This window comes from Melospiza georgiana, chromosome Z (genome assembly GCF_028018845.1).
Source record: "Melospiza georgiana isolate bMelGeo1 chromosome Z, bMelGeo1.pri, whole genome shotgun sequence".
NCBI classification, from domain to species: Eukaryota; Metazoa; Chordata; class Aves; order Passeriformes; family Passerellidae; genus Melospiza; species Melospiza georgiana.
Genome location: NC_080465.1, coordinates 83,035,404 through 83,098,859, shown reverse-complemented (window position 1 = coordinate 83,098,859; position 63,456 = coordinate 83,035,404). Strand labels below are relative to the sequence as shown.

At 44.4% G+C, this 63,456-nt stretch overlaps 2 long non-coding RNA genes across 5 annotated transcripts; both read right to left on the bottom strand.

The window, feature by feature from the left end:
* Window positions 1-5,215: 5,215 nt before the first annotated feature.
* LOC131096059 (uncharacterized) lies at window positions 5,216-8,348 on the bottom strand. Its single transcript, XR_009115949.1, has 5 exons — window positions 8,303-8,348; window positions 7,536-7,611; window positions 7,103-7,412; window positions 6,646-6,763; window positions 5,216-5,492 (listed from the first exon to the last, which is right to left on the bottom strand). It is a non-coding gene; the product is annotated as an uncharacterized LOC131096059 (long non-coding RNA).
* Window positions 8,349-20,054: 11,706 nt separating this feature from the next.
* Window positions 20,055-25,816, bottom strand: LOC131096060 (uncharacterized). 4 transcript variants are annotated; one of them, XR_009115954.1, is made up of 5 exons: window positions 25,702-25,816; window positions 22,047-22,111; window positions 21,365-21,428; window positions 20,620-20,674; window positions 20,055-20,478 (listed from the first exon to the last, which is right to left on the bottom strand). It is a non-coding gene; the product is annotated as an uncharacterized LOC131096060 (long non-coding RNA). The 4 variants fall into 4 exon arrangements; XR_009115952.1 differs by lacking the exon at window positions 25,702-25,816 and adding an exon at window positions 22,642-22,930; XR_009115953.1 differs by lacking the exon at window positions 25,702-25,816 and having other exon boundaries at window positions 20,599-20,674; window positions 22,047-22,633.
* Between the last annotated feature and the right edge of the window lie 37,640 nt (window positions 25,817-63,456).

Here is a 63,456-nt window from a genome sequence, read left to right as displayed (position 1 = left end):
TGTTACTTACATAGATTTCTATTCATAGTTTGGCATTATATCTTTGTATCTCTATATATTTATTATATATTTCTGTATGTCGATTTACATTTCTATAGTACTTATATTATTTAGAATTAAAACCCCTGCCTCTAACGAAATAAAAAGCAAAGACACCCCTTTATTTAAAACACATTTAAAATTTTAAAAATAATTTTGTTTGTCATAATTCTATTCACATCTATATTTGTAATTTTCATTTGTTATATTTATAGATATTATGTATATTGGAGAGAATACCTTTTTATATAATAATAGGTATATTCTTTTGACACAATAGATTTATTTTACTGATATTTATATATATTAAATATTTATTGATATCGACATATAGATGATATATTTGGATTTCTAGTTTTATATTTTTTATGAAATCTCCAGCCTATACCCCAATAAAAGCCAAACAATCCCCAATTTATTTAAACTATATTTAAACATAAATCCTGTCACGGCTGCATTGCACAGCAGTGCCCCAAACTAATCTGACACTTGTTCATCTCCTGGACCTGAATCTGACCCCGCTCACCTTGATCGCACCTGGCAGAACCATTTTCGTACCTTTTTCTGGCATGTCTTGGGTTTTTTCTTGAATTTTTTGTGGCCTTTATTGCCTCTCTTTCTTGCCTTGTTTCTTGATTTTTTTTTTTTCTGGCACTTCTTGGGTTTTTTTCTTCGTTTCTTCTTGCCCATCTTGGTGTTTTTTCTGGTTTTTCCTTGCCCCCCTTGTTTTTTTTTTCAGGTTTGTTTTTTTTTTTTTTTTTTCCCTGTTTTTTTTTTTTTTTTTTTTTTTTTTTTTTTTTTTGTGGTATTTCTGGGATGTTTCTTGCCCAGCTTGGATTTTTCAGGGAGGGGGGGTGTTTCTCGCCCATCCCGAGTTTTTTTTCTGTGGCTTTGTTTTTTGTTGGTTTCTTTTTTCTTTTCTTTTTATTTTTTTTCCCCAGGTTTCTCCTTGCCCTCCTGGTTTTTGGGGTTTTTTTGTCTGTCTTCCTTCTTTCCTCCCTTCCTTCCTGTCCTTCCTTCTTTCTTCCTTTCATTTCCTTTCCTTATTTCCTTTTTTTCTTTTTCTTACTTTCTTTCTTTCTTTCTTTCCCTGCATTTCTAATCTTGGTTTTCCTTTCTAGCTTTAGAATAAAAAAGCAGCAGTAGTAACTTTCAGGCTACCTGGGAGTAAAAAAAACTCCGAAACGAAAATGATTTAAAGAAAACGATTTATTCCCTGGGAGCCTGAAATTTTCTACAGCTGCACTTGACAGAGAGCTTTTATCCCTTCTTATCGATAGTTGATATTTTATACTTTATACAGCGCCCCCTGCCGTGTGCACCGGCGCACTGCAGGCACAGCGATCCCTGCCGTCTGCACCGGCGCACTGCAGGCACAGCGCCCCCTGCCGTCTGCACAGGCGCACTGCATGCAGAGCGCTGCGGCGTCGTTCGGTTCTGTTGAATGAAACTCGGCTGAATTGGGCTTGCTTCGGCTCTTGGTCTAAACTCGTTTCAGTTCGGCTAAACTCGGTCGTATTCGGCACACTGTCTAAATGCGGCTCAAGTCGGCTACAGTCGGCTATCGGTTGCAGTCGGCTATGATCGGCTCTTGGTGTAAACTGGGCTGTTTCCGGCCGCACTGGGCTCTTGGGTTGCAGTCGGCTGTTTGCGGCCACACTGGGCTCTTCGGGGAAACTCGGCTCTTTTCGGCCACACTCGGTCTTCGGGGAAACTCGGCTGTTTCCGGCCACACTCGGCTCTTCGGCTCTTCGGAACTATTCGGCCCGGCTCGGCTCCCTCAGGGCGGGAAAGCCGACGTGAGAGGACCCCGGCACAGCGAGGCGTTTACCCAGATGCCTCTCACAAACCCGCCAAAATACGCCCGCCCGCGGCGCCGCTGAGCTCACAGCATGTCTCGGGTACACATGAAACGCCACCGAAAAATCCCTCGGGGCCGCCATGACGTCGGTATTCCGTGCAGGCAGTGCAGTTAAACACCCACCCGGTCCTCCACTTTCCCGCCCTTTTCGCCGCCATCTTGAGAAGGTCAACCAAAACTCCGCGACATCGCCCACGCGCCACTCCCAAGCTGGCCGCCTCTCGCTGCACGCCTGCAGTACCGCGTCTGCCCACAAGGCGGCAGCACTGCCGCCCGCCCCAGCCGGGGGCGCAGCGCGCCTCGGGGCTGCGGCAGCGAAGGCGGCAAAAAAGAACAGGGGCGACCCCCGCCGAAAACTGCTCTGAAATAAATGCCCCAAAACAACCGGGAAGAGGGAAAAAAAACTTCTGCCTCTAATCTAATAGGATAAAAGACAAAACAAAACCAAACAAAATACAAAAAAAAAAAAAATTAAAAAAATAATTAAATATTTTTTTAAATATTTTTTCATATTAATATTCACATTTCTATTTACAATGTATATTGATGTACACTGTCCATTTATACATTTCTTTTTATAAATACATTTCTATTCCATATTGCATATATCCCTAAAACTTTATTTGTATATTTTTATAAATATTTTTACATAGTAAGTATGTATTTCTGTTACTATTTTTACTTCTCTAACACTTGGGTTATTTAAAATAAAACCTTTGCCTCCATCCACATTAAAGCCAAAAAGAACCCCTTTCTTCAAAACTCTACTTAAATATTTTTTTAAATTCTATTTTTCAGGTTCATATTCACATTTACATTTAAAATGTATACTTATGTATACTGTTATTTGTATTCTTCATTACATCTCTTCCTATTATTTGTATTTATTTATATTTTGCGGTTATATATTTATATCTTGATTGTATATCTCAATATTTAGAAATATATAACAATAATATCTACATTCATATTATTTAAAATAAAAACCCTGCCTCTAACACAAGAATAAAAAAGCCCAACCTTTGTTTTAAACAATATTTAAATAGATTTTATCCTCATGTTCAATTTTTACATTCATATTTATAATGTATATTAATTTATATAATATATATATATATAATATATATAATGTATATATAATGTAATATAATAAATTATTGTATATTTATATATATATTATATATATATAATATATATAATATATAATTAATGTATTTTAATGTCTATTGCTTACTTATGCATTTATCTTTACCAATGTCAATTTATAAATAAATTTATATTCTATATTACATCCAATGCGAGTAGGTATTTATATTTTTCATATATTTTTATTCATGTTTTTTATATTGATTAAATATTTCTGCGTCAAGATTTTTACTTCTGGAACCCTTATAATATTCAAAATAAAAACCCTGCCTCTACTTAAATAAAAGCCAAAACATTCCCTTTCTCTTAAACTATATTTACATATTTTTATATTTAGATTCCCATTTATAATTTATATTGCCATATAATGTTATTTATATTCTATACTACAACTCTTCATATTACTTACATATCTTTATATTTAAATTTATAGGCATAGTTTAGCAATTTCTCTTTATATATTCATTATATATTTCTATCTTAAGATCCACATTTCTATATTACTTATATTATTTAAAATAAAACTCCTGCCTCTAACCAAAGAAAAACCAAGGACACCCCTTTATTTGAACCAGATTTAAAATTTAGGAAGTAAATTTATTTTTCAAAATTATAATGATATTTATATGGATATTTTTATTTATTCTATTCATAGATATTATATATATTAGAGAGAATACCTTCTAATATAATCATAGATATATATTTTCTGTATTATATATTTATTTTTTACTTATATTTGTTTAAATTAAATATGTATAGATATTTGTATTTCTATATACATTTGTATATCTGAATTTATATTTTATTTCTATCTTTTAAAAACCCCAGCCTATACCCTAATAAAACCCCCCAATTTACTTTAACTCTATTTAAATATTTTTATATTTACAATCTATATTTATATATCTTGGTGTATATATATCTATATATAATAGACTATCATTTATCTATATGATAACATGTTACAATTATATACCATGTATTATAGTTTTATGTATGTATCTGTTATCTATATTTATGTTTACCACTCTAATTTTATATTTACTTTTCAATTTATATTTATTTCTATTTTCATCTCTATATTAACCCATGTCAGTTCATTAACCCGACACACCAGAGCCACAACAATACTGTACCTTTGTCAGCACCGGCACGCAGCACACGCCCATCCCATCGCAGCACAGCAAAACAAAACCTATTTCTGTTACTAATGGAACAAACATCCCACAACGTCATTGAACCCTAATAAAAACTCAAATAAACCTAACTGTAAATAAATTTCAAATCCCACTATAAAGTAGCCCAAAACCTCCGCACATGCTCATCATAAACTTCCTCCTAAACCAGTATCTCAAAAACCCCAAAAAACTCAAACACACCTTGAAAATGACACAACTGCTAATAAAAACAAACACCCAATAAAAATTAAATCAAACCAACGCACTAGACTCAAAACTGCACAACTGACCCTAAACATTACAAAAAAAAGTCCCCAAAGCTCTACCTTTATGTTAATGCACAAATAATAACATGTCATCTATAAAAGTTATTTGAAAAAATTAAAAAAAATAATTAAAACCATGAAAATAAAAAACCTAAACTATTAAAATATTAAAAAATATCACTACCTAAATTAAAAAACATATTGCCTATAAAAACCCACCATATAAATGCCCCTGTCCCAAAAAATAAAAATAAAAAAAAATATTGAACCACAAAGAAATCAGAACTTAGGAACACCAAAACCATAATGTTCAAAAAGTCACACCACATCCCTTATCATACACCAACTACAAACAACAGAAAACAATACAATGAATTCTTAAAAACCACCTTAAAACCACTACACTGAAAAACATTTCAAAAATTAAAAACTGCATCTAACAAAAGCCATCTAATAAATTCACACCCAAAACTCCAGACGCCCAGCTGGCCCTACCAAAGCTCTATGTTTATACATACAGCAAACAAAACCAAAATCCCAGTAATACCCATCAGAAATCTATGAAAGAATCCTATTGAAATTAATCCTGCCTCAAATACAAACCAACCCATCCAGAAAGTCAGCTTCACTCAAAAAACAATTTACACAGACTTAATACTACCAAGAAATGAAACAACACACCATATACCACCAATGAATATCATAGTGAAGGAAAAAAAAAAACACTACATTTTTTCCTTTTTGTTTTTTAAACTAACTTCTTTTATTAGCTAGAACAAAAGATTTTGCCAGGACTGTAACAACAACAACAACTTCTTTTGCTTCTTCTCCTTCTGAAATGTCCCTTCTCACTCCCAAATTCCTTTCAACGCCTGAGTTTACATCCAAGCAAAAAAGCAAAATTCCTGCACTCGTGCGTCCGATGCTCCTGTCAGATTCTCTCTTTCCCTCCACATCTTCTTACACTTTCAGTCTTCACGCTGTCCCGCCGTGATGAGTCTGACAGAAGAATTGGCACATGTTAACAGAGCATTTCCTTCCCTCCCTCCCTCCCTGTGCTTTCCTCAGCGCATTTCAATCCATCCCAGGCCTGCAGTGATGCACGCTCACCCCAAAGCTCACAGCAAGCATGCAGCAGCTCAGGCTCACTCGGCTCCAGGGCCCAGAGCCTGCAGGCCCTGCAGCTGCCACACGGATGGACCTGGTTCCCTCCCCGGGTGCCGAGAGGGAAACCTGAGGGCAGGCGTCCACCCCGAGGGGGCACCCGCAGCCCCGGGCAGGCATGGAGTCGCCGGCTGCTCTCTGGGGACGACACCCTCCCTGCAGGCCACACTGCCTCGTCCTCTCCCTCCCTGGGGGACAGGCACCTCCAGGGTCTGTGACCAGCCCCCTTCCGTCAGCATCCAGGGGCTCTGTCAGAGCCAGAGGGCTCAATTCGTGGTGAGTATCGATGGCACCCAAATGGCAGCCCGAGGAAATCGTGTTCTGGCCTCTAAGTGCTTGGGACAGGGTCTGATTTTTTGTTTTGTACTTGTACGAAGATTAGTACAACAGGGCTCTGATGGATGACATGGCAACACAGAACTAAAAACTCCTCGACAGGATTACATCGACTTCTAGGAAAAGACAAAAGCCTAGGACCCTTCTGAAATCTACTTTTAATCCAAAGCACGGAGATTGTCAGCATGCTGCACCTTCCAGCTTTTCAAAGCAGCTTACCTCTCAAGACCAGGAAACATTGATTTCTACAGAAACAATGGGCAACCCCCAGGCTAATCTCAGCACTACTGTTTAATAGGGGACCTGCCAGCGTGCCAGTCCAGCTTCAAGTGTGCTTTACTTCAGTCTAACATCCCCACACAATTCTTCTCACATCTTCCAACCCTGAAATCTTATTTTCCCCTAAAGCTTCTCTTCATTAGCAATTTCCAAGTAACATGGTATTTTTACAACATTCAGAAATGTCATGCTGGACTGTGCTAGAGAGTAATCTGCAAATATCAGCTGAGCAAAGTTTGAATTGCCTTGTCCAGAGAAAAAACCTACAAGTGAACACCTACACCTGCCTACAAAGAGCTAACAAGCCCCTGGCAGCTGCCAGCATCAAAGCACAGCGGATGTCTCTAATACAGGGTAAGGATAACAACATCACCTTCTGTTCTCTCCAGCTTCTTTTCCCTGCAGTCATATTTTGCTTCTTATGATTTTTTTAGTCTCTGTATCTTCTTGGACAGCACTGAGCCCGACGACAAGAATACGAGAGTCTTTCCCTGCCGTAGGGAGAGAACCAGGAAAACAGTTAAAATAAGAACAGGGCAGTTTGAAATTCATACTTGCAACGAGAAGCAGCGCCTAACCAACAGAACAAAAGTAAACAAAGCATGACACCTCCCTGGGGACAGAAGACTTATAAACTCGCCAGGATTTACAATTCTAGCCACCAACCCCTTCAGGACAGCAGCCAAGTGTCCCACGGGGTGGTGCTGCACCAAAGAACCATCTGAGAGGTTCCAAAGAGTGAAATGCACAATATTTTGCAAAGACAAAAAATCTTGAAAATAACAAAAATACAATAGATGTAAACTACAGGGCAAGAGTACAAGTGTTACCTTTGGCAGCTGGAACCATCCAGGTGAGCACCTGATAACTGGATCCTCACCAGAGTTTGAACCCTTCAGGACACAGAAGGGTTTTCCCCAGGAATTTCACAGACTGAGTTTTGACAGAAGCACGCTCGCCGGATCCTCAGAAACGTCGCCCATTCTCCAGGCGTCTGGAGAGAACTGCAAATGGCTCTCACGTAGCTGGAGCTGGTTCTGTAAGGTCTCAGGGTGAATTTCACCAGATGCAACCAAATTGGGCAACTCCCAGTGGGACAGAAGGAACCCAAAGCTTGGGTAAGCAGAGCTGCAGCAAATACTGAGGAAACAAACATAACAGCGTAAAAAATAATAAACTATCCTTTTTTTTCTCTTGCTTTTGTTTTTTTTTTTTTTCTTATTCAGATCAGCATAGCAATTAAAGAGAAGGTGAAAAACTCACCATTACTGAACATTTCATCACCTGTAAGCTGAGCATCCTTAGCATAGGGGACTCCAAAGTTAAAATTCACCGATCCCTGGGAAATGAAACCAAATATCGTATGGTAAACAATCAAACAGCAGACATAAAAATTTGTTTCCTCTAAGGACTTTCAGGTACGTAAGTATCTTTGCATTACACATTAGAACATACACTTTATACCATCACCTAACACATAATAATTTACCTTTAAATTTTGATAGTATAGCATGAATTTTTAACTTAAACTGGTGATCTATTATTATTCAGTTGGTGCCTAAAGTTATTTCTGCTGTCACGTTCAAAAAAACATGAATTTTTTTTTACTGGAATGAGCAATTGATTTCAAAGTCATCACAAGCCCACCAAAACACAAAGCTGGGTTCACTGGACGGCTCTGTGAGCTAGAAGTAGTTAGGCTTGTACTTCCCCCTTGTTCTTCCAGAACCAATAAATCCTGTCAACAAAACCAGGATCTTTAGCCCGCTGCTGTGAAAGATTCTACAAGGATGATGGTTTGATTTGTGTTTAGAAGTTTTGATTTGAAATGGCCAGTTCAATGGATAAAGACAGTTTACGTAGTATTACATTACTATTATTATTATTTCTATTATTATTTTTACTAGTACTACTGCTATTGTTATCACCTGCTACTGGAAGAAACAAACCAGTAGTACCTATACTTAATTACTTTTATTTCCAGAAAATAACAAAGAAAAAGAACCAAACCTAAAAAAGTCACTTCCTACCTTTTATATCAAGGGATGAAAAATTTCTCTTGGGCTCTTCTCCAATCTATCAAGACTCATAGCACTGAAAGGCAAACAAAACAGTGCTTTATAGAAGGCCAAGTGCACGTTTCAAGGCTGAACCACCAACTGATTGCAGTGACAGCACTTACAACATGAAGCGTTCCCAGAGCCTCTGTGAAATGGAATGTTCTGTGGAACTGCCGTTTCTTTCCCAAAACACTAACTTCCAACACTTCCTAATCGTATTTTGTATTTTAAAACAAAAGAAGTTAGTGAGACTCTGTGAGGAGGTCAGGTTTCAATTTATTTCCTTCCAAAGCACAGAGCTCTCTTCCATCACCCTTCCCTTTGGCTCTACACTGAATCATGGTGAGCATTTGAGGAGTGCTCAATAATCAATTCTATTTCTCTCTTTTTCTAGTTCTCTCTATTCCTAAATCATTCAAGACAAGTCAAATGAAAAATGACAAGTTCAGCATCAAAGTCACACTTTTTCTCTTTGTCTGGTCAAGAACAGGCTCTAAATCCACTTATTGCTGCCTTCAACGATTAAGACTTGCAAAACCATTTTTACATGTTTTACAGGTTTATCATAAAACCCACAGAACGCAAGCTCTGAATTACAGGAAAAGGTACACAGGCAAATATCTAAAGGGATCACTTATTTGTAAATACATACCTTGATAGAGAGCGCACTGAGAACCTTTCCGTGGGACTCTAAGGGAGACGTATTTTCTCAGTACCCTGTAAACAAGAAAAGCGACGATATATTACAGGACATCCCCACTTTTTCCACATATTCAAATAGGATTTTTAATAAAAACAGTTCAGTTACAGAAGAAGGAAGAAAACCAAGCTAATTTTACTCAGCTGTATTTAGCGCCGATTTAGAGAAAAATGCCGGGCCGCGTCGCCCGTTGCGTCACACGCCGCGCCAGCAGCAGGGCCTGCCGGGAGTTGGAGTCTCGGGCTGGCAGCCACCGCTCCGTCCCCCGGGAGCCACCGGCAGCTGCAGTCCCTCCAGGGCATGAAACGGGTCCTTCGCCCCCGGGCGGGGAAGGACCTGAGGCAGCACCGCTCCTCCCCAATGCCCTCTCTTTTTCCCTCCAACTCTTTTTACTTTTTTCACTCTGTTTTTCACCACTTCCCTTCCCTTTTCCTTTTCCCTTTCCCTTTCCTTTCCTTTCCCTTCCCCTTTGTTATATTTCTAATCTTGGTTTACCTTTCCACCTTTAAAAAAGGATATTTTTTTAAATAAAAAAGCAGCAGTAGAAACTTTCAGGCTACCCGAGAGTAAAAAAAAAAAAAAACTCCAAAACGAAAATGATTTAAAGAAAACTATTTATTCCCTGGGAGCCTGAAATTTTCTACTGCTGCACGTGACATAGAGCTTTTATTCCTTCTTATAGATAGTTGATATTTTATATATATTTATCGTTTATATTGATGTATTATATTAACAACTATATATAATATGCACCTTATTCAAAAAATATACGGGAAATATTTTTTAAATTATTTACCATATCTACTGCTACAACTTATTTTTCCTTATATTTCTAATTTTTATATAAATCTTTAACGTGTTTATGATATATTTCTATACTCATATTTCTACCTTTATATTATTTGTATTTGTAATTTTTACACGAAAACCACTGCTTTGGCAAAGAAAAAAACAAAACCATCCATTATTTTAAACTACCTAAATGTTTTTTTATAGTTGTATTTATCATAATATACAACAAATGATAGATATAGATAGATAGATATATCACATCGGTATTTATATCTATTTTATATCCATTTCCTATAATATTTTTCATAAAATATATGCAGTATCACTTGTATTATATATTGTATCAATTTATGTTATTTTATATTTACAATTTATTATTAATTTTTTATATATCTGCATATAGTTGCAATACATTTATATATTTGTATTTTTGTTTGGGTTGTATTTACATTTATATTCTCTATTCATATATCTAAAAACATACACAATACTCGATTAAAATTAGAATAACTTATTGTAACATATAATGACTCATGTTACATGTTAAATTTTAAAAATTGACCGAATATATAAAAATAAAATTGGCTCATTCCCATTGCTACACATCTATTTCTTTTGTTTCAATATAGTTAGAGTCATAATTGTATATTTAAAATCCAATTCCTAAATGAAATGACAGAACAAACAGCATCAAATTCCCACCAATATCTTCCAAAAACATCAAGAGACCTCCAACAGCCAAACAAGTGTCAGCGAAAAAACAAAGAACACTCTTTCCAATAACAATTCTCATCACGACAGAAAAATGGAACCAAAATAAAAGAAAATCCTCTAGAAACACACACAGCAAATTACAAAAAGTACTAAAAAAAAGTCAAACCAATCTACTAAACTCAAGACAGTGCCACTGACCCTGAACGTTACTAAAAAAGAAAAAACCAACGCAATTCTACCTCTACACTAACTCAAAGAATAAACAATCCTCTGTAAAAATAACTTTAAACCTGAACTAATTAACAAAATGGAAAAACATCTCAACCACTAAAAACTAAGAAATTAACTACCCAAATAAATAAATACTTTAAAAACCCACCATATAAATACCCACGTTCCCAAAATAAACCCTGATAAACAATACTCAAATACATTAAAAGACAACAACAACAACAACCAAAAAAAGAAAATAAAGAAAGCAACAACAAGAATAATACCAAAAACCAAATAAACTGAAATCTGCAACAAAAAACTTATTCCCAACTGAATAAACCCATAGTGCCTCAAGCTATCAAAATAAAAATACCACCTAGAAACAAACACAAAGACTAAAGACAAACGTAACCATAAACAATGTCCCCCAAATTACCCGTAACCATAAAACATACACTACAATCAAACAAACCGAACAAATAAAAGCCCTGGAAGACGATAAACACACATGCAATTATCGAGATTAAAAACCCGCTGCTATGAACGACAGGACGCTTCCCCAAGCCCCCCAAAACAAACACTACACACTCACGCTAATAAAAGCCACCGCAACAGAATTAAAATGCGAACCGCTGCTTCGCGCTACGACCCGTAAAAAACATTGCGCGCCCTTCTAAACATAATACCCGGGAAAAAAAAAAATAAAATCCGACTACAAAACCCAATCCAAAACAAACCATTATCATCCCTACCGGCACCGAGAACCGTGCCGCTCAGGAAGAACACCGTACCCCTTAGCGGACACCCGCTGCAAACCGAACCCAGCGATGCCATCGACGCCTCCAAAGCGCCTCCGAGCCACGGCACCGCCGAACTTGGAGCGGCCGAACCCCGCGCTCGCTGCCGGCCCCGGACGGAGCGCGGCTCCCGGCAGGAAAGCGGCTCCTGCGGCGGCCGCTCCGGCGCGCGGGGCCGGCGCCGTCCCGGGGAGCCCCGCCCGCTGCCCCTGCCCGGCGGGGCCGGCACCGGGCCCGGGGCTACCGGCGGCGCCCGAGCCCCGCGCCCGGAGCGGACGGAGCGGCCGGCACCGCCCGGGCCGGCGCAGCAGCGCCCGCGCCGCCTCTGCCGCCCTTGGCCGGCCCGGCCCGGCTCCGCTCGGCTCCGCACGGCTCGCACCGGCGCGGCTCCGCCACTGCCGCCCTCGGCCGGCCCGGCCGCGCCGAATCCCCCGTGCGCCCCGGCAGCTGCCCGGGCCGTGCCAGCAGCGCTCCCGAGCGGGAACGTTCCGCGCCGGGCCGCGGGCACGGGCAGCGCCCTCCAATGCAGCGGCACAGCCCCATTGCAGCCCTGCAAACGCTGCCGGAGCTGCGGCTTCCCGCAAGCCAACCCCGAAACCGCAGATGGGGCGCACCTCACTTCAACAAGGGCAAAGAAATGTGTTCTCCCCTCCAATTTCACCCCCTAGGAGAGCAGAAAAGAAGGGGCGCTCCCCAAATGAAAGCCTTTGACTGATGGGAAAGGGCGATTTCTCCATTCAAACCCTTGAAAAGGAGGGACACCAGGGCTGCCCCCTCCATTTAAACCCGAGGGTGGTGCAAATGGGGTGGCTGCCTTCAAATCAAATGCAGAATACCACAAGAATACTTTTCCCATTCCCCTTAGAATAGAACGCAGGGATTCCCTGTCACCCCCGGGATACCCCTAACAGCCTGGAAAAGGCAGCTTTTCCTGCAATCAACACCCTTAAAACCACAAGTCAAGAGGGATCCCCTCAGGTCAAACGCAGACAATAAAAGAAGAGGAGCTGCTTCCTTCTCCTTAATTCCTTTTGTCTTCATAAGCTCCATTTTTGTTCCTGGGGACCCGGGGAGGGACTGGCAAGATGAAATTGCAAAGGGGAAGGAGAAAATTCCCCGCTCCGAACCCACACGGGCTCACCTGTTCGGCCGCTGCTCCCCGGCACAAAGATTCGTCCCTCGGCACCTCCTTTAAGCGATGCTCCACGTACCCAAGCGCGAATCCAGGTGTTGCCCCCGACCCTGTGGGAAGCTCTCGCAGTCCTTCCATGAGACAGCGCCGGGAGCGGCCCATAAACCCCTCCACTCAGCAGCTCCATGCAAAAGGGAGCTGAGGCAAAGCCTCCCCCTAAAACAGCCTCGCCCCGGCAGGAGCCGGCCCCTCATCATCCTCACGCTCACACCTGGGCTGCTCCGAGCCCTCATCATCCTCACACTCACACCTGGGCTGCTCCGAGCCCCCATCATATATTTTTCACAATTATATTCGCATTTATATTTAGAATTTAAATTACTGTATAATAAAAATTGTATTATATATTGCATCTCTTCATGTTACTTACATAGATTTCTATTCATAGTTTGGCATTATATCTTTGTATCTCTATATATTTATTATATATTTCTGTATGTCGATTTACATTTCTATAGTACTTATATTATTTAGAATTAAAACCCCTGCCTCTAACGAAATAAAAAGCAAAGACACCCCTTTATTTAAAACACATTTAAAATTTTAAAAATAATTTTGTTTGTCATAATTCTATTCACACCTATATTTGTAATTTTCATTTGTTATATTTATAGATATTATGTATATTGGAGAGAATACCTTTTTATATAATAATAGGTATATTCTTTTGACACAATAGATTTCTTTTACTGATATTTATATATATTAAATATTTATTGATATCGACATATAGATGATATATTTGGATTTCTAGTTTTATATTTTTTATGAAATCTCCAGCCTATACCCCAATAAAAGCCAAACAATCCCCAATTTATTTAAACTATATTTAAACATAAATCCTGTCACAGCTGCATTGCACAGCAGTGCCCCAAACTAATCTGACACTTGTTCATCTCCTGGACCTGAATCTGACCCCGCTCACCTTGATCGCACCTGGCAGAACCATTTTCGTACCTTTTTCTGGCATGTCTTGGGATTTTTCTTGAATTTTTGGTGGCCTTTATTGCCTCTCTTTCTTGCCTTGTTTCTTGATTTTTTTTTCTGGCACTTCTTGGGTTTTTTTCTTCGTTTCTTCTTGCCCATCTTGGTGTTTTTTCTGTTTTTTCCTTGCCCCCCTTGGTTTTTTTTTCAGGTTTTTTTTTTTCCCCCCTTTTTTTTTTTCTTTTTTTGTGGTATTTCTGGGATGTTTCTTGCTCAGCTTGGATTTTTCAGGGAGGGGGGGTGTGTTTCTCGCCCATCCCGAGGTTTTTTTCTGTGGCTTTGTTTTTTGTTGGTTTCTTTTTTCTTTTCTTTTTATTTTTTTTCCCCAGGTTTCTCCTTGCCCTCCTGGTTTTTGGGGGTTTTTTGTCTGTCTTCCTTCTTTCCTCCCTTCCTTCCTGTCCTTCCTTCTTTCTTCCTTTCATTTCCTTTCCTTATTTCCTTTTTTTCTTTTTCTTACTTTCTTTCTTTCTTTCCCTGCATTTCTAATCTTGGTTTTCCTTTCTAGCTTTAGAATAAAAAAGCAGCAGTAGTAACTTTCAGGCTACCCGGGAGTAAAAAAAACTCCAAAACGAAAATGATTTAAAGAAAACGATTTATTCCCTGGGAGCCTGAAATTTTCTACAGCTGCGCTTGACAGAGAGCTTTTATCCCTTCTTATCGATAGTTGATATTTTATACTTTATACAGCGCCCCCTGCCGTGTGCACCGGCGCACTGCAGGCACAGCGATCCCTGCCGTCTGCACCGGCGCACTGCAGGCACAGCGCCCCCTGCCGTCTGCACAGGCGCACTGCATGCAGAGCGCTGCGGCGTCGTTCGGTTCTGTTGAATGAAACTCGGCTGAATTGGGCTTGCTTCGGCTCTTGGTCTAAACTCGTTTCAGTTCGGCTAAACTCGGTCGTATTCGGCACACTGTCTAAATGCGGCTCAAGTCGGCTACAGTCGGCTATCGGTTGCAGTCGGCTATCATCGGCTCTTGGTGTAAACTGGGCTGTTTCCGGCCGCACTGGGCTCTTCGGTTCCAGTCGGCTGTTTGCGGCCACACTGGGCTCTTCGGGGAAACTCGGCTCTTTTCGGCCACACTCGGTCTTCGGGGAAACTCGGCTCTTTCCGGCCACACTCGGCTCTTCGGCTCTTCGGAACTATTCGGCCCGGCTCGGCTCCCTCAGGGCGGGAAAGCCGACGTGAGAGGACCCCGGCACAGCGAGGCGTTTACCCAGATGCCTCTCACAAACCCGCCAAAATACGCCCGCCCGCGGCGCCGCTGAGCCCACAGCATGTCTCGGGTACACATGAAACGCCACAGAAAAATCCCTCGGGGCCGCCATGACGTCGGTATTCCGTGCAGGCAGTGCAGTTAAACACCCACCCGGTCCTCCACTTTCCCGCCCTTTTTGCCGCCCTGTTGAGAAGGTCAACCAAAACTCCGCGACATCGCCCACGCGCCACTCCCAAGCTGGCCGCCTCTCGCTGCACGCCTGCAGTACCGCGTCTGCCCACAAGGCGGCAGCACTGCCGCCCGCCCCAGCCGGGGGCGCAGCGCGCCTCGGGGCTGCGGCAGCGAAGGCGGCAAAAAAGAACAGGGGCGACCCCCGCCGAAAACTGCTCTGAAATAAATGCCCCAAAACAACCGGGAAGAGGGAAAAAAAACTTCTGCCTCTAATCTAATAGGATAAAAGACAAAACAAAACCAAACAAAACACAACACAAAAAAAAAAAATAAAATTAAAAAAATAATTAAATATTTTTTAAAATATTTTTTCATATTAATATTCACATTTCTATTTACAATGTATATTGATGTACACTGTCCATTTATACATTTCTTTTTATAAATACATTTCTATTCCATATTGCATATATCCCTAAAACTTAAATTTATTTGTATATTTTTATAAATATTTTTACATAGTAAGTATATATTTCTCTTACGATTTTTACTTCTGTAACACTTGGATTATTTAAAATAAAACCTTTGCCTCCATCCACATTAAAGCCAGAAAGAACCCCTTTCTTCAAAACTGTACTTAAATTTCAGGTTCATATTCACATTTACATTTAAAATGTATACTTATGTATACTGTTATTTGTATTCTTCATTACATCTCTTCCTATTATTTGTGTTTCTTTGTATTTTGTGTTTATATATATTTATATCTTGTTTGTATATCTCAATATTTAGAAATATATAACAATAATATCTACATTCATATTATTTAAAATAAAAACCCTGCCTCTAACACAAGAATAAAAAAGCCCAACCTTTGTTTTAAACAATATTTAAATAGATTTTATCCTCATGTTCAATTTTTATATTCATATTTATAATGTATATTAATTTATATAATATATATATTTATAGATATAATATATAATGTATATATAATGTAATATAATAAATTATTATATATTAATAAATATTATATATATAATATATATAATATATAATTAATGTATTTTAATGTCTATTGCTTACTTATGCATTTATCTTTACCAATGTCAATTTATAAATAAATTTATATTCTATATTACATCCGATGCGAGTAGGTATTTATATTTTTCATATATTTTTATTCATGTTTTTTATATTGATTAAATATTTCTGCGTCAAGATTTTTACTTCTGGAACACTTATAATATTCAAAATAAAAACCCTGCCTCTACTTAAATAAAAGCCAAAACATTCCCTTTCTCTTAAACTATATTTACATATTTTTATATTTAGATTCCCATTTATAATTTATATTGCCATATAATGTTATTTATATTCTATACTACAACTCTTCATATTACTTACATATCTTTATATTTAAATTTATAGGCATAGTTTAGCAATTTCTCTTTATATATTCATTATATATTTCTATCTTAAGATCCACATTTCTATATTACTTATATTATTTAAAATAAAACTCCTGCCTCTAACCAAATAAAAACCAAGGACACCCCTTTATTTGAACCAGATTTAAAATTTAGGAAGTAAATTTATTTTTCAAAATTATAATGATATTTATATGGATATTTTTATTTATTCTATTCATAGATATTATATATATTAGAGAGAATACCTTCTAATATAATCATAGATATATATTTTCTGTATTATATATTTATTTTTTACTTATATTTGTTTAAATTAAATATGTATAGATATTTGTATTTTTATATATATTTGTATATCTGAATTTATATTTTATTTCTATCTTTTAAAAACCCCAGCCTATACCCTAATAAAACCCCCCAATTTACTTTAACTCTATTTAAATATTTTTATATTTACAATTTATATTTATATATCTTGGTGTATATATATCTATATATAATAGACTATCATTTATCTATATGATAACATGTTACAATTATATACCATGTATTATAGTTTTATGTATGTATCTGTTATCTATATTTATGTTTACCACTCTAATTTTATATTTATTTTTAAATGTATATTTATTTCTATTTTCATCTCTATATTAACCCATGTCAGTTCATTAACCCGACACACCAGAGCCACAACAATACTGTACCTTTGTCAGCGCCGGCACGCAGCACACGCCCATCCCATCGCAGCACAGCAAAACAAAACCTATTTCTGTTACTAATGGAACAAACATCCCACAACGTCATTGAACCCTAATAAAAACTCAAATAAACCTAACTGTAAATAAATTTTAAATCCCACTATAAAGTAGCCCAAAACCTCCGCACATGCTCATCATAAACTTCCTCCTAAACCAGTATCTCAAAAACCCCAAAAAACTCAAACACACCTTGAAAATGACACAACTGCTAATAAAAACAAACACCCAATAAAAATTAAATCAAACCAACGCACTAGACTCAAAACTGCACAACTGACCCTAAACATTACTAAAAAAAGTCCCCAGAGCTCTACCTTTATGTTAATGCACAAATAATAACATCATCTATAAAAGTTATTTGAAAAAATTAAAAAAAATAATTAAAACCATGAAAATAAAAAACCTAAACTATTAAAATATTAAAAAATATCACTACCTAAATTAAAAAAACCATATTGCCTATAAAAACCCACCATATAAATGCCCCTGTCCCAAAAAATAAAAATAAAAAAAAATATTGAACCACAAAGAAATCAGAACTTAGGAACACCAAAACCATAATGTTCAAAAAGTCACACCACATCCCTTATCATACACCAACTACAAACAACAGAAAACAATACAATGAATTCTTAAAAACCACCTTAAAACCACTACACTGAAAAACATTTCAAAAATTAAAAACTGCATCTAACAAAAGCCATCTAATAAATTCACACCCAAAACTCCAGACGCCCAGCTGGCCCTACCAAAGCTCTAGGTTTATACATACAGCAAACAAAACCAAAATCCCAGTAATACCCATCAGAAATCTAGGAAAGAATCCTATTGAAATTAATCCTGCCTCAAATACAAACCAACCCATCCAGAGTGTCAGCTTCACTCAAAAAACAATTTACACAGACTTAATACTACCAAGAAATGAAACAACACACCATATACCACCAATGAATATCATAGTGAAGGAAAAAAAAAACCACTACATTTTTTCCTTTTTGTTTTTTAAACTAACTTCTTTTATTAGCTAGAACAAAAGATTTTGCCAGGACTGTAACAACAACAACAACTTCTTTTGCTTCTTCTCCTTCTGAAATGTCCCTTCTCACTCCCAAATTCCTTTCAACGCCTGAGTTTACATCCAAGCAAAAAAGCAAAATTCCTGCACTCGTGCGTCCGATGCTCCTGTCAGATTCTCTCTTTCCCTCCACATCTTCTTACACTTTCAGTCCTCACGCTGTCCCGCCGTGATGAGTCTGACAGAAGAATTGGCACATGTTGACAGAGCATTTCCTTCCCTCCCTCCCTCCCTGTGCTTTCCTCAGCGCATTTCAATCCATCCCAGGCCTGCAGTGATGCACGCTCACCCCAAAGCTCACAGCAAGCATGCAGCAGCTCAGGCTCACTCGGCTCCAGGGCCCAGAGCCTGCAGGCCCTGCAGCTGCCACACGGATGGACCTGGTTCCCTCCCCGGGTGCCCAGAGGGAAACCTGAGGGCGGGCGTCCACCCCGAGGGGGCACCCGCAGCCCCGGGCAGGCATGGAGTCGCCGGCTGCTCTCTGGGGACGACACCCTCCCTGCAGGCCACACTGCCTCGTCCTCTCCCTCCCTGGGGGACAGGCACCTCCAGGGTCTGTGACCAGCCCCCTTCCGTCAGCATCCAGGGGCTCTGTCAGAGCCAGAGGGCTCAATTCGTGGTGAGTACCGATGGCACCCAAATGGCAGCCCGAGGAAATCGTGTTCTGGCCTCTAAGTGCTTGGGACAGGGTCTGATTTTTTGTTTTGTACTTGTATGAAGATTAGTACAACAGGGCTCTGATGGATGACATGGCAACACAGAACTAAAAACTCCTCGACAGGATTACATCGACTTCTAGGAAAAGACAAAAGCCTAGGACCCTTCTGAAATCTACTTTTAATCCAAAGCACGGAGATTGTCAGCATGCTGCACCTTCCAGCTTTTCAAAGCAGCTTACCTCTCAAGACCAGGAAACATTGATTTCTACAGAAACAATGGGCAACCCCCAGGCTAATCTCAGCACTACTGTTTAATAGGGGACCTGCCAGCGTGCCAGTCCAGCTTCAAGAGTGCTTTACTTCAGTCTAACATCCCCACACAATTCTTCTCACATCTTCCAACCCTGAAATCTTATTTTCCCCTAAAGCTTCTCTTCATTAGCAATTTCCAAGTAACATGGTATTTTTACAACATTCAGAAATGTCATGCTGGACTGTGCTAGAGAGTAATCTGCAAATATCAGCTGAGCAAAGTTTGAATTGCCTTGTCCAGAGAAAAAACCTACAAGTGAACACCTACACCTGCCTACAAAGAGCTAACAAGCCCCTGGCAGCTGCCAGCATCAAAGCACAGCGGATGTTTCTAATACAGGGTAAGGATAACAACATCACCTTCTGTTCTCTCCAGCTTCTTTTCCCTGCAGTCATATTTTGCTTCTTATCATTTTTTTAGTCTCTGTATCTTCTTGGACAGCACTGAGCCCGACGACAAGGATACGAGAGTCTTTCCCTGCCGTAGGGAGAGAACCAGGAAAACAGTTAAAATAAGAACAGGGCAGTTTGAAATTCATACTTGCAACGAGAAGCAGCGCCTAACCAACAGAACAAAAGTAAACAAAGCATGACACCTCCCTGGGGACAGAAGACTTATAAACTCTCCAGGATTTACAATTCTAGCCACCAACCCCTTCAGGACAGCAGCCAAGTGTCCCACGGGGTGGTGCTGCACCAAAGAACCATCTGAGAGTGCCCAAAGAGTGAAATGCACAATATTTTGCAAAGACAAAAAATCTTGCAAAATAACAAAAATACAATAGATGTAAACTACAGGGCAAGAGTACAAGTGTTACCTTTGGCAGCTGGAACCATCCAGATGAGCACCTGATAACTGGATCCTCACCAGAGTTTGAACCCTTCAGGACACAGAAGGGTTTTCCCCAGGAATTTCACAGACTGAGTTTTGACAGAAGCACGCTCGCCGGATCCTCAGAAACGTCGCCCATTCTCCAGGCGTCTGGAGAGAACTGCAAATGGCTCTCACGTAGTTGGAGCTGGTTCTGTAAGGTCTCAGGGTGAATTTCACCAGATGCAACCAAATTGGGCAACTCCCAGTGGGACAGAAGGAACCCAAAGCTTGGGTAAGCAGAGCTGCAGCAAATACTGAGGAAACAAACATAACAGCGTAAAAAATAATAAACCATCCTTTTTTTTCTCTTGCTTTTGTTTTTTTTTTTCTTATTCAGATCAGCATAGCAATTAAAGAGAAGGTGAAAAACTCACCATCACTGAACATTTCATCACCTGTAAGCTGAGCATCCTTAGCATAGGGGACTCCAAAGTTAAAATTCACCGATCCCTGGGAAATGAAACCAAATATCGTATGGTAAACAATCAAACAGCAGACATAAAAATTTGTTTCCTCTAAGGACTTTCAGGTACGTATGTATCTTTGCATTACACATTAGAACATACACTTTATACCATCACCTAATACATAATAATTTACCTTTAAATTTTGATAGTATAGCATGAATTTTTAACTTAAACTGGTGATCTATTATTATTCAGTTGGTGCCTAAAGTTATTTCTGCTGTCACGTTCAAAAAAACATGAATTTTTTTTACTGGAATGAGCAATTGATTTCAAAGTCATCACAAGCCCACCAAAACACAAAGCTGGGTGCACTGGACGGCTCTGTGAGCTAGAAGTAGTTGGGCTTGTACTTCCCTCTTGTTCTTCCAGAACCAATAAATCCTGTCAACAAAACCAGGATCTTTAGCCCGCTGCTGTGAAAGATTCTACAAGGATGATGGTTTGACTTGTGTTTAGAAGTTTTGATTTGAAATGGCCAGTCCAATGGATAAAGACAGTTTAAGTAGTATTACATTACTACTGTTATTATTTCTATTATGATTTTTACTAGTACTACTACTATTATTATCACCTGCTACTGGAAGAAACAAACCAGTAGTACCTATACTTAATTACTTTTATTTCCAGAAAATAATAAAGAAAAAGAACCAAACCAAAAAAAGTCACTTCCTACCTTTTATATCAAGGGATGAAAAATTTCTCTTGGGCTCTTCTCCAATCTATCAAGACTCATAGCACTGAAAGGCAAACAAAACAGTGCTTTATAGAAGGCCAAGTGCATGTTTCAAGGCTGAACCACCAACTGACTGCAGTGACAGCACTTACAACATGAATCGTTCCCAGAGCCTCTGTTCAATGGAATGTTCTGTGGAACTGCCGTTTCTTTCCCAAAACACTAACTTCCAACACTTCCTAAACTTATCTTGTATTTTAAAACCACAGAAGTTAGTGAGACTCTGTGAGGAGGTCAGCTTTAAATTTATTTCCCTCTAAAGCACAGAGCTCTGTTCCATCACCCTTCCCTTCGGCTCTACACTGGATCATGGTGAGCATTTGAGGAGTGCTCAAGAACCAATTCGATTTCTCTCTTTTTCTAGTTCTCTCTACTCTTAAATAATGCAAGACAAGTCAAATGAAAAATGACAAGTTCAGCATCAAAGCCACACTTTTTCCCTTTGTCTGCTCAAGAACAGGCTCTAAATCCACTTCTTGCTGCCTTCAACGATTAAGACTTGCAAAACCATTTTGACATGTTTTACAGCTTTATCATAAAACCCACAGAACGCAAGCTCTGAATTACAGGAAAAGGTACACAGGCAAATATCTAAAGGGATCACTTATTTGTAAATACATACCTTGATAGAGAGCGCACTGAGAACGTTTCTGTGGGACTCTAAGGGAGACATATTTTCTGAGTATCCTGTAAACAAGAAAAGCTACGATATATTACAAGACATCCCCACTTTTTCTACATATTCAAATAGGATTTTTAATAAAAACAATTCAGTTAAAAAAGAAGGAAGAAAATCAAGGTAATTTTACTCAGCTATATTTACTCCCGATTTAGAGGGAAAAAAAAGTCACGGGTGCTGCAAAGAAAAAAAAAGTGAACCATAAACGCTTACAGTAGAATTTTAAAACAAGTGCTTGCATAAAAGAATCTTATGGAACGTGAAGTAGAAAAAAAAGTGAAACCACTATCAGACCTGCCTATTTTCTCACCATTGTACAAGAAAATCCTAAAAGCATTATAAAGTCGCTGCCTGAAACCGGTCATGGGATGTAACCAAGAACAATTTAGGCATTTGCTAATTTACACAGAAACCTTTTCTGGATGCAAGTGTCAAATCACAAGTTTTGTCTCTCAGAAGCTCGACAATGCTGGAAAGCATTTTCCCTGGGGCTCGGGAGGGCAGGGGCGGAAGGGGGGGGTGGCTTTGCAGCTCGCACCTGTGCCATCCGAAGCACACAGCCCGCCCGCTCCCTGCGCTGGGCATTCTCCCGGCCATCTCTGGCTTTACCGCCCAGCGCCGCTCCATCCGCTGTCACGGCACAAAGAGCCACGAGCACTAACGCAGGCAGCAGCCCCGCCATGCCGGCGGTACCGCAGCGCTCCCTGCTCGCAGCGCCCAACACGCGGCGGAGCCGCCTCCGCCCGCAGCACCGGCAGCAGCCCGAGGGAGACGGCTGCAGCTCGGGGGCTCCTCCGGCGCCTCCGCCAGCCCGAGGGCGGCCGCCCCACCGGGACCGCGGCAGCGCCCGGCGCCGCTCGCCCGGGGCGGCTCCTGCAGCTCCCGGCCCGCGGCAGCAAAGCACCGCCTCGCCCTCCGCCATCGGCGGGCGGCAGCGCCCCCGCCCCCGGCACCGCTGAGGGAGGCCGAGGAACCGGGCGGACGCTCCTTCCGCGCTGCTCAGCTCCGGGCGGGCGGCCAGACGGAGGCTGCGCCCCTCCAGCGTCGCTGTCCCCGCGCGGGAGAGGCGCCGGCAGCTGCGCGCGCACAGCCCCGCGGGGCCGCCTGGCACGCCAGCCACTCATGTGCCGCGTCAGCCGTTGCGTCACACGCCGCGCCGGCAGCACGGCCTGCCGGGAGTTGTAGTCTCGGGCTGACAGCCACCGCTCCGTCCCCCGCCACCTGCAGTCCCTCCCGGGCATCAAACGGGTCCTTCGCCCCCGGGCGGGGAAGGACCTGAGGCAGCACCGCTCCTCCCCAATGCCCTCTCTTTTTCCCTCCAACTCTTTTTACTTTTTTCACTCAGTTTTTCACCACTTCCCTTCCCTTTTCCTTTTTCCTTTCCTTTCCTTTCCTTCCCTTCCCTTCCCTTCCCTTCCCTTCCCTTCCCCTCCCCTCCCCTCCCCTCCCCTCCCCTCCCCTCCCTTCCCTTCCCTTCCCTTCCCTTCCCTTCCCTTCCCTTCCCTTCCCTTCCCTTCCCTTCCCTTCCCTTCCCTTCCCTTCCCTTCCCTTCCCTTCCCTTCCCTTCCCTTCCCTTCCCTTCCCTTCCCTTCCCTTCCCTTCCCTTCCCTTCCCTTCCCTTCCCTTCCCTTCCCTTCCCCTTTCTTGTATTTCTAATCTTGGTTTACCTTTCCACCTTTAGAATAAAAAAGCAGCAGTAGAAACTTTCAGGCTACCCGAGAGTAAAAAAAAAAAAACTCCAAAACGAAAATGATTTAAAGAAAACTATTTATTCCCTGGGAGCCTGAAATTTTCTACTGCTGCACGTGACATAGAGCTTTTATTCCTTCTTATAGATAGTTGATATTTTATATATCTTTATCGTTTATATTGATGTATTATATTAATAACTATACATAATATGCACCTTATTCAAAAAATATACGGGAAATATTTCTTAAATTATTTACCACATCTACTGCTACAACTTATTTTTCCTTATATTTCTAATTTTTATATAAATCTTTAATGTGTTTATGATATATTTCTATACTTATATTTCTACCTTTATATTATTTGTATTTGTAATTTTTACACGAAAACCCCTGCTTTGGCAAAGAAAAAACAAAACCATCCATTATTTTAAACTACCTAAATGTTTTTTTATATTTATATTTATGATAATATACAACAAATGATAGATATAGATAGATAGATAGATCACATCCGTATTTATATCTATTTTATATCCATTTCCTATAATATTTTTCATAAAATATATGCAGTATCACTTGTATTATATATTGTATCAATTTATGTTATTTTACATTTACAATTTAATATTAATTTTTTATCTGTCTGCATATAGTTGCAATACATTTATATATTTGTATTTTTGTTTGGGTTGTATTTACATTTATATTCTCTATTCATATATCTAAAAACATACACAATACTCTATTAAAATTAGAATAACTTATTGTAACATATAATGACTCATGTTACATGTTAAATTTTAAAAATTGACCGAATATATAAAAATAATATTGGCTCATTCCCATTGCTACACATCTATTTCTTTTGTTTCAATATAGTTAGAGTCATAATTGCATATTTAAAATCCAATTCCTAAATGAAATGACGAAACAAACAGCATCAAATTCCCATCAATATCTTCCAAAAACATCAAGATACCTCCAACAGCCAAACAAGTGTCAGCGAAAAAACAAAGAACACTCTTTTCAATAACAATTCTCATCAGGACAGAAAAATGGAACCAAAATAAAAGAAAATCCTATAGAAACACACACAGCAAATTACAAAAAGTACTAAAAAAAAGTCAAACCAATCTACTAAACTCAAGACAGTGCCACTCACCCTGAACGACGTTACTAAAAAAAAACCCAACAAAATTCTACCTCTACACTAACTCAAGGAATAAACAATCCTCTGTAAAAATAACTTTAAAACCTGAACTAATTAACAAAATGGAAAAACATCTCAACCACTAAAAACTAAGAAATTAACTACCCAAATAAATAAATACTTTAAAACCCCACCATATAAATACCCACGTTCCCAAAATAAACCCTGATAAACAATACTCAAATACATTAAAAGACAACAACAACAACAAGAAAATAAAGAAACCAACAAGAAGAATAATACCAAAACCCAAATAAACTGAAATCTGCAACCAAAAAATTATTCCCAACTGAATAAACCCATAGTGCCTCAAGCTATCAAAATAAAAATACCACCTAGAAACAAACACAAAGACTAAAGACAAACGTAACCATAAACAATGTCCCCCAAATTACCCGGAACCATAAAACATACACTACAATCAAACAAACCGAACAAATAAAAGCCCTGGAAGACGATAAACACACATGCAATTATCCAGATTAAAAACCCGCTGCTATGAACGACAGGACGCTTCCCCAAGCCCCCCAAAACAAACACTACACACTCACGCTAATAAAAGCCACCGCAACAGAATTAAAATGCGAACCGCTGCTTCGCGCTACGACCCGTAAAAAACATTGCGCGCCCTTCTAAACATAATACCCCGGCAAAAAAATATATATCCGACTACAAAACCCAATCCGAAACGAACCTTTATCATCCCTACCGGCACCGAGAACCGTGCCGCTCAGGAAGAACACCGTACCCCTTAGCGGACACCCGCTGCAAACCGAACCCAGCGATGCCATCGACGCCTCCAAAGCGCCTCCGAGCCACGGCACCGCCGAACGTGGAGCGGCCGAACCCCGCGCTCGCTGCCGGCCCCGGACGGAGCGCGGCTCCCGGCAGGAAAGCGGCTCCTGCGGCGGCCGCTCCGGCGCGCGGGGCCGGCGCCGTCCCGGGGAGCCCCGCCCGCTGCCCCTGCCCGGCGGGGCCGGCACCGGGCCCGGGGCTACCGGCGGCGCCCGAGCCCCGCGCCCGGAGCGGACGGAGCGGCCGGCACCGCCCGGGCCGGCGCAGCAGCGCCCGCGCCGCCTCTGCCGCCCTTGGCCGGCCCGGCCCGGCTCCGCTCGGCTCCGCACGGCTCGCACCGGCGCGGCTCCGCCACTGCCGCCCTCGGCCGGCCCGGCCGCGCCGAATCCCCCGTGCGCCCCGGCAGCTGCCCGGGCCGTGCCAGCAGCGCTCCCGAGCGGGAACGTTCCGCGCCGGGCCGCGGGCACGGGCAGCGCCCTCCAATGCAGCGGCACAGCCCCATTGCAGCCCTGCAAACGCTGCCGGAGCTGCGGCTTCCCGCAAGCCAACCCCGAAACCGCAGATGGGGCGCACCTCACTTCAACAAGGGCAAAGAAATGTGTTCTCCCCTCCAATTTCACCCCCTAGGAGAGCAGAAAAGAAGGGGCGCTCCCCAAATGAAAGCCTTCGACTGATGGGAAAGGGCGATTTCGAAGGGCGATTTCTCCATTCAAAACCCTTGAAAAGGAGGGACACCAGGGCTGCACCCTCCATTTAAACCCGAGGGTGGTGAAAATGGGGTGGCTGCCTTCAAATCAAACCCAGAATACCACAAGAATACTTTTCCCATTCCCCTTAGAATAGAACGCAGGGATTCCCTGTCACCCCCGGGATACCCCTAACAGCCTGGAAAAGGCAGCTTTTCCTGCAATCAACCCCCTTAAAACCACAAGTCAAGAGGGATCCCCTCAGGTCAAACGCAGACAATAAAAGAAGAGGAGCTGCTTCCTTCTCCTTAATTCCTTTTGTCTTCATAAGCTCCATTTTTGTTCCTGGGGACCCGGGGAGGGACTGGCAAGATGAAATTGCAAAGGGGAAGGAGAAAATTCCCCGCTCCGAACCCACACGGGCTCACCTGTTCGGCCGCTGCTCCCCGGCACAAAGATTCGTCCCTCGACACCTCCTTTAAGCGATGCTCCACGTACCCAAGCGCGAATCCAGGTGTTGCCCCCGACCCTGTGGGAAGCTCTCGCAGTCCTTCCATGAGACAGCGCCGGGAGCGCCCCATAAACCCCTCCACTCAGCAGCTCCATGCAAAAGGGAGCTGAGGCAAAGCCTCCCCCTAAAACAGCCTCGCCCCGGCAGGAGCCGGCCCCTCATCATCCTCACACTCACACCTGGGCTGCTCCGAGCCCTCATCATCCTCACGCTCACACCTGGGCTGCTCCGAGCCCTCATCATCCTCACACTCACACCTGGGCTGCTCCGAGCCCCCATCATCCTCACAGCTCACACCTGGGCTGCTCCGAGCCCCCATCATATATTTTTCACAATTATATTCGCATTTATATTTAGAATTTAAATTACTGTATAATAAAAATTGTATTATATATTGCATCTCTTCATGTTACTTACATAGATTTCTATTCATAGTTTGGCATTATATCTTTGTATCTCTATATATTTATTATATATTTCTGTATGTCGATTTACATTTCTATAGTACTTATATTATTTAAAATAAAACCCCTGCCTCTAACGAAATAAAAAGCAAAGACACCCCTTTCTTTAAAACACATTTAAAATTTTAAAAATAATTTTGTTTGTCATAATTCTATTCACATCTATATTTGTAATTTTCATTTGTTATATTTATAGATATTATATATATTGGAGAGAATACCTTTTTATATAATAATAGATATATTGTTTTGACACAATAGATTTCTTTTACTTACATATTGATGTACACTGTCCATTTATACATTTCTTTTTATAAATACGTTTCTATTCCATATTGTGTATATCCCTAAAACTTAAATTTATTTGTATATTTTTATAAATATTTTCACATAATAAGTATATATTTCTGTTACGATTTTTACTTCTGCAACACTTGGATTATTTAAAATAAAACCTTTGCCTCCATCCACATTAAAGCCAAAAAGAACCCCTTTCTTCAAAACTGTACTTAAATATTTTTTTAAATTCTATTTTTCAGGTTCATATTCAGATTTACATTTAAAATGTATACTTATGTATACTGGTTTTTGTATTCTTATTACATCTCTTCCTATTATTTGTATTTATTTGTATTTTGTGTTTATATATATATTTATATCTTGATTGTATATCTCAATATTAGAAATATATAACAATAATATCTACATTCATATTATTTAAAATAAAAACCCTGCCTCTAACACAACAAGAACAAAAAAAAACCCCAACCCTTTGTTTTAAACAATATTTAAATAGATTTTATCCTAATGTTCAATTTTTATATTCATATTTTTATTTAGAATGTATATTAATGTCTATTGCTTACTTAGACATTTATCTTTACCAATGTCAATTTATAAATAAATTTATATTCTATATTACATTTGATGTGAGTAGTTATTTAAATTTTTATATTTTTTTTCATATTTTTTTATATTTGATGAAATATTTCTGCGTCAAGATTTTTACTTCTGGAAGACTTATAATATTCAAAATAAAACCCCTGCCTCTACTTAAGTAAAAGCCAAAACATTCCCTTTCTTTTAAACTATATTTACATATTTTTATATTTATATTCCCATTTATAATTTATATTGCCGTATAATGTTATTTATATTTTATACTACCACTCGTCATATTATTTACATATATTTATATATAAATTTATATTCATACTTTAGCAATTTCTCTTTATATATTTATTATATATTTCTATCTTAAGATCCACATTTCTATATTACTTATATTATTTAAAATAAAACTCCTGCCTCTAACCAAATAAAAACCAAGGACACCCCTTTATTTGAACCAGATTTAAAATTTAGGAAGTAAATTTATTTTTCAAAATTATAATGATATTTATATGGATATTTTTATTTATTTTATTCATAGATGTTATATATATTAGAGAGAATACCTTCTAATATAATAATAGATATGTGTTGTCTGTATTATAGTTTTTTTACTTATATTTATTCAAATTAAATAAATATATACGAAAACAACCTGATAAGAGACTAAGAACTTTTTCAACAGATAACCACAGTACTAATTTCAGACTTGGAAAAATATTTTGGCGTAATCACTACCACATAATTAACCAAAGTAGAAAAATTCCCAGAAAACCAACAAAACAAACTAAACTCATTTCTGAGCACCATAGTCCTTCCTCACTCACAATATGCAATTAATTCTCTCCTGCCATTTACATCCCCAGCATCATCCCATACTGAGCATTCCTGGCACCAGAAGTCACTCAGAGCCAATTAACATCCAACTTTCCCCTTCCTCAGGACTGTGTGCTTTCTATGTCTTTATGCACACAAGGAGCAGCTGTCAGACCCACCTCTCAGCAGCCTAACAAGCACTCAGATGTTCTCTCCAGGTTCAGGGGCTGCTCACAGTGAGGCAGCTTTCAATCCAGTCAGGATTGCCTCGCTTCTTCCCTGGCAGTAGCCTTGCACAATTACCTCAGCTGGAAGTCAGACCCCACTCCCTGAATTCTCATCTCTGCCTTTAAGTAATGCGTTGTGTGGAAGACTGTGCAGCAGTTTCTGAAAGAAAGTGATTTCAGGAGAAATGGGAAATTCATGGTCTCCAGTTTCTCAGTTAGTTGGTGAGTGTCAGGGGTCATCTAATAACAGCACCATCAACAGTTTCAGCACTACCTCTGTGCAACCAACACTTGTTAGGACATGAAGTGCAGCGCTGTCATGGCTAAATGCTTTCAGGGATCAGGGAAATGGGGAGGAAGCAGGAAGGCAGGAGATCAGGAGTTTCACACTGCCTCTCACCATAGCTCTGTGCCAAGTACTTGACACTGGCAGGGATCTGTGCACAAATCACAAACAGGGCAGGGCTGCTGGGAACTGCCTTGAGCCGTTTGATTTTCCAGCATCAGCCTCATTCCATGGTTACGGCAATGGGAAGATGCCACCAGCTCACATCTCAGGCAGCAGACCAAGAACTCAATGTCACAACTCACTTTATCAGTTTTTTGCCCAATCACACAAAGCAAAAGCACATTGACAGTAGCTCAATCCAACCACTGTAAGCACAGGTGCCTTTGGTTAAACAATGCTTGCTTATTTCAAATACAATACCTGCTTGTGAGCCTTAAACACAATGCACAGAGCTCCAGTATTAAGCCTAGAACTTCCTAATATCGTGCTAGATAAACTTTCTGTAGCTTAGGGAGTTATTCTAGGCAAGTGTTAATACACAGACCATTGTTCTATTTGTCCTTGCTTTTCCACAGTTTAAATAGTTTTTCTGCTGACCAATCTCATGGCTGCTGCTCAGCTCTGATCACAGTTCTGCTGTCTCTGAGGACTGCCTTTTGCAGCTTTCCCAAACCCCTCTGATTTTACACATTCCCACAGTACTCAGTGCTGGATGAACCCTAGTGCAGAAACAGAGGAAGCAGGATTTAGAGTGAGTCTACTCACCCAAAGTACTGGGAAAGAAACTCCCTATCAGATGAGTTCTGCAGATCACAGACAGGAGGAAATGCAGTTACAATGGGTTACGCCTGAGAACTGTGCTCACATGCAGTTTCCCTGGGGGTTTTTGGCCCTGCTAGCGAACGTCACCCTTGGAAGCACATGAGCAGAAACAGATGGGTCCCCCAGCGAGCACCTTGCTAAGATAACCCTCACAAAAAAACCATTCCATCCCCTGTGGTAAATTATAACTGCTGAACTGCCAGCTGATGGCATTGCTGCCCCAGGGCTCTGTGTTTGTAACTCTGCACACGTTGGGAGCGACAGCAGCTGAGCTGACACCTTTCTATGGGGAAGAGCCTTCAGTCTGCACGTCCTTTTCAACAATTTCAAGCAAAGACACTGGCCCAGGGTTACAAGGAATAACAGCTGTGGAACTTCTCCTTGAAAATGCTACAGCTGAAATAAAGCTGCCAAGGTGTGCTGACATGGGCCATTCCTGTTTCTCACACAGAACCTGTCACAAAACTAAATGCTGCAACAGGAGCAGACAGCATGCCAAGCAGGCACTGCTGATCTGAAATGTATCCAAAATAACTAAACCTCCTGAGCCTGGAAATCCTGGCTTGAAATTCCATTACAATAAACTTTCCAGCACTGGCACTCTGGGATTTGGAAAGTAGAGTCTGTTCTCTTGGTCTTGTTAATTCCTTGATTTATCCTCACTTTTGTGTTCAGCCCCAAATAAGTCAGATTCTACTCAATTACAGTCTGAACCGGACAATATTTCCCTACTCAGCTGAGTGGTGTTCCATCACAGTGAAAAAAAAAAAAAAAAAAAAAAAAGGCTACAAAGAAGCAGCACAGGTCTTTTCTTTCCTTAGCTTGCTATGCCTACTTTTTAATTACTACTCCATTTTCCTAGAAACCTACTTAGACTGGGACACTACTACTGGGACACTTAGACTTAGAACACTACCAGTTACCTGCCTATCTGTGAAAGTTATCACAAAAACCAGAAGAAATAATCCAGATTAGGACCAAAAACAGCCCCCCCCCGCCCCCCCCCCCCCCCAAATTGCCACATCTGCAGAAGAGAATTCCACCAATTCCACCAATAAGCCTGTTCTGGTGCAGATATAGCAGGCAGAATTTTTTTCCAAGCAAAATACAGCTGGACCTTGACAAATCCTTCACATTGAAATGAAGTTGTATTTTTGTACCTGGGAAAACTCTAATAAGTATAGTCAAAGAAACTATTCTGATAGAGAAGGGAAATACCTCCTGTATTCACATGTTAAAAAGTCTTGGATTGGTTCCTCAACATTTTGGAATTCACTTCCAGTTTTCTTGCCCAGCACAGCAATCACTGCCAGTCTCAGTCACAGGTGCATTGACAGAATCCTAAAAGATGCTGAGGACCAGTCCTAAATTCATTTATGAGTTCAGTTCTGTTATCAGAAGGATAGCATCAGTTTTCTTTGTCCCTATCTAGTTTTCTTCCTCGATTTTCAATTTCCCAGAAGGGAAGCCCCAGACTTCCACATCTGTCCTTTCCTTACTGGAAGCCTCCTCAGGGAAGATGAGGCATTATCAGATGTCATTTCTTCCCTTGTCCTGGGGACCCTCAAACACCACCACAGTCTGATTACTTGTTTAGAGACAAAACCATTTGAATTAGTGCTAGGAACCTTGTCCCACCTCTATTGGACCTCTATTTCTGCTTCTCTTGTATTTTTATTTCACCAGACTGCAACTTGTTCAGATTTGTTTGTCAGCAAACCTGGTATGTCAAAAAATTGTTCAACTGAGAAGCTCCATCTCAAAGTGCTTAGGCTATCAGATAACCCAGGCAATGTTTTACTCACACCCTGATAGTTAAAACTATTAAACTTGCATCCCACCTAGCATGTTGACACAGCATTACCAGGAAACAAAGTTCATTTTGTCTACACATGCAAAAATCATGAGGTGAAAGACGTGGCAGAGCATTTTGACTGATACAGCAAAGTTCTTACGACATAAAGTAGTGTGTGTGGTTTTCCTGGTTGGGTTTTTTTTTTTTTTTTCTGTTGTTGCTGTATCTTTATTTTTTTTAATAATACACAAAGTTCAGTCATTTGAGAAAACCCTCAAAGAGTAATTGCCACACCAGCCCTATTTAGCATGTTCCTTTCTCCTTTTTTCCCTGACTGAAACCCACATCAAGTAATTACATGCAATTAAACATATCCTTTCCAATGCTTTTGCCTTGTTTTCTTTTTTCATTTCACTACAATTACTGTGAATTCTCTTTTACTCATCAACTTGCACTTTTCAAGCAAATTTTCATGCATTTTATGCATCAAAAGGGCCAATACCTCAAAGAGGAGGATCTTTGTAGCCTGCCCTGATGGAGGGCCATTTCATCCAAATCTCATCATTTTCATCCAAATCTGTGCTGCACCTCATCATGGCTCTGATAATGGGCTCTACACAGCAGAAATAGTCAAATTGCAATTGGAACCAGAGAAATTTTTTTTATTTGCTGCAAAGTAGCAATTACACGAATCTTCAGCTACAAAAGGGAACCTCTCAAACAACAATGCTGTAAATCAAGCAGTTTGTTCACTTGAGATAGGAACCTAATAAGAGAAAAATATTCTCCAAAAGAATTCATCCCATCATTGAATTTTTAGGCTGTTTGAGATACAGACTGTGTCTGGATGCCTAAGGGGGTCTTAAGAGCCACACAGGCAGTGGTATGGTGCAAATAACAAACACATGTGAGTCAGCACTGACAGACAGAAAGGGCAGGATCCCTGTCCTTTATCAAATCACTATGGATAGGATCTTCCTTGTCTCAAATATTTTAGGAGCACAAACACTCTTCAGCCTCCATTACATAACATGGTATTGACTCCTCTCTATGCCAAGGATTGAAGAAACATGCTACAGCCTCACCTAGAGGAGTTATAACAACTCCCAGTCCTATGCACAGGTGACCTGTCCAATTACTAACTAAAACAGATTAATAACAGAAATATAGTCAGAGACCAACAGAACTAATAAACCTTCTTCTACAGAACATCATACTTGTTTCTCATCCTCTCCATGAACCAGTCACCACCAAAAACATATTGGGAAACCAGAGAGCCTGAAGGAAACCATTCCTCCATGCACTCCATGTTCTTAGCACTCAAAGCTGCAGGGAATTTTCCTTGAGCAGGTAAGGATATGGTGACAATGCACTTTGAGACTATTACTGCATGATGCTCCCAGGCAATCCATTCAAACAGACTGATTCACCTCAGCCCAGCTGAGCACACCACAGAAGCAGAATAACTCTGCTAGAGCTGGTTTCTGTATGGAACAGGCTGATGAGCTCCAGCCACTGTGCTGTGCCCAGTGATTCCAGCTCAGCTCTCTGAATTTCTGCTGAAATGGGAAGGCAGGTTGCCAACACAGGCTGGGATTAGACAGAAGGCAGCACTGGAATCAGCTGAGGACTCAGGAGCTCCACACCTGAGAGCTCACATGTGTTTTGTTCTGCTGAAAATCCAATTTTGTCACTGGTCTGGAATGAGGAGTGTTCTTGAATCATTTTCATCTGAGAAGCAGTTGAAAATATGTATAGGAATATATAGTATACATAGAAATAGATGTTATATAGTATATATACTTTATATATATCAATTATTATATAAAATTATATATTTTAAATTTTATATATTATTATTAAATAATATATATAATTCTATATATCTAGAGCTATATCTAGAGCTATGTGTTAAACCATCCATTTTTGCCTGAAAATCAGTTCCCTGTCTGAAGTTAAAATCATGAACAGTGAACATGTTATGGACAGTGGAAGCTGCAAGCCAAACTAATTTACAGATGGAGAGTCGCGCTTTACAGCACCTTTTACGACAGTCGCGCTTTACGGCCGTCTTTACGACAGTCGCGCTTTACGGCACCTTTTACGACGGTCGCGATTTACGGCACCTTTTACGACGGTCGCGCTTTACGGCCGTCTTTACGACAGTCGCGCTTCACGGCACCTTTTACGACGGTCGCGCTTTACGGCCGTCTTTACGACAGTCGCGCTTCACGGCACCTTTTACGACAGTCGCGCTTTACGGCACCTTTTACGACAGTCGCGCTTTACGACACCTTTTACGACAGTCGCGCTTCACGGCACCTTTTACGACAGTCGCGCTTCACGGCACCTTTTACGACAGTCGCGCTTTACGGCCGTCTTTACGACAGTCGCGCTTCACGACACCTTTTACGACAGTCGCGCTTTACGGCCGTCTTTACGACAGTCGCGCTTTACGGCACCTTTTACGACAGTCGCGCTTTACGGCCGTCTTTACGACAGTCGCGCTTTACGGCACCTTTTACGACAGTCGCGCGTTACGGCACCTTTTACGACAGTCGCGCTTTACGGCACCTTTTACGACAGTCGCGTTTTACTACACCTTTAACGACACTCGCGCTTTACGGCACCTTTTACGACAGTCGCGCTTTAAGGCCGTCTTTACGACAGTCGCGCTTTACGGCACCTTTTACGACACTCGCGCTTTACGGCCGTCTTTACGACAGTCGCGCTTTACGGCCGTCTTTACGACAGTCGCGCTTTACGGCACCTTTTACGACAGTCGCGCTTTACGGTACATTTTACGACAGTCGCGCTTTACGGCCGTCTTTACGACAGTCGCGCTTTACGGCACCTTTTACGACAGTCGCGCTTTACGGCACCTTTTACGACAGTCGCGCTTTACGGCACCTTTTACGACAGTCGCACTTTACGACACCTTTTACGACAGTCGCGCTTTACGGTACCTTTTACGACAGTCGCGCTTTACGGCACCTTTTACGACAGTCGCGCTTTACGGCCGTCTTTACGACAGTCGCGCTTTCCGGCACCTTTTACGACAGTCGCGCTTTCCGGCACCTTTTACGACAGTCGCGCTTTACGGCCGTCTTTACGACAGTCGCGCTTTACGGCACCTTTTACGACAGTCGCGCTTTACGGCACATTTTACGACAGTCGCGCTTTACGGTACATTTTACGACAGTCGCGCTTTACGGCCGTCTTTACGACAGTCGCGCTTTACGGCACCTTTTACGACAGTCGCGCTTTCCGGCACCTTTTACGACAGTCGCGCTTTACGGCCGTCTTTACGACAGTCGCGCTTTCCGGCACCTTTTACGACAGTCGCGCTTTCCGGCACCTTTTACGACAGTCGCGCTTTACGGCCGTCTTTACGACAGTCGCGCTTTACGACACCTTTTACGACAGTCGCGCTTTCCGGCACCTTTTACGACAGTCGCGCTTTACGGCCGTCTTTACGACAGTCGCGCTTTACGGCACCTTTTACGACAGTCGCGCTTTACGGCCGTCTTTACGACAGTCGCGCTTTACGGCACCTTTTACGACACTCGCGCTTTACGGCAGTCTTTACGACAGTCGCGCTTTACGGCACCTTTTACGACAGTCGCGCTTTATGGCACCTTTTACGACAGTCGCGCTTTACGGCCGTCTTTACAACAGTCGCGCTTTACGACACAATTTGCGACAGGTTTTTCTTGCCCATCTTGGAGTTTTTTCTTGCCAGTCCTGGGGGGTTTTTTCCGGGTTTATTCTCGCCCCTCTTGAGTTTTTAAATGTGTTTTTTGTCGATCTCATCCTTGCCCATCTTGATTTTTTTGCTTTGGAGGTTTCTTTCCTGCATGTCTTGAGGTTTTTTTCTTGGTTTTATCTGGGTTTTTCATGCCCGTATTGGGGTTTTTTCCGTTTTTTTTCCCCTGTTTTATTTTTCTGGGTTTTTTCTGGTCCATCTTGGTTTGTTTTTTTTTCCTGGGTTTTCTTGCCCATCTTGGGGCTTTTTAGCTTTGTTTCCTGGGTTTGCTCTTGCCCATCTTGGGTTTTTTGGGTCTTTTCTAGCCTATCTTGGGGTATTTTTCTGGGTTTTTACTCGGCCGGGACCAAAAAAAAAAAAAACCCACAGCCGGGATGAAGGCAGCTGGGGATTTTTTATTCTCAATTTAACAGTGAGTTGCAAAACCTGAAAAGCAAAAGTCATATACACAACGTTAAATCCAGTCATCATGCGCTCACACACGCAGAGACAAGCAGACAGACACAGCCACGTGTTCTAACACACACTCACCCACTCCTTCCACTTACACGCTCACTGTGGCCCTTACCGGAGATGCTGAAGAAGGTGCTTTGACACATCTTCTGGCTGCCGCTCCTTGAGGTAAATGGCAGATCCTGGGGAAATCAGCAGCCTCAGGGACCTGTGAGACGACAGGAAGGGTCAACAAGTGGCTGACAGCTAGGACTTGTCCCCACTGTGGATGGATATATTTTCTACTCAAAATCCCACAAAAGACAGATGAACAGTAAAGTTGATATAACTGTTCTACCTAACTGTGACTACAGTCCAGGGCAGGGCAGCTCCAATCCTAAGTGGTACAGTGTAAGTACGCACAATATAAGCTGACGCATACAGTGCAAGTGTACATAGAGTGTAAGTACAGACAATAGAAGGCGACATGCTTACATACCGAGTAAGTACAGACAATATACTGTATGTAAGTGCATCGCCTTATAAGTACATACAGTATAAGCCAGCATAGGTACATACAATATAAACCACAACTTAACATAACTCTCTGGAAGATTACTTATACCCTTTGAGAAGATGCAACCTATAGAACTACTGCAGTCACGTGAGGAGGGTGTAAGATGCTCCCTCTAGAAGTCCAAGAAAATGGAAAAAAAGGCACTACCAAAGCTGATAGTAAGAAGGAAGATGGATGAGAACATCTTGTCCCTGTGAGACATTCCTGTCTCAAATAGTAAAAATGTAAAGATGCTGGAATAAGGGATATCCGGAAAGGAATGCGAGTAGAACACGGCCTATATGGCACAGAAGAGAGCCAATAAAGCATCGAGATGTAACAAAGGCCTATGACGTGGAAGACAATGGACACACACTACATAACACAGACACCATAACAGACACATACGACATAACACAGAGACAAGTTGCAACTGCTTGGCACTTTCCCTTTAGGGACCCGAGAGTCCTAGCACAAGACGAGCCAGAGGCCGATGAGGCCAAGGGAAAGGAAGCCCTATGACAGCAGCACGTGATGATGAAATGTAACTCATTAAAGGAAGTTAGGGCCAAAGCAGTTAGGAGGATGCTCGAGAGGCTCAGCAAGCCTAGAGAAGGAAGCGGACTGCCAGGTGACTGCGGCTACAGCTCTGGACCTGAAGGCGAGCTCCTCGGGGGAAAGAGCCATGACGACATCAAGTCGAGGAAGGCAGATGACGCAAAGTTCACAAGAATGTGGAGATGGGTAGGAACTGCCCTGCCCGGCAAAGGCTCTGGTGAGGCTGAGGAGAAACCCTCTCCCTTTACTTCCAGAGAGCCTGTCCCACTACAGACCTCTCTGCTAAGCTGACATCAGATTGCCTCCTGTGATAGTAAAGGCTTTTCCCCTTCTCCCAACCACTGGCCCCAACACTTAGCTTTTGGAAGACAAGTGGACAAAATCCATCCTCGGTCGGACGTGCACGTTGAGATGTTCTCAATGTGTGTGCTTCGGTGCTGCCGCTTCCAAGCTGTGGCTACAAGCCTCCCCAGGGTACCTAAGGCAAAACAGAGAAGGTGACTATTGCCCTCAAAAACAGTAATCCCCAGGACTCCTCCGCACCCCTGCCCCTGCTCACCTCAAGTCTTGATTTGACTCCAGAGGCCGCCCGGAAGATACCTGCAAAAAGAAAATGTACACACTTAGCATGTTGCTGCATAACACTCACCTAGGAATCAGCCTGCCTAAACCCCGAGTCACCTGCCCTCCTCTCTTCCCCGGCATGACTAGGGCAGCGACAGCACCTGCAAAGAAACAAAGCTGAAAAGCATGCTGAGATACTGTGAAAACACAACCTCCCAACCCTGACAAGTATGCCACACTGATACCTTAAGCTTGAACCCACCTGGCATGGGCATGCTGAGCTAGGGTAGATGGCAAGCAGTCCATCTAAAATAAAAAGAGGAATAATACATACTTAGAGCTGCACCAGAAACTGAGACCTCAGCAATAACAACTGCTTCGGTAAGCTACTCAATGCTCACCTTGCCCACTCAGCCTTGACAGCTGCTCTCTGCCTTGACTTCCTAAAACTAAAGACAAAGAGCAGAGCTGTAGCAGTCACCATTTAGGCTTCCTCTGCAGAGACAAACAGTGACTGACCTTCATGGGGGAATCCCCTCACCCGGAATGGGTGGTTCTGCCCTGGATTTATCCTTCTGCCACTAAAAGAAAGTTAGGATGAAAGTCAAAGGGCCACAGGATAACTTATGGGCTCCAGATATCCTGTGTCCATCTACACATCCCATCCAGAGTCCAACTACACCCCCCATTACGAATTCCAAGTCCCCAGGACGTCTCTTATTGCACCAGGCTATGCGGCAGGGCAGAGCAGCAGCTCCAGCAAAAATGTGAGCAGACACCCGTGACACAGGACAGACAAGACATGATAAACAATGGGGACAAAACAGGAACAGAAATCTCTTAGCAAGGAAAATGGCTGCAAGGACTGAGAGAACGCAAAAGAAGAGTTGAAGCTAATGGTGAGCTGATGAGGCTCAGAGAACCCTGGAGGAAGAAGATGCTAACTGAATGATTTACTCCAAAAACTGCAAAGATGGATGCCCAAGAATCCTACAGTCAGAATCCTCTCCCTAACCTCACATCCTTACAAGTCCTAATCTGCTATAATGGATCATTGCGCAGCATGGCTGTCCATACAGCTCAGAACCAGACCTGACAAGACATCTGACAGGATGCTTCTAAAAAGAGATGCATTTCTGATGCCTGTGTGAGCTCCCCAGTCAAAAGCTCTATGGCATGGGTGCCAGGGCAAGGAACGCTGAGATCACGGATGCTAGGAAAGGTTTCTGAGAGGCCCCTCACAGGGCTAAGATAAGAGACATGATATATCCAGACAACACACAATACACAAAAGACAAGTGACACGAGACATACTGGGACTGCTCTGCCCTGCTGCGCACCTCAGCACTGTGATCAAAAGGGAGACTTTGCTTTTATGGGGCCTAAGGGGCCACATCTTGGCTACCCTCATTTCCAGAGCCAACTCAGACCCCAAACTCGGGGAGTCCTGACCCACCACCCCACATTCATCCCCTCTGTGGGTCACAGCCCTCTACTTATCTCTCAGACATCTGGGGATGCCGGTCCGTCTCAGGTGCATAGAAAGGCCACCTCGTCAGCTGGGAAGGTCCTGCTGGCACCGGGCCGGTGTCTCTCAGACAGCTAGATTAAAGAGAACCAAACATCAGTGCCTGACCTTGGCACCGCATCGGCCACAACCCCACCACTCTGCTACTCACCGCGCTCCTAAGAAGGCCCGGCACCTCCTAACCCTGACCCTCTGCCACACACGGAACGCATCTGCACCTGAAAGAAAGTTAGAACATATATCAAACACCACCAGGGTAACTCACAAGCTGCAAACACCTTATGTCAATCTAGGAACAGCATCTAGAGCCCAAGTACAGACCACATTACCAATTCCAACTCCCCAGGGTTTGTCCTACTGAAGCACGCCATGCAGCAGGGCAGAACACCTCTGGCACAAATGTGAGCACACACCCGTGACACAGAACGTGACAAACGGGGGGACATGAAACACAACACATCATGCTGGTGGTGAGGACCTCGAGGGGAGAAGGCAAAAGGGACCCCAAAGACACACTAGGGAACACGGCACACCGGACAACACGACACAGACCAGAGCTGTTCTGCACTGCCCGCCTGAAAGCTGCCATCAAAAGTAGAGCCTCTCCCTTTAGCTGTCCTAAGAGGCCCTTGGACAACATTGCCTTTCCCTCTGCTCATTCTTAAATCTGCCCCAAGAACTCCCAACCCACTATTCTCTCATCTCCAGGCCGTGGCCCCCAACTTATCTTTTGGATGATCGGTGATGTGCATCCACGTTGCACCTGAAATGACTCTGCCTCGGAAGGCTCTGTGATGGCCATTGAGCCTCTCGGTCAGCTGCAATAAAGAAAACCAAATCCAAAGTGTGAGTCCAGAGTTATGTGGGCCAAATCCCTGCAAGGCAGCTACTTGCCCTTTCCTGAGCGTGCCTGGCTCCCTCAGGCTCCAGCTTCATCCTGATTCCAAGGCTGTGGCCTGCATTAGGGGTGCTACCTGGGTAAGAGAAAGGCAAAGTTAAATGGCATTGCTGTGAGTGCAGTGGATGACTGCATGGTGTAAGAGAGGGGAATGCCTCTGCTAGGGTTCTGAAACCTTGGGGAGGCTCTTCAAATAAACACCCTTTCTCACCCTGCTGCCTGCAAACCCCCTCCCAAGAACTCCTAACTGGATACCTGATCACCCTCCCTCTCCCAGTCACAATCCCCAACTCACCTGAAGCCTCAATCTCAAACATCATCCTTGACACTGGGCAGATCCCTCTTGTGACACAATGAACCTGCTGAAAAATTGTTGTGCTTGAGAGCTGAGCAATAACAACCACTTCTCTCCACTGCTCACCTTGGCTGCTGGTATCCAGATTGACTTCCTAAAAAGAAAGACAAAGAACAGTGCTGTAACACAGTCACCACATACACTACCGCTTCAGAGACAAATGGGGCCTCACCTGCTTGGGGCAATCCTCTCACCTGGGATGGGGCCCTCTGGCACAGATTAAACCCATCTGAATCTGGAAAAAAGTTAGGACAAGAGTCACACTGTTGCAGGATAACTGAGGAGCTCCAGATCAACTGTGGCATCTACAGATCCCATCTGGAGTCCAACTACACCCCACATTACACATTCCAAGTCCCCGGGCCCTCTCCTATCGCACCAGGCTATGCAGCAGGGCAGAGCAGCTCCAGCACATACGTGTGCTGACACCCGTGACACAGGACAGGCAGGACAGACAACGGGGACACAACAGGAACAGAAATCTCTTGGTAAGGAAAATGGCTGCAAGGACTGAGAGAATGCAAAGGGAGATGACCGAGCTGAGACCGATGGTGAGCTGATGAGGCTCAGAGAACCCTGGAGGAAGAAGATGCTAACTGAAGGATTTATTCCAAGAACAGCAAAGATCGATGCCTAGGAATACTACTGTCAGAATGCTGTACCTAACCTCATATTATTACAAGTTCTAATCCACCATAATGGATCCAGGTGGGGCATAGCTGTCCGGACAGCTCAGAACAAGACCTGACAAGACACCTGACTGGATGCTTCCAAAGAGAGAACTTTTGACCGGGGAGCTCAGACAGGTGTCAGAATCGCATCTATGGCCTGGGCGCCAGGCCAAGGAATGCAGAGATCACAGATGCTAACAAGGATGCCAAGGTTTCTGACAGGCCCCCCCTAAGGTAAAAGACATGGCATACACAAACAACACATAATGCACAACAGACAAGTGACACGAGACACACCGGGACTGCTCTGCCCTGCACTGCCCTGCCTCAGCACTGTGATCAAAAGTGAGACGTGGCTTTTATGGGGCCTAAGGGGCCACCTCATGAACACACACCACCGCCAAAGCTGAATCAAAAACCCCTCCCAGTAATTCCCGAAACAGCACCATGCCTTCATCCCCTCTGTGGGTCACAGCCCTCTACTTATCTCTCAGACATCTGGGGATGCTGGTTCCTGTCAGGTGCAAAGAAAGGCCACCTCGTCAGCTGGGAAGGTCCTGCTGGCACCGGGCTGGTGTCCCTCAGACAGCTAGATTAAAGAGAACCAAACATCAGTGCCTGACCTTGGCACCGCATCGGCCACAACCCCAGCACTCTGCTACTCACCGCGCTCCTAAGAAGGCCCGGCACCTCCTAACCCTGACCCTCTGCCACACGCGGAATGCATCCACACCTGAAAGAAAGTTAGAACATATGTCAACCACCACCAGGGTAACTCACAAGCTGCAAACACCTTATGTCAATCTAGGAACAGCATCTAGAGCCCAAGTACAGACCACATTACAAATTCCAACTCCCCAGGCTTGTCCTACTGCAGCAGGCCATGCGGCAGGGCAGAACAGCTCTGGCACAAATGTGAGCACACACCCGTGACACAGAACGTGACAAACAGGGGGACATGAAACACGACACATCATGCTGGTGGTGAGGGCCTCGAGGGAAGAGGGCAAAAGGGACCCCAAAGACACACTAGGGAACACGGCACACCGGACAACACGACACAGACCAGAGCTGTTCTGCACTGCCCGCCTGAAAGCTGCCATCAAAAGTAGAGCCTCTCCCTTTAGCTGTCCTAAGAGGCCCTTGGACAACATTGCCTTTCCCTCTGCTCATTCTTAAATCTGCCCCAAGAACTACCAACCCACTATTCTCTCATCTCCAGGCCGTGGCCCCCAACTTATCTTTTGGATGATCGGTGATGTGCATCCACGTTGCACCTGAAATGACTCTGCCTCGGAGGGCCTCGTGAGCGCCTATGAGCCTCGTGGTCAGCTACAATAAAGAAAACCAAAACCAAAGTGTGAGTCCAGAGTTATGTGGGCCAAATCCCTGCAAGGCAGCTACTTGCCCTTTCCTGAGTGTGCCTGGCTCCCTCAGGCTCCAGCTTCATCCTGATTCCAAGGCTGTGGCCTTCATTAGGGGTGCTACCTGGGTAAGAGAAAGGCAAAGTTAAATGGCATTGCTGTGAGTGCAGTGGATGACCTTGTGTGCTGCAAGACATGGGAATGCCTCTGCTAGGCTTCTGAACAGCCTTGTGTGTGGGGGGGCCTCAAATAAACACCCTTTCTCACCCTGCTGCCTGCAAACCCCCTCCCAAGAACTCCTAACTGGATACCTGATCACCCTCTCTCTCCCAGTCACAATCCTCAACTCACCTGAAGCCTCAATCTCAAACATCATCCTTGACACTGGGCAGATCTCTCTTGCGACATGATCAATCTGCTGGAAAATTGTTGTGCTTGAGAGCCAAGCAATAACAACCACTTCTCTCCGCTGCTCACCTAGGCTGCTGGTATCCAGATTTATTTCCTAAAAACAAAGACAAAGAACAGTGCTGGAACAGAGTCACCATACACACTTCTGCTGCAGAGACAAATGGGGCCTCACCTGCTCGGGGCAATCCCCTCACCTGGGATGGGGCCCTCTGGCACAGATTTAATCCATCTCAATCTGAATAAAAAAGTTAGGACAAGAGTCAAACTGTTCCATGATAACTGAAAAGCTCCAGATATCCTGTGTCCATCTACAAATTCCACCTAGCGTCCAACTACACCCCACATCACACATTCCAAGTCCCCGGGCCCTCTCCCATCGCACCAGGCTGTGCGGCAGGGCAGAGCAGCTCCGGCACATACGTGTGCTGACACCCGTGACACAGGACAGACAGGACAGGACAGACAACGGGGACACAACAGGAACAGAAATCTCTTGGCAAGGAAAATGGCTGCAAGGACTGAGAGAATGCAAAGGGAGATGACTGAGTTCAAATTGACGGTCAGCTGATGAGGCTCAGAGAACCCTGGAGGAAGAAGATGCTAACTGAAGGATTTATTCCAAGAACAGCAAAGATCGATGCCCAGGAATCCTATGGTCAGAATCCTCTGCCTGCCCTCACATTCTTACAAGTCCTAATCCACCATAATGGATCCAGGTGGGGCATAGCTGTCCGGACAGCTCAGAACAAGACCTGACAAGACACCTGACTGGATGCTTCCAAAGAGAGAAGAGAGTCTGATGCCTGTCTGAGCTCCCCAGTGAAAAGTTCTGTGGCCGGGCTGCCAGGCAAGGGAATGCAGAGATCACAGATGCTAACAATGATGCCAAGGTTTCTGACAGGCCCCCCTAAGGTAAAAGACACAGGATACACAAACAACACATAATGCACAACAGACAAATGACACGAGACACACCGGGACTGCTCTGCCCTGCACACCTCAGCACTGGGATCAAAAGGTAGACGTGGCTTTTATGGGGCCTAAGGGGCCACTTCATGAACACCCCCCACCTCCAAACTGGACTCAAAAACCCCTCCCAGTAATTCCCAAACCAGCACCATGCCTTCACCCCCACTGTGGGTCATCGCCCTCTACTTATCTCTCAGAAATCTGGGGATGCCAGTGCGTCTCAGGTGCAAAGAAAGGCCACCTCGTCAGCTGGGAAGGTCCTGCTGGCACCGGGCTGGTGTCTCTCAGACAGCTAGATTAAAGAGAACCAAACATCAGTGCCTGACCTTGGCACCGCATCGGCCACAACCCCAGCACTCTGCTACTCACCGCGCTCCTAAGAAGGCCCGGCACCTCCTAACCCTGACCCTCTGCCACACACGGAACGCATCTGCACCTGAAAGAAAGTTAGAACATATGTCAACCACCACCAGGGTAACTCACAAGCTGCAAACACCTCATGTCAATCTAGGAACAGCATCTAGAGCCCAAGTACAGACCACATTACAAATTCCAACTCCCCAGGCTTGTCCTACTGCAGCAGGCCATGCGGCAGGGCAGAACAGCTCTGGCACAAATGTGAGCACACACCCATGACACAGAACGTGACAAACAGGGGGACATGAAACATGATACATCATGCTGGTGGTGAGGGCCTCGAGGGAAGAGGGCAAAAGGGACCCCTAAGACACACTAGGGAACATGGCACACCGGACAACACGACACAGACCAGAGCTCTTCTGCACTGCCCGCCTGAAATCTGCCATCAAAAGTAGAGCCTCTCCCTTTAGCTGTCCTAAGAGGCCCTTGGACAACATTGCCTTTCCCTCTGCTCATTCTTAAATCTGCCCCAAGAACTCCCAACCCACTATTCTCTCATCTCCAGGCCGTGGCCCCCAACTTATCTTTTGGATGATCGGTGATGTGCATCCACGTTGCACCTGAAATGACTCTGCCTCCGAGGGCCTCGTGAGCACCTATGAGCCTCTTGGTCAGCTACAATAAAGAAAACCAAAACCAAAGTGTGAGTCCAGAGTTATGTGGGCCAAATCCCTGCAAGGCAGCTACTTGCCCTTTCCTGAGTGTGCCTGGCTCCCTCAGGCTCCAGCTTCATCCTGATTCCAAGGCTGTGGCCTTCATTAGGGGTGCTACCTGGGTAAGAGAAAGGCAAAGTCAAATGGCATTGCTGTGAGTGCAGTGGATGACCTTGTGTGCTGCAAGACATGGGAATGCCTCTGCTAGGCTTCTGAACAGCCTTGTGTGTGGGGGGGCCTCAAATAAACACCCTTTCTCACCCTGCTGCCTGCAAACCCCCTCCCAAGAACTCCTAACTGGATACCTGATCACCCTCTCTCTCCCAGTCACAATCCTCAACTCACCTGAAGCCTCAATCTCAAACATCATCCTTGACACTGGGCAGATCTCTCTTGCGACATGATCAATCTGCTGGAAAATTGTTGTGCTTGAGAGCCAAGCAATAACAACCACTTCTCTCCGCTGCTCACCTAGGCTGCTGGTATCCAGATTTATTTCCTAAAAGCAAAGACAAAGAACAGTGCTGGAACAGAGTCACCATACACACTTCTGCTGCAGAGACAAATGGGGCCTCACCTGCTCGAGGCAATCCCCTCACCTGGGATGGGGCCCTCTGGCAAAGATTTAATCCATCTCAATCTGAATAAAAAAGTTAGGACAAGAGTCAAACTGTTGCAGGATAACTGAAGAGCTCCAGATATCCTGGGCCCATCTACAAATCCCACCTAGAGTCCAACTACACCCCACATTACACATTCCAAGTCCCCGGGCCCTCTCCTATCGCACCAGGCTATGCGGCAGGGCAGAGCAGCTCCGGCACATACGTGTGCTGACACCCGTGACACAGGATAGGCAGGACAGGACAGGACAGACAACGGGGACACAACAGGAACAGAAATCTCTTGGCAAGGAAAATGGCTGCAAGGACTGAGAGAATGCAAAAGGAGATGACTGAGTTCAAACTGACGGTCAGCTGATGAGGCTCAGAGAACCCTGGAGGAAGAAGATGCTAACTGAAGGATTTATTCAAGAACAGCAAAGATCGATGCCTAGGAATCCTATGGTCAGAATCCTCTGCCTGCCCTCACATTCTTACAAGTCCTAATCCACCATAATGGATCCAGGTGGGGCATAGCTGTCCGGACAGCTCAGAACAAGACCTGACAAGACACCTGACTGGAGGCTTCCAAAGAGAGAAGAGAGTCTGATGCCTGTCTGAGCTCCCCAGTGAAAAGTCCTGTGGCCGGGCTGCCAGGCCAGGGAATGCAGAGATCACAGATGCTAACAAGGATGCCAAGGTTTCTGACAGGCCCCCCTAAGGTAAAAGACACAGGATACACAAACAACACATAATGCACAACAGACAAAGGACACAAGACACACCGGGACTGCTCTGCCCTGCACTGCCCTGCCTCAGCACTGGGATCAAAAGGTAGACGTGGCTTTTATGGGGCCTAAGGGGCCACTTCATGAACACCCCCCACCTCCAAACTGGACTCAAAAACCCCTCCCAGTAATTCCCAAACCAGCACCATGCCTTCATCCCCTCTGTGGGTCACAGCCCTCTACTTATCTCTCAGACATCTGGGGATGCCAGTCCGTCTCAGGTGCATAGAAAGGCCACCTCGTCAGCTGGGAAGGTCCTGCTGGCACCGGGCCGGTGTCTCTCAGACAGCTAGATTAAAGAGAACCAAACATCAGTGCCTGACCTTGGCACCGCATCGGCCACAACCCCACCACCCTGCTACTCACCGCGCTCCTAAGAAGGCCCGGCACCTCCTAACCCTGACCCTCTGCCACACGTGGAATGCATCTGCACCTGAAAGAAAGTTAGAACATATGTCAAACACCTCCAGGATATCTCTCAAGCTGGAAACACCTTATGTCAATCTAGGAACAGCATCTAGAAATTTGTAATGTGGGGTGTACTTGGGCTCAACTCCACAGGCTTCTCCTATTGCAGCAGGCCATGCGGCAGGGCAGAACAGCTCCAGCACAAATACCTGCAGACACCCGTGACACAGAACGTGACAAACAGGGGGACAAGAAACACGACACATCATGCTGGTGGTGAGGGCCTCGAGGGAAGAGGGCAAAAGGGACCCCAAAGACACACTAGGGAACACGGCACACCGGACAACACAACGCACACCAGAGCTGTTCTGCACTGCCCGCCTGAAAGCTGCCATCAAAAGTAGAGCCTCTCCCTTTAGCTGTCCTAAGAGCCCCTTGGAGAAGAATGCTTTTCCCTCTGCTCATTTTTAAATCTGCCCCAAGAACTCCCAACCCACTATTCTCTAATCTCCAGGCCGTGGCCCCCAACTTATCTTTTGGATGATCGGTGATGTGCATCCACGTTGCACCTGAAATGACTCTGCCTCCGAGGGCCTCGTGAGCGCCTATGAGCCTCGTGGTCAGCTACAATAAAGAAAACCAAAACCAAAGTGTGAGTCCAGAGTTATGCGGGCCAAATCCCTGCAAGGCAGCTACTTGCCCTTTCCTGAGTGTGCCTGGCTCCCTCAGGCTCCAGCTTCATCCTGATTCCAAGGCTGTGGCCTTCATTAGGGGTGGCACCTGGGTAAGAGAAAGGCAAAGTTAAATGGCATTGCTGTGAGTGCAGTGGATGACCTTGTGTGCTGCAAGACATGGGAATGCCTCTGCTAGGCTTCTGAACAGCCTTGTGTGTGGGGGGGCCTCAAATAAACAAATCAACACCCTTTCTCACCCTGCTGCCTGCAAACCCCCTCCCAAGAACTCCTAACTGGATACCTGATCACCCTCCCTCTCCCAGTCACAATCCTCAACTCACCTGAAGCCTCCATCTCAAACATCATCCTTGACACTGGGCAGATCCCTCTTAAGACATCATAAATCTGCTGAAAATTTGTTGTGCTTACACAGCTTGGTATTTCACGAGTCTCACTCCTCAATTAAAAAAACAAAAAAAAAATACAGAGCAAAACCAAAAATTACAAAGGCATCTTAGCACCCCTAGACACAAAACTCAAAATCACAAACCTAAATATTCCCTGTGTTCTATGCTGTTTTCTTCACAGAATCTTCCAAGCCTCTGTGCTTTAGATGGCCAGAAACACCTGCTGAAAACAAGCTGAGACGAGCTGAAAGAGCCTCTTCCCTGACATGGGAGGAGAGCTCTTACCCCAACACATCCCAGAGAGGGAATGAAGCCCCTCAGCCACGGCTGGGGTTAATAACCCCTGATGGTGCCCGCCTCTCGTTCCCATGGCACCCAGGAAAAGGGAGGGGGCGAATCCCACCAAGCCCTCAGAGCAGCTGCAGCTGTTTAGCTCTGACTCACATTCAAGGGCAGTAAAGGGCTTGTTATAGAAGAAAGTTCTTCAGAAAAATAGCAGTACTTTCTTTTTTGCAACAACTACTTGGAGCAGAAGAACAGAAAACTGGCAAGATATAAAACTTTGTGGTAAGGTTACATAGCTGGATAAATTGGGTAATTGAGTAATTTGCTGTTACCTTATATAATTATTCTGTATTTAACAAAAGCCATCTAATAAATTCACACTCAAAACTCCAGCAGCCCAGCTGGCCCTACCAAAGCTCTAGGTTTATACATACAGTAAACAAAACCAAAATCCCAGTAATACCTATCAGAAGTCTATGAAAGAAACCTATTGAAATTAATCCTACCTCAAATAGAAACCAACCCATCCAGAGAGTTAGCTTCACTCAAAACACAATTTACACAGAGTTAATAATACCAAGAAATAAAACACACCATATACCACCGATGAATATAGTAGTGAAGAAAAAAAAACCCACTTTTTTTTTTTTTTAATTTAACTTCTTTTATAAGCTAGAACAAAAGATTTTGCCAGGACTGTAACAACAACTTCTTCTACTTCTGAAATGTCCTTTCTCATTCCCAAATTCCTTACAACTTCTGAGTTTACATCCAAGCAAAAAGCAAAATTCGTTCGTTTGATGCTCCTGTCAGATTCTGTTTCCCTCCACATCTTCTTACACTTTCAGTCCTCACGCTGTGCTGCCGTGATGAGTTTGACGGAAGAATTGGTAAACGTTAGGAGAGGATTTCCCTGCCTCCCTCCCCAGAGCTGGTTTCCTTAGCGCATTTCACTCAATCCCAAGCCGGCAACGATGCACGCTCACCTCAAGGCTCACAGCTGCTCGGCTAAATTCGGCTGTAATCGGCTACACTCGGCTATTGTCGGCTGTACTCGCGTCTTCGGCGCGGCTCGGCTCGCTTCGGCCCAACTCGGAGCCGCTCGGTGCGCTCGACACGACTCCGCTCGGCTCCCTGAGGGCGGGCAAGCGGCGGCGCCTCACGTTAAACTCGCCCGGCTCGGGGCTCTCCTGCTGCCGCGTCCCGCGGGCGGCCCGGCCATCGCACGGACACGATCGGGAGCGCGGCGTGCCACAGGAGCTCATTGGGCTGTGACCGCACTCGCGCTAATTAGCGCGCACGAGAGCAGCGGGCTCGGTTCGGCTGAGCTCGGCTCCGTTCAGGCAGCCTCGCAAGCCTGGCCTCGGTTCGCTCGAGGCCGTCAGGTTCGGCCGGTCTCGCCTTGGTTCGGCTGAGCTCGTTCCATTCGGCCGAAGGCGGCGTCGTTCGCTCGTGTTTCTACAAGTATCTTTCTATATTGACTGTATATTTCTATATTTAGATTTTTATTTCTATAATACTTCTTTTATGCAAAATAAAACCCCCATCTCTAACGAAATAAATACAAAAAAACCCCCTCTTTCAAACGATATTGAAATATTTTTATACTTAGTATAATTATATTCACATTTATATTTATAGTTTCTTTTGATGCAGTGTATTAATAATTATATATAATATATATAAAATTCTATAAATGTATTTATTTATATTATGTATCATATCTACTGCTACAACTAGTTTTTTCTTATGTTTTTAAAATTTATATATATATATCTCTATTTATTTATGATATATTCCTATACTTAGATTTCTACCTTTATATTATTTGTATTTATAATTTTTATAATCAAAACCCTGCCTATTGACAAATTTAAAAACCCACTTTATTTAAGTATTTAAAAATACTTTTATATTTATGATTTCCATATTTATATTTATAATTTGTTCAATATTAGATGAGAACACACCTGCTCCTGCACCCCAGTGGGGCTCCTTCTCCTGGGGACCTTGGGGCGCCCCAACGGCATCAGAGCCCCGAGTCTTCACCCTCTTCTCCTCTATTTAGAAACTACACTGGAACTTCTTTCTGGAAAAAAAGACATTACCTAAATCCTCTCCCCGTGTTCCAGACAGATAGATATTCAGTTATTAGTTGACTGGGCAGCAGTTTTTTAAATAGAATGATAAACAAGATGTGAACATTTCAGCTACAAGCAAATAGGCAAATCTGAACAAGGTACTGATGGCCAGCCACTGAAGTTATTTTGAAGCAGTTTTTAAAACAAGAAAATACTGATACTACAAAAATTAAGCAAAAAGCTAACTACTGGCTAAGAAAGAAGGAAAAATTAACTTTTGACAACAACAACATTCCAACAACACAGGCTTTTCCCCGATGTCATACCTTACAACTACCTCTCTTGGAAAAAAACTAACTTTAAAACCTGAACTAATTAACAAAATGGAAAAACATCTCAACCACTAAAAACTAAGAAATTAACTACCCAAATAAATAAATACTTTAAAAACCCACCATATAAATACCCATGTTCCCAAAAAAAACCCTGATAAACAATACTCAAATACATTAAAAGACGACAACAACAACAAGAAGAAAATAAGGAAACCAACAACAAGAATAATACCAAAAACCAGATAAACTGAAATCTGCAACAAAAAACTTATTCCCAACTGAATAAACCCATAGTGCCTCAAGCTATCAAAATAAAAATACCACCTAGAAACAAACACAAAGACTAAAGACAAACGTAATCATAAACAACGTCCCCCAAATTACCCGTAACCATAAAACATACACTACACTCAAACAAACCGAACAAATAAAAGCCCTGGAAGACGATAAACACACATGCAATTATCGAGATTAAAAACCCGCTGCTATGAACGACAGGACGCTTCCCCAAGCCCCCCAAAACAAACACTACACACTCACGCTAATAAAAGCCACCGCAACAGAATTAAAATGCGAACCGCTGCTTCGCGCTACGACCCGTAAAAAACATTGCGCGCCCTTCTAAACATAATACCCCGGCAAAAAAATATATATCCGACTACAAAACCCAATCCGAAACGAACCTTTATCATCCCTACCGGCACCGAGAACCGTGCCGCTCAGGAAGAACACCGTACCCCTTAGCGGACACCCGCTGCAAACCGAACCCAGCGATGCCATCGACGCCTCCAAAGCGCCTCCGAGCCACGGCACCGCCGAACGTGGAGCGGCCGAACCCCGCGCTCGCTGCCGGCCCCGGACGGAGCGCGGCTCCCGGCAGGAAAGCGGCTCCTGCGGCGGCCGCTCCGGCGCGCGGGGCCGGCGCCGTCCCGGGGAGCCCCGCCCGCTGCCCCTGCCCGGCGGGGCCGGCACCGGGCCCGGGGCTACCGGCGGCGCCCGAGCCCCGCGCCCGGAGCGGACGGAGCGGCCGGCACCGCCCGGGCCGGCGCAGCAGCGCCCGCGCCGCCTCTGCCGCCCTTGGCCGGCCCGGCCCGGCTCCGCTCGGCTCCGCACGGCTCGCACCGGCGCGGCTCCGCCACTGCCGCCCTCGGCCGGCCCGGCCGCGCCGAATCCCCCGTGCGCCCCGGCAGCTGCCCGGGCCGTGCCAGCAGCGCTCCCGAGCGGGAACGTTCCGCGCCGGGCCGCGGGCACGGGCAGCGCCCTCCAATGCAGCGGCACAGCCCCATTGCAGCCCTGCAAACGCTGCCGGAGCTGCGGCTTCCCGCAAGCCAACCCCGAAACCGCAGATGGGGCGCACCTCACTTCAACAAGGGCAAAGAAATGTGTTCTCCCCTCCAATTTCACCCCCTAGGAGAGCAGAAAAGAAGGGGCGCTCCCCAAATGAAAGCCTTTGACTGATGGGAAAGGGCGATTTCGACCTCCATTCAAACCCTTGAAAAGGAGGGACACCAGGGCTGCCCCCTCCATTTAAACCCGAGGGTGGTGCAAATGGGGTGGCTGCCTTCAAATCAAACCCAGAATACCACAAGAATACTTTTCCCATTCCCCTTAGAATAGAACGCAGGGATTCCCTGTCACCCCCGGGATACCCCTAACAGCCTGGAAAAGGCAGCTTTTCCTGCAATCAACACCCTTAAAACCACAAGTCAAGAGGGATCCCCTCAGGTCAAACGCAGACAATAAAAGAAGAGGAGCTGCTTCCTTCTCCTTAATTCCTTTTGTCTTCATAAGCTCCATTTTTGTTCCTGGGGACCCGAGGAGGGACTGGCAAGATGAAATTGCAAAGGGGAAGGAGAAAATTCCCCGCTCCGAACCCACACGGGCTCACCTGTTCGGCCGCTGCTCCCCGGCACAAAGATTCGTCCCTCGGCACCTCCTTTAAGCGATGCTCCACGTACCCAAGCGCGAATCCAGGTGTTGCCCCCGACCCTGTGGGAAGCTCTCGCAGTCCTTCCATGAGACAGCGCCGGGAGCGCCCCATAAACCCCTCCACTCAGCAGCTCCATGCAAAAGGGAGCTGAGGCAAAGCCTCCCCCTAAAACAGCCTCGCCCCGGCAGGAGCCGGCCCCTCATCATCCTCACGCTCACACCTGGGCTGCTCCGAGCCCTCATCATCCTCACACTCACACCTGGGCTGCTCCGAGCCCTCATCATCCTCACACTCACACCTGGGCTGCTCCGAGCCCTCATCATCCTCACACTCACACCTGGGCTGCTCCGAGCCCCCATCATATATTTTTCATATTTATATTCGCATTTATATTTAGAATTTATATTACTGTATAATAAAAAATATATTATATATTGCATCTCTTCACTTTACTTACATAGATTTCTATTTCTATTCATAGTTTGGTATTATATCTTTATATCTCTATATATTTATTATATATTTCTGTATGTCGATTTACATTTCTATAGTACTTATATTATTTAAAATAAAACCCCTGCCTCTAACGAAATAAAAAGCAAAGACACCCCTTTATTTAAAACACATTTAAAATTTTAAAAATAATTTTGTTTGTCATAATTCTATTCACACCTATATTTGTAATTTTCATTTGTTATATTTATAGATATTATATATATTGGAGAGAATACCTTTTTATATAATAATAGATATATTCTTTTGACACAATAGATTTCTTTTACTGATATTTATATATATTAAATATTTATTGATATCGACATATAGATGATATATTTGGATTTCTAGTTTTATATTTTTTATGAAATCTCCAGCCTATACCCCAATAAAAGCCAAACAATCCCCAATTTATTTAAACTATATTTAAACATAAATCCTGTCCCAGCTGCATTGCACAGCAGTGCCCCAAACTAATCTGACACTTGTTCATCTCCTGGACCTGAATCTGACCCCGCTCACCTTGATCGCACCTGGCAGAACCATTTTCGTACCTTTTTCTGGCATTTCTTGGGTTTTCTCTTGAATTTTTGGTGGCCTTTATTGCCTCTCTTTCTTGCCTTGTTTCTTGGGGTTTTTACTCCCTTTTTCCTTGATTTTTTTCTGGCACTTCTTGGGGTTTTTCCTTCGTTTCTTCTTGCCCATCTTGGTGTTTTTTCTGGTTTTTCCTTGCCCACCTTGGTTTTTTTTTTTTCAGGTGTTTTTTTTTTTTTTTGTTTTCTGGGTTTTTCTTTGCCTATTTTTTTTTCTTTTCTGGATTTTTTCTTCCCCATCTTGGCTTTTTGTTCTGATTTTATTTCTTGCCCATCTTGGGGTTTTTCTCTGGTCTGTTTTCAGGGATTTTTCTTGTCCATCTTGGGTTCTTGTCTGTTTTTTTTTTTTTTTCTCTGCCTTTCTTCCTGTTTTTTCTGGGGTTTTTTTTTTTTTTTGCCTTTTTTTTTCTGGGATTTTTCTCGCCCATCTTGGGGGTTTATTCTGGGCTTTTTCATGCCCATCTTGGGGTTTTCTTCTGCGTTTTTTTCTTGCCCATCTTGTTGTTGTTTTTTTGGGGTTTTTTGTTTTTGTCTTTATTTTGTTTTTTTTTTCCTGTTTTTTTCCCTGTGGTATTTCTGGGATTTTTCTTGCCCATCTTGGATTTTTCAGGGAGGGGGGGTGTTTCTCGCCCATCCCGAGGTTTTTTCTGTGGCTTTGTTTTTTGTTGGTTTCTTTTTTCTTTTTACTTTTTTTCCCCCTAGGTTTCTCCTTGCCCTCCTGGTTTTTGGTTTTTTTTGTCGGTCTTCCTTCCTTCCTGTCCTTCCTTCTTTCTTCCTTTCATTTCCTTTCCTTATTTCCTTTTTTTCTTTTTCTTATTTCTTTCTTTCTTTCCCTGCATTTCTAATCTTGGTTTTCCTTTCTAGCTTTAGAATAAAAAAGCAGCAGTAGTAACTTTCAGGCTACCTGGGAGTAAAAAAAACTCCAAAACGAAAATGATTTAAAGAAAACGATTTATTCCCTGGGAGCCTGAAATTCTACAGCTGCACTTGACAGAGAGCTTTTATCCCTTCTTATCGATAGTTGATATTTTATACTTTATACAGCGCCCCCTGCCGTGTGCACCGGCGCACTGCAGGCACAGCGATCCCTGCCGTCTGCACAGGCGCACTGCAGGCACAGCGCCCCCTGCCGTCTGCACAGGCGCACTGCATGCAGAGCGCTGCGGCGTCGTTCGGTTCTGTTGAATGAAACTCGGCTGAATTCGGCTTGCTTCGGCTCTTGCTCTAAACTGGTTTCAGTTCGGCTAAACTCGGTCGTATTCGGCACACTGTCTAAATGCGGCTCAAGTCGGCTACAGTCGGCTATCGGTTGCAGTCGGCTATCATCGGCTCTTGGTGTAAACTGGGCTGTTTCCGGCCGCACTGGGCTCTTCGGTTCCAGTCGGCTGTTTGCGGCCACACTGGGCTCTTCGGGGAAACTCGGCTCTTTTCGGCCACACTCGGTCTTCGGGGAAACTCGGCTGTTTCCGGCCACACTCGGCTCTTCGGCTCTTCGGAACTATTCGGCCCGGCTCGGCTCCCTCAGGGCGGGAAAGCCGACGTGAGAGGACCCCGGCACAGCGAGGCGTTTACCCAGATGCCTCTCACAAACCCGCCAAAATACGCCCGCCCGCGGCGCCGCTGAGCCCACAGCATGTCTCGGGTACACATGAAACGCCACAGAAAAATCCCTCGGGGCCGCCATGACGTCGGTATTCCGTGCAGGCAGTGCAGTTAAACACCCACCCGGTCCTCCACTTTCCCGCCCTTTTTGCCGCCCTGTTGAGAAGGTCAACCAAAACTCCGCGACATCGCCCACGCGCCACTCCCAAGCTGGCCGCCTCTCGCTGCACGCCTGCAGTACCGCGTCTGCCCACAAGGCGGCAGCACTGCCGCCCGCCCCAGCCGGGGGCGCAGCGCGCCTCGGGGCTGCGGCAGCGAAGGCGGCAAAAAAGAACAGGGGCGACCCCCGCCGAAAACTGCTCTGAAATAAATGCCCCAAAACAACCGGGAAGAGGGGAAAAAAAACTTCTGCCTCTAATCTAATAGGATAAAAGACAAAACAAAACACAACAAAAAAAACGAAGAAAGAAAAAAAAAAACAAAAGCAATTTCATTTAAAAAACATTTAAATATTTTTAAAAATTTTTTTCATATTAATATTCACATTTCTATTTACAATGTATATTGATGTACACTGTCCATTTATACATTTCTTTTTATAAATACATTTCTATTCCATATTGCATATATCCCTAAAACTTAAATTTATTTGTATATTTTTATAAATATTTTTACATAGTAAGTATATATTTCTCTTACGATTTTTACTTCTGTAACACTTGGATTATTTAAAATAAAACCTTTGCCTCCATCCACATTAAAGCCAGAAAGAACCCCTTTCTTCAAAACTGTACTTAAATTTCAGGTTCATATTCACATTTACATTTAAAATGTATACTTATGTATACTGTTATTTGTATTCTTCATTACATCTCTTCCTATTATTTGTGTTTCTTTGTATTTTGTGTTTATATATATTTATATCTTGTTTGTATATCTCAATATTTAGAAATATATGACAATAATATCTACATTCATATTATTTAAAATAAAAACCCTGCCTCTAACACAATACGACTAAAAAAAACCCCAACCATTTATTTTAAACAAAATTTAAATAGGTTTTATCCTAATGTTCAATTTTTATATTCATATTTGTATTTATAATGTATATTTAATGTATATTGCTTACTTACACATTTATCCTTACCAATGTCAATTTAAAACTAAATTTATATTCTATATTAGATCTGATGCGAGTAGTTTTTCATATTTTTTATATCTTTTTATTCATTTTTTTTTATATTTGATGAAATATTTCTGCGTCAAGATTTTTACTTCTGGAATTTTTACTACGGCAGCAGGCCATGCGGCAGGGCAGAACAGCTCCAGCAGAAATGTGTGCACACACCCGTGACACAGAACGTGACAAACAGGAGGACATGAAACACGACACATCATGCTTGTGGTGAGGGGATTGAGGTGGGAAGGCAAAAGGGACCCCAAAGACACACTAGGGAACACGGCACACCGGACAACACGACACAGACAAGAGCTGTTCTGCAATGCCCGCCTGAAAGCTGCCATCAAAAGTAGAGCCTCTCCCTTTAGCCGTCCTAAGAGGCCCTTGCAGAAGATTGCTTTTCCCACTGCCAATTTTTAAATCTGTCCCAGGGATTCCCAACCTGCTACTCCACCATCTCCAGGCCCTGGCCCCCGACTTATCTTTTGGATGATCGATGATGTGGATCCACGTTGCACCTGAAATGAGTCTGCCTCCGAGGACCCCATGATCACCTGTTAGTCTCTGGTCAGCTGCAATAAAGAAAACCAAAACCAAAGTGTGAGTCCAGAGTTATGTGGGCCAAATCCCACCAAGGCAGCTACTTGCCCTCTCCTGAGTGTGCCTGGCTCCCTCAGGCTCCAGCTTCATCCTGATTCCAAGGCTGTGGCCTTCATTAGGGGTGCTACCTGGGTTAGAGAAAGGCAAAGTTAAATGGCATTCCTGTGAGTACAATGGATGACCTTGTGTGCTCTAAGACACAGCAATGCCTCTGCTAGGCTTCTGAACAGCCTTGTGTGGGGGGGCCCTCAAACAAATAAACACCCTTTCTCACCCTGCTGCCTTCAAAACCCCTCCCAAGAACTCCTAAACTGGATACCTGATCACCCTCCCTCTCCCAGTCACAATCTCCAACTCACCTGAAGCCTCCATCTCAAACATCATCCTTGACACTGGGCAGATCCCTCTTGTGTCATGATGAATCTGCTGAAAAATTGTTGTTCTTGAGAGCTGAGCAATAACAACCACTTCTCTCCGCTGCTCACCTTGGCTGCTGGTATCCAGATTGACTTCCTAAAAGAAAGACAAAGAACAGTGCTGTAACACAGTCACCATACACACTTCTGCTGCAGAGACAAATGGGGCATCACATGCTCGGGGCAATCCCCTCAACGGGATGGGGCCCTCTGGCACAGATTTAATCCATCTCAATCTGAAAAAAAAGTTAGGACAAGAGTCAAAATGTGGCAGGATAATTTAAGAGCTCCAGATATCCTGTGTCCATCTACAAATCCCATCTGGAGTCCAACTACACCCCACATGACAAATTCCAAGTCCCTGGGACTCCTCCTATTGCACCAGGCTGTGCGGCAGGGCAGAGCAGCCCCGTCCCAAATGCGTGCAGACACCCATGACACAGGACACACAAGACATGACAAACACTGGGGACACAACAGGAATAGAAATCTCTTAGCAAGGAAAATGGCTGCAAGGACTGAGAGAAGGCAAAAGAAGAAGAGTTGAAGATGATGGCGAGCTGATGAGGCTCAGAGAACCCTGGAGGAAGAAGATGCAAACTGAATGATTTATTCCAAAAACTGCAAAGACGGATGCTCGAGAATCCTACAGTCAGAATCCTCTCCCTAACCTCACATCCTTACAAGTCCTAATCTGCTATAATGGATCATTGCACAGCATGGCTGTCCGTACAGCTCAGAACAAGACCTGACAAGACATCTGACTGGATGCTTCTAAAGAGAGATGCATTTCTGATGCCTGTGTGAGCTCCCCAGTCAAAAGATCTATGGCATGGGTGCCAGGGCGAGGAACACTGAGATCACGGATACTAGGAAAGGTTTCTGAGAGGCCCCTCACAGGGCTAAGATAAGAGACATGAGATATCCAGGCAACACACAATACACAAAAGACAAATGACACCAGACACACCGGGACTGCTCTGCCCTGCTGCGCACCTCAGCACTGTGATCAAAAGGGAGACTTGGCTTTTATAGGGCGTAAGGGGCAACATCTTGGCTAACCTCATTGCCAGAGCCAACTCAGACCCCCACCTCAGGGAGTCCTGACCAAGCACCCCACATTCATCCCCTCTGTGGGTCACAGCCCTCTACTTATCTCTCAGACATCTGGGGATGCCGGTCCGTCTCAGGTGCAAAGAAAGGCCACCTCGTCAGCTGGGAAGGTCCTGCTGCCACCGGGCCGGTGTCTCTCAGACAGCTAGATTAAAGAGAACCAAACATCAGTGCCTGACCTTGGCACCGCATCGGCCAAAACCCCAGCACTCTGCTACTCACCGCGCTCCTAAGAAGGCCCGGCACCTCCTAACCCTGACCCTCTGCCACACACGGAATGCATCTGCACCTGAAAGAAAGTTAGAACATATGTCAAACACCACCAGGATAACTCACAAGCTGCAAACACCTTATGTCAATCTAGGAACAGCATCCAGAGCCCAAGTACAGACCACATTACAAATTCCAACTCCCCAGGCTTGTCCTACTGCAGCACGCCATGCAGCAGGGCAGAACAGCTCCAGCACAAATACCTGCACACACCCGTGACACAGAACGTGACAAACAGGGGGACATGAAACACGATACATCATGCTGGTGGTGAGGGCCTCAAGGGAAGAGGGCAAAAGGGACCCCAAAGACACACTAGGGAACACGGCACACCGGACAACACGACAGAGACCAGAGCTCTTCTGCACTGCCCGCCTGAAAGCTGCCATCAAAAGTAGAGCCTCTCCCTTTAGCTGTCCTAAGAGGCCCTTGGACAACATTGCCTTTCCCTCTGCTCATTCTTAAATCTGCCCCAAGAACTCCCAACCCACTATTCTCTCATCTCCAGGCCGTGGCCCCCAACTTATCTTTTGGATGATCGGTGATGTGCATCCACGTTGCACCTGAAATGACTCTGCCTCCGAGGGCCTCGTGAGCGCCTATGAGCCTCTTGGTCAGCTACAATAAAGAAAACCAAAACCAAAGTGTGAGTCCAGAGTTATGTGGGCCAAATCCCTGCAAGGCAGCTACTTGCCCTTTCCTGAGTGTGCCTGGCTCCCTCAGGCTCCAGCTTCATCCTGATTCCAAGGCTGTGGCCTTCATTAGGGGTGCTACCTGGGTAAGAGAAAGGCAAAGTTAAATGGCATTGCTGTGAGTGCAGTGGATGACCTTGTGTGCTGCAAGACATGGGAATGCCTCTGCTAGGCTTCTGAACAGCCTTCTGTGTGGGGGGGCCTCAAATAAACACCCTTTCTCACCCTGCTGCCTGCAAACCCCCTCCCAAGAACTCCTAACTGGATACCTGATCACCCTCTCTCTCCCAGTCACCATCCTCAACTCACCTGAAGCCTCAATCTCAAACATCATCCTTGACACGGGGCAGATCTCTCTTGCGACATGATCAATCTGCTGGAAAATTGTTGTGCTTGAGAGCCAAGCAATAACAACCACTTCTCTCCGCTGCTCACCTAGGCTGCTGGTATCCAGATTTATTTCCTAAAAACAAAGACAAAGAACAGTGCTGGAACACAGTCACCATACACACTTCTGCTGCAGAGACAAATGGGGCCTCACCTGCTCGGGGCAACCCCCTCACCCGGGATGGGGCCCTCTGGCAAAGATTTAATCCATCTCAATCTGAATAAAAAAGTTAGGACAAGAGTCAAACTGTTGCAGGATAACTGAAGAGCTCCAGATATCCTGTGTCCATCTACAAATCCCACCTAGAGTCCAACTACAGCCCACATCACACATTCCAAGTCCCCGGGCCCTCTCCTATCGCACCAGGCTGTGCGGCAGGGCAGAGCAGCTCCGGCACATACGTGTGCTGACACCCGTGACACAGGACAGACAGGACAGGACAGGACAGACAACGGGGACACAACAGGAACAGAAATCTCTTGGCAAGGAAAATGGCTGCAAGGACTGAGAGAATGCAAAGGGAGATGACTGAGTTCAAACTGACGGTCAGCTGATGAGGCTCAGAGAACCCTGGAGGATGAAGATGCTAACTGAAGGATTTATTCAAGAACAGCAAAGATCGATGCCTAGGAATCCTATGGTCAGAATCCTCTGCCTGCCCTCACATTCTTACAAGTCCTAATCCACCATAATGGATCCAGGTGGGGCATAGCTGTCCGGACAGCTCAGAACAAGACCTGACAAGACACCTGACTGGAGGCTTCCAAAGAGAGAAGAGAGTCTGATGCCTGTCTGAGCTCCCCAGTCAAAAGTTCTGTGGCCGGGCTGCCAGGCCAGGGAATGCAGAGATCACAGATGCTAACAAGGATGCCAAGGTTTCTGGCAGGCCCCCCTAAGGTAAAAGACACAGGATACACAAACAACACATAATGCACAACAGACAAAGGACACAAGACACACCGGGACTGCTCTGCCCTGCACACCTCAGCACTGGGATCAAAAGTGAGACGTGGCTTTTATGGGGCCTAAGGGGCCACTTCATGAACACCCCCCACCTCCAAACTGGACTCAAAAACCCCTCCCAGTAATTCCCAAACCAGCACCATGCCTTCATCCCCTCTGTGGGTCACAGCCCTCTACTTATCTCTCAGACATCTGGGGATGCCAGTGCGTCTCAGGTGCAAAGAAAGGCCACCTTGTCAGCTGGGAAGGTCCTGCTGGCACCGGGGCTGGTGTCTCTCAGACAGCTAGATTAAAGAGAACCAAACATCAGTGCCTGACCTTGGCACCGCATCGGCCACAACCCCAGCACTCTGCTACTCACCGCGCTCCTAAGAAGGCCCGGCACCTCCTAACCCTGACCCTCTGCCACACACGGAACGCATCTGCACCTGAAAGAAAGTTAGAACATATGTCAACCACCACCAGGGTAACTCACAAGCTGCAAACACCTCATGTCAATCTAGGAACAGCATCTAGAGCCCAAGTACAGACCACATTACAAATTCCAACTCCCCAGGCTTGTCCTACTGCAGCACGCCATGCAGCAGGGCAGAACAGCTCTGGCACAAATGTGAGCACACACCCGTGACACAGAACGTGACAAACAGGGGGACATGAAACACGACACATCATGCTGGTGGTGAGGGCCTCGAGGGAAGAGGGCAAAAGGGACCCCAAAGACACACTAGGGAACACGGCACACCGGACAACACGACACAGACCAGAGCTCTTCTGCACTGCCCGCCTGAAAGCTGCCATCAAAAGTAGAGCCTCTCCCTTTAGCTGTCCTAAGAGGCCCTTGGACAACATTGCCTTTCCCTCTGCTCATTCTTAAATCTGCCCCAAGAACTCCCAACTCACTATTCTCTCATCTCCAGGCCGTGGCCCCCAGCTTATCTTTTGGATGATCGGTGATGTGCATCCACGTTGCACCTGAAATGAGTCTGCCTCCGAGGGCCTTGTGAGCGCCTATGAGCCTCTTGGTCAGCTACAATAAAGAAAACCAAAACCAAAGTGTGAGTCCAGAGTTATGTGGACCAAATCCCTGCAAGGCAGCTACTTGCCCTTTCCTGAGTGTGCCTGGCTCCCTCAGGCTCCAGCTTCATCCTGATTCCAAGGCTGTGGCCTTCATTAGGGGTGCTACCTGGGTAAGAGAAAGGCAAAGTTAAATGGCATTGCTGTGAGTGCAGTGGATGACCTTGTGTGCTGCAAGACATGGGAATGCCTCTGCTAGGCTTCTGAACAGCCTTCTGTGTGGGGGGGCCTCAAATAAACACCCTTTCTCACCCTGCTGCCTGCAAACCCCCTCCCAAGAACTCCTAACTGGATACCTGATCACCCTCTCTCTCCCAGTCACCATCCTCAACTCACCTGAAGCCTCAATCTCAAACATCATCCTTGACACGGGGCAGATCTCTCTTGCGACATGATCAATCTGCTGGAAAATTGTTGTGCTTGAGAGCCAAGCAATAACAACCACTTCTCTCCGCTGCTCACCTAGGCTGCTGGTATCCAGATTTATTTCCTAAAAACAAAGACAAAGAACAGTGCTGGAACACAGTCATCATACACACTTCTGCTGCAGAGACAAATGGGGCCTCACCTGCTCGGGGCAATCCCCTCACCCGGGATGGGGCCCTCTGGCACAGATTTAATCCATCTCAATCTGAATAAAAAAGTTAGGACAAGAGTCAAACTGTTGCAGGATAACTGAGGAGCTCCAGATATCCTGTGTCCATCTACAAATCCCACCTAGAGTCCAACTACACCCCACATCACACATTCCAAGTCCCCGGGCCCTCTCCTATCGCACCAGGCTATGCGGCAGGGCAGAGCAGCTCCGGCACATACGTGTGCTGACACCCGTGACACAGGACAGGCAGGACAGGACAGGACAGACAACAGGGACACAACAGGAACAGAAATCTCTTGGCAAGGAAAATGGCTGCAAGGACTGAGAGAATGCAAAGGGAGATGACTGAGTTCAAACTGACGGTCAGCTGATGAGGCTCAGAGAACCCTGGAGGAAGAAGATGCTAACTGAAGGATTTATTCCAAGAACAGCAAAGATCGATGCCCAGGAATCCTATGCTCAGAATCCTCTGCCTGCCCTCACATTCTTACAAGTCCTAATCCACCATAATGGA